Below are 72,089 nucleotides of genomic sequence, written 5' to 3'. Positions count from 1 at the left end.
ACTGCAGCGAAAGTAAAAAAAAGAAGCGCTTTGACGCGATGGATCAAGGCCACAAAATTACAGAACCACGGTCATGTGCTAGGAGCTCGCTCGCCAGGTTCTTAAGCTGGGGCAAAGTCCCGCGCCGTAAGCGTAACCTTCGTTTCAGAGGAGACCGCTACAGGCGCAGCTCGCGCGAAAGAGAAGTCTTCTTCCTCTTGTTCTTCGAGCGCCTTGATGATGACATTAACGTAGGCAAAACTACATTTCCTCGATTTCCTCGACCACACGTTCGGTCACAGCTGCAAGGTCTGCGACCGCTTGTGGTTCGACAACAACCTGATCACAATCGCCACTATTACAGCGTGTGACGTCTTTATATGACAGTAGAGTAATTGTACGGAGCATTCACGGTTTACCCGATTATCTCCCAGCCAGCTCTTCAGTCATCATTCAGTTCGTTAATATGGCGGGATTTTTATGATTGTGTTTGTGCGGTGATGTTGAGGATGCTTTTTGGGAGACTTACCGTCATGCCCGCACAAATGCGACCTCAACGGTCGCGCACCTTGACGTTGTGAGGCCTGACTCCTTCGCCAAGACAGTCCTCGCCTTCCTTCGGTCCTCCTCCACCTTTCATAGGATGTCTGACGCACGAGGCAGGCACACGTCAACGCAGTTCAACGACAGCAGCCCACGTCGATGCGTTAGAAAAAGAAGCATGGCGCTAATGTCCTCTGTAATCTAAACGCGAAGGCACACGGAGGCACACAAGAGCCTCAAAGAATCGCGCAGACAATCTCGGAGGCCGTGACGCGTCTCGGAAGGTTTATTTTGACCGCAAGAAAAGTGTTTTTCTTACACCGTGATTCTGACGATTTGGCGGTGCGGCGCGCATGCCCACGCTTGCGTTCCCGCACTCGCACGTGCTTGGCGGGAGTTCCGCGACAGCGCGGACAGCACCTTTTCGTACCTGTGCGGCAGCGTACGTTCGCATCAAACGTCGTTGGGTCAAAACCGGTTCGCAACAACCGTACTACATTACATTGCAGGTCAATGGGCCCTGGCTGGGACCAACGAAAAATTCGTATCACCCCGTAATTCGTATGAGCTGTGTTCGTATCACCGAGGTTTCACTGTATCTATGCCTTGGCGCTTTCATGCAGGGTTACGAGGTTTGGATACTTTGCCTAATTTTTCGACTTTTTTAAGTCGGTGGCGGCAGAAAATTTGTCTTGCCTACTTGGCTCCTTTTTGGCTACTTTCTTGTCCCCTCGATTTGAGTGAAATAATTGATAACTAGTGATGTTGCAGCCGCTGGTGTTCTAGTATATGGCGCCAAAAGATGGCAGTTAAAGCGTGCTTCCAGATCCAAAAATTGAATTTGGCAATTTGATTACACAGATAATGAGAAAGAGAAGCAAGGAAAGACAGGGAGGTTAAGCAGACGCACGTCCGTTGGCTACCTTGCACTGGAGGAGAGGAACAAAGGGGAGAGACGGAGGAAGAGAAGAGGGATGGACAGGATCACGAGCACACTTGGGGGAGCACATCCACTCTACAGGCGGTCGCTCAGATTTGTTATTTTCATATACTTCTGTAGCACTTTTGTTGCCTTCTGCTCTCTCAAAGCAGATGCTCACGGTCCTAGAATCTTGCCTACAGAAAATGTTCTGGAGTCCAGTTGGTCCAAAGCCATCCGGAGCCGTCATCGCTGGGCCTTTGGTTGGATTTGTTGGGCGTTGAATTCACAAAGCAGAACTCGTGTCGCATCAGTATGGCGTACACCTTCACATGCGACTACTGCGGAACCGAAGAGACAATCGCACACGTCCTGTGCAGCTGCGCTCGCTATGATGCAGATAATGAACATTAATGAAAAGGATGGCGCAGTGGCCTAAGCAGGTGTAAGGGTCAATGGTGGCGATCATATCATCAATATAAACAACACTACAAGGTTACAACCTACCAGTCAAGCAGACTTCGCGCACACACACAAAAAAATGGTTTTGGATACCTGGCTGGGACTAAGCGAGAGCTGTTGCATGGTGCCTCATTTCGCAGATCACCTATTGATGAACGCAGCTTTAAACAACAGTCGAAAGTAGAAAGGGATCGAAAGCGCACCACATTCAGGGCACTCTGCACTGAGCGATATTAGAAATCGGATATCCGACATTTCAAGTGAGCACTAAAAACCACAACACAAGAGGCAAAGGGGGCAACAAAAGCGCAAACTAACAACAGCTGTTAGTGGGCCCTTGTGGTGCCGCCTTTCCGTCTTGAGTCCTGGTTTTTTAACGCTTTCCACAGAATGCTGTGTGACCTCGCCCAACAGTCAATTCTTCTAAGATATCCGACGAAGTCCTTGTATCATTTCGAAGGCTTAGGTATTGACCGCGATTTTGGAGTCGTCATCAAGCTTGTCGTCATCACGGAAGAAATTATTGCGGAAGTGGCAGCATTTTATACTTCAGTGCGGTCCCTGCCGGCGGCAAGTAATCTTTTCGCCCACTTTACTTTCTTCACATTTATATTCTAAATACTACAGATAACACCCCCTATACTTTCTTTGGCGTTATTGTATGTTAGTTCTCATTAATATAATGCCAGAAACTGTGATTTTCAGCCCGCTCATCATGTCGTAGACTTTATATCGTGGCCCCTTCTAGTTATTTCAAGAAAAGTAATGGAGATGCGTGAAGAGGCGTTTTTTAACAGCGCAAACACTACGTCATAGTGCATGAAATGATTGCTGAAGTCCAGAATTTATGCCAGCAATTGCGATTTTGAAGTGTTCGTGCTGCACATATTCACATTTTCGCCGAAAGGCTTTTCCATTTAGCCGTTTAAATGCAAATGTGGAAGCGGTTTTCACAGATGCGTGGCTCATTTTGGCTACTTTTACTGCCTCGGCTATTGTTGGCTACTGTATGACTAGTTTTTTTTATTTTCTTACTATTTTTTGTCTTTTTGACCTGGCAACGCTGCTTTCGTGGTCGTCTTGACAACTTGTTATGTTCAAAAATCAGCATAGTAAAACACGATTGCATGAAGAATAAGTACGATTCGCTAGTCATGACATGAGTAACGCCGACTTCCCTCTCGCGTACGTCATGAAATCCGTTCCACTAGTCACGTGCGGCAAATACCCGCATATCACGGCCCATGGTGTGCGGGTGTGCACCATACGTCATTTGCAGTGTATATCAACCCATACTTTTCAAATTTGAACCCGACACTGTAAAGAAGCCTATGCCACGGAAAATGCGATGCTGGCGTCAGCGGTGTCTACCATGGGATAAATATACCTATGGAAGCAGAGAATGAAAATCACGGCAAGAGCTGGAATCGAACACAGGCACACTGCATGACGGTCAAGTATACTCCCACAGAGAGAGAGAAGTGCTTCAAAGTGTTGCGGAAAAAGACAATATACAAGCCTGATACCAGTATAACGCCAACTAGTGTGGAAGTGTCAGCTATCTCCCTTTATACCCATGTAACACATTACATATCTGATCTAAAAGCTAAAGTCAAGCGTAGTGCCCATACGCCCACGACCGCTACGTATAATATGCATGGCACCTCCCCCTAGCGTGTACTTCAGGGCGACAGAACTGACGTCTCTGCTCTAACGTGAGGCGCGACGTTCTCTTAAGCATGAACTACCCATTACACGCCTGTTTACTCGGCATGCCTGGTAATACCCACAATGTCCGTAAAAAAAAGTATCTGCGTGCTTCGCTGCAAATGTCGTGTAAAGACGATAGAAGAGGCGCTGTGTGAGATATGGACGCCATCTGGCAATACGTCGGGAAACATGAGTGCTGTGTTGCGTGCTGGTAGTCCCGGCGCAGCAGCAGGCGAAGACCGGCGGTGACCAACGCGACCGGCGGGGACGCCAGCCAGCCCGAAAACGCGGTTTGGCGCGAAGCGCTGAAGCAGAGAAACGTCCGCACTCAACGAGTACTCTCCACACACTCTTTTATTTACACGTCGCCTGGGTAAAACAGGAACGCCAGAGCGGCGCCCACAACCGGCAGCCTGAAGGCCGCCCACAACGCTGCTTTTTCATTTTTTAAATATTTTTTTCACCTTCTTGGCCTTCTCAAAACTAAAGTTTTTCAACACCAACCCATGGCATTCGTACAGTGCAACAGAACCGAAACCGAAACACAACAATGAGCTCGTGCGAAGGGCACGGAGGAAGGCAAATTTCAGCGCAGTCGCATTTTCAGCTTTGTTGAAACAGCGCTCACTAGACGACGACGAAGTAAAAGAAGGCACAGGACAGGCCTGTCCTGTGCCTTCTTTTACTTCGTCGTCGTCTAGTGAGCGCTGTTTAAACAAAGATGAACGCATACCAACTCGCTCAAGCCTCCATTCTTATGCATTTTCAGCGCAGCTTAAGAAACTAGGGTCCTTAAAATTACGTATGTATGCATTTTCTATTAAAGGAACACGCCACCTAATACTTACCTAGTGATGTTGCACCTCAGATATGCATGATATTTACTTTTTGATCGACAACGTTCACAAGTATGAACAGCCGTACCAGTTCAAGACGGCTGGCCCTTGTGCAAGTGGTTCAACTTTGGCCGAGTGGCTGAATCGAGGGACGTGCCGACAAACAGAAAGACAGACAGACAGACAGACAGAAAGACAGACCAAAATTTCTGCGTTTAAGTTCCCCAATAAAGACTATCGTCTTTAAAATACAGCCAAGCATTATGAGGTGGTTCGACACCTCGTAACGCTTGGCTGAAAGTGAAGAATTCGGCATAGGCAGCTACTGCCTGACTGCATCGCATGAAATTGTTTCCCACATTGAGTGGGCTCAGCAAGATTTTCATTCATTCATTCATTCATTCATTCATTCATTCATTCATTCATTCATTCATTCATTCATTTATTCAGGTTATGGCTATATTATTCCTGTTTGTGACTCTTTCAGCAGAACTTTCCTATTACCTAGTAAGGCACAGCTAGGAAACATTTAAACGACAACATTCCAGAGATTTTCATTATCTTTCAGTCCTTCGGTTAAATAATTAAACGGAAATGCAAAGCTCATTCTTACAGCTCGTTTTTGTTGTGTAGGTTATTAGTCAAGTTATTCGAAAAGGCCTCAGAATTCTGAAGTAAAACCAGATTGAGCATGGTGGCTACTCAGGATGACTAAAGCCCGGTGTGCCGTGAAACATTTGGCTCCATTGGCGGTGCAGGACTGCGTGTACACGCGTTTAACGTCGTAACCCTTTTAACAGCCGTCTACGTTAGACCACAAACACAGTACTATTCTAAAGTGTCTCTAAAATTTAATGGCAGACCCGCATCATTGGGCTCATTGTGTGTTCGGCGCCTACGTCACCGGCTGTTTCGGAGTGACGATCTCTTATAAAGTGGCTTGAAAAAACACCGCTGAAAGAAGCGGGTAATGGGCACGCTATTGCGAGCTTCCGCCAAATTTCGCGTGGTTGTTGTGCGCCACCATTACGGTCCCAACAGCCGCTACTCTGAGCTACGCGAAGCGCTCTCGCCTTATAGAGGGCTACCTCGACTGTATTTACGCGAAATCTGCATGGTTAGTAGCAGCTTGCCGAGCATTCAAAGTCGCAGCCCGCACACAAACCTTTGTGACATAACGCTGACGCGAGTTCACGTGAAGGAGGCTACAGATCACGACCAGCGAGCGCGTCTCCGCGCGGACGCGTCCCGTATGTGGGCTTCCAACTCCTTGCTGAAAGTTGCTTTCTCTGCACGTAGCTCGGGCATTCCTCTTGCGACGTAAATATTGCCGTTGATCAATAGGTGCTGGTCGCCTTAAGCGACGCCTTCGATGCCTTCCAGAACATTGAAGGCGCTCTTTTCTGCCGATGCGGGCGCCGGTGGTGCTCTTTCCGTGGATAGTGTTAGCTGCTTGCGAATCATTGTATAACTTTAGTGTACCCTCAACGCGGACGTATGCATTGTGTTCCTTTGTATAATCTACGAAAATGAAAGATTTTAATGACTTGTGTTATTGTGTTCTCTTTGAAATAATATTCACCTTTATGCGCACTTTTTGTGGTATTGCGATTATCGTGCTTGTTTGAAGCTGAGTACATTTTTTTCGTCATTGTATGTCTCAACAATTTTTTTTATCACGCACAATCAATGGGTGCCTACGCCATCGATTGTTTTTAAAACAAAATAGTTTTAAGCCGGGGTCCACCAAGACTCTCATGACGTATTTCCGTCACGGAATTTTATCGCCATAATGCACACGATCAGATGGCATAAGAAAAAACTACAAGCAAAAAATCTCCGCAAACGGAAGTCATACCCCCGCCTTGTCGGTCCGCGAGGATAGGTGACGGACGCTCCGACCTCTGCGCCACTTTCACACATGCAGGAGCCTTCATAAACTCACCTTTTATCTCTCGCACTTTGCTCGCACAGTGCTCTTGGTTAGCGGGGTGGTATCGCCATCTGGAAGCGGTAGACTGAAGCAATGCATGCCCTCCGCGACTATCTCCGGTAACGCGCCGTTGCACCGTTGCCACGGCTGTCCCATTCGGCGCGTTCCTACACTTTTAATCAGGTCCCGCTTAAAGTGCTAGCTGCAGGTAGGAAACTACACGAAAAAGGTTTTGCGCCTTGGCTATATGTAATACATTATGAATGACACTATTTGGAGTGTAATAGAAGTGTAATTTCGTAAACGCCGACGCCAAAACGTGGCGTCGTTAGCCCAAGCCTCGCTCATCGCATGCATCCATATTAAATGTAGCTCTGCGGCGCTCATCGGGCTGTGTAAACCGCGTTGCCTGCTTGAACAGTGAGAAGTCACGGCCAGTCTAGAGGGAAGACACGACGCGCGTCGCATTTCCCGTCACAATTCTATCCCGGCCGTGGTCTGATCTTTCTGTTCCCTCTTTAACATTCCGCGGGATGGCGACCTTAGCCCAAGCCACCTAGAGGTACTGTAGATGCTACCTGAAGTGTCATAGTTACGTGTCTGTCTTCCAAATGCAACTAGCAACCATGCATGCGCAAAAGCTGACTCTCGGGCCAATTCTGTATTTCTCGACGCAGCCGCTGCAGCAAACTAAATTAACATTAGTCATCGACAGTTGATGTTTATCGCCGGTCTTCGACACGCCAGACATGCCAACCGACGACTCGGTACACATGTCGCCGGCAAAAACGGAGTGCGACTTCACCGCATAGCTGTAGTTGCTCGCCACACCAATGCGCAACTCTTTTACCTAAAGGAAGGATGGATAACAGAAAAGGAGAAGGCAGGGAGCTTAGCCAGAAACAGTTCCGGTTGGCTACTCTATCCTGGGGGATCGGGGAAGGGGAATAGAAAGACGCGAAATAGAGAGGAGGGAAGAGAAAAGAGAGAATAGATGAGTGAATTCACTGCAGCATGCGGGATTGTACCACAAGCAACTGGCGTTCGCACAAGCCCGTCGTTCTCAAAAAGCACAATAGTGCTTTCACTGCCTTGGGGGCCGTCGAGAGATGTGGATGGTGCTGTGCGGAAATCGGCCGATCATGCAGTGCGTTGTGAATCGGCAGTGCGTTGGAAAGTATTTGTAGCTCCGAGGCAAAACGAGGGCAGTGGCACAGGAAGGGTTCGGTGTTTTCTTCGGTGCCACAAACATCGCATGCAGCACTGTCAGTCATTCCGATTAACGTTGTATATTCCTTCGTAAAAGCAACAAACGCAACAGAGAAGCGAAGGTTCGTTTCGATCGAGGCCGGATGGAGCTCGGCTTCAGTTGATGTAGTCTGGTATGTCTTATGCTTGGTGCGTTCCACTCCGTCATTGTGAGACTGCGGGCCAGTTGTCGAATTTGCATCGCAGCGTCTGTCCTTGAAATCACATGGCACAAGAGCAAGAGCTCCTCGTTCGCGAAGCGGCACTTTTCTGGCTTCAGGGTGAGTCCAGAGGTTTTCACTGCTTGAAGTACAGCCTCAAGGCGCTGGTGGGGCTCGTCGAAGGCTGAGGCAAACACAACGACCTCGCCCAAGTACACGTGGCAAATTTGACACTTCAAGCCTGTCAGTTCTGTATCCATAGCGCGCTGGAAAGTCGCAGACGTCGAGCAAAGACCGAAGGGCATGAACTTGAACGCGAGGAAGCCGTCTGGTGTAATAGAGGCAGTCTGCTCTCGGTCTCCCTCGTCGACTTCGATTTGTCAGTAGCCGGTCTTGAGGTTTATCGACGAAAAATACTTTGCGCTGTGCAGTCGATGCAGCGCGTCGTCTATGCGTGGGAGAGAATACACGTTCTACTTTGTGATTTTGCTCAGGCGCGACAATATTTGATACAGAAACATAGGGTTCCACTCAACTTTTTCACTAACACCACAGGCAACACCCACGGAGTCTTGGACGGCTGGATGATGTCGCGTACCATTCCATCCACTTGTTTCTTTACGGCCTCGCGTTCTCGCGCCAAAACTCTGTACGGGCTCTGACGGAGTGGTCTGGCACTTTCGTCTGTAATGATGACATATTGTGCGACTGGTGTCAACCGAATTCTCGACGACGACGAAAAGCAGTCCTTGTATTACAAGAGCAGGGTTTTGAGCTGTTCTTGCTTGTGCTTCGGAAGCCTAGGCTTGACGTCGAAAGCTGGTTGAGGAGCTTAGTTCATCGTAGCAGGCTCGGAAGGATCGGCGAGGGCGAAAACAATGGTGGCTTCCACAGTTTCTTCGATGTAGGCGACCGTCGTGCCTTTGTTCACTTGCCTATAGACCAGAACACAGCGAATTCCCTGCGTAGCGCCATATTTGCATTGCGAGTCGCGCCATCTGTCGCACACGCGACGAAACAACTTGCCCGGGCTGCCTTGCCAGCAGATGCTACACAGAGCAAACTCCCGTAACTCAGCTCATCTGAGAGCGTGTCTCGCGTTTTTTCTAGACTGTACAGTTTCGTTGTTTTATCGCGATAGCAATTATATGGACACTCTCGGTACATTTTTGCCGTCGCCGTGATGTCCCGGGTATGTATATGTATGTATATATAAATAAAAGCAACAAATATGAATGATTCACAAGAAAAATATTCCGAAGCGCTCGACCGGGGTTCCGAACCTGTCATCCCTCGCTCCGTAGCTCGCTGCCTTTGACAATTACGCCATGCCTCAATCGTTCGCCAGAATACTAACGGCAGAATACAAACGCACGCGGCGTTGGGTGAAACTCACGGGATGCCACATACGGCGAAATTGAAACTATTAGCCCGCGCTGCGTTTGCGTCGTACTGCTGATGACCCACGCTAGTTTTACATTTTGGGGTTGTAGCACCGCGCCTCTCGTGGCCAGTCGGCCAGAGAAAAAGAAGAGCGTCCCGTGGGTCGTGGCGGCGCGAGCTACTAGGAACGCTTTGGCTCTTGTAGACCTATGGCACAGGAGGGAAAAACGAGATGGCTGAACCAGAATCACAGTATATGTGTTACAACGCGACTAGAATCCTGAGGCTAAAGTTACAACGCAAACGCACAAGACACCCACGGAGAAAAGAAACGTACGACAGAAGCGCTGACTAGCTACTGCTTTATGCTTTTATACGCCAATGCATATATAAGCCCAAGGCAAACTTACCGCACATGCGCACACAACAATGGCTCTAAACCAAAAAGTTTAACAAGAATGATAGTGCCTAACATACGCAAAGTCATGAAATTATAGTCAGATTGGTGCAGGGACAAAGAAATAGAAGAAAAGTAAGGACAAAGAAGTGCGTTTGCGCTGTAATTGTAGCCTCAGCAATATGTACCAAATAGAACGAAATGATCTTAGTGACCAGCATCAACGCCCTTAGGGAACGCGAGGCTTCACGTACCACTGCCAAGCGCCTTTATTTTCTTCTCTTGAGGCCTATCGCTCTGCGGTTTTGTTTGCCACCCAAAGGAAGGCGCTGCAGGGTCTTGGGACCGCGCGAGCGCAACAGTCCGAGAGTGGCTGGCGTTCTGCGCATGCGCCCTGGTGGCTCGCAAATTTCTTGGTTCCCCAATTCTAAAACTGTGTACTGTTTCGCCGGAGTTGGGATGTGCGCCTTCGACATGCACTTTGACATAAAGGGCGTTGTCCGCCGTGCTCTCGTGATTATCTGAGGGGGAGTTTCGTAGGTCTTGGGCTTTCACCACAAAGTTTGCGTTGAAGCTACAGACCCCACGAAGGTCACTTTGCTCGCTGCAGTGGCCGCGTTTGCGAAAGGAGTGATCTGCTATCTAGAAGAGTCAAAGGAGTTAGGTGGAAGTAACAACTGTAACAGTTCGCGTTCGTTCGATTCTTTCTGCGCCTCCTTCTTTGTGTTTGAGCAGCGCGCTGCAAGTGTAGAGCTGTGACAGTCGTTAGTGCACACTCGCCTTATGTGTTTTCTTTTCCTGCGTCAATAGTGCTTCAGCAGCCCAAAGCAAATTTCTAGTTGTGTGCAGTTCTTGTGACATTCTAATTTCTTGCTATCGCATTCATTGCTTCGCCGTTGAGGCGAAACTGTGACTTTTTTATTAGAACATCAAGAACACCTTGCTCATGCAAGACCACAATGTATACAGTAAGTACTGACTGATCAGGCTGCAAAAGCAACCTCGTCAGGTGCCTACGCTGTTACATTTGTTAAAAAAACGTCCTCGCTGTCGTACGCATGAGTCGTAATTACAGTGCAGCTCGCGAAAGAGGGAAACGATGTTTTGTGGCCGCATATTACCAGTTGCGCACAAAGGTTTGTGAAAGCTCATCATTGTAACATGCATCGCGTAATAATTAGGGTACGTTTTGCGGGTAGTTTCGCGGAACGTAAATTTTGTTTACGAGCGCTCTTACAGTAATGCGTCTTGCTCACAAAAGCGCGCTATCAGAGAGTATCACCTGCAGTATACTTCATCGATCAATTTTGGAAGCTACCTGCGCGATTTCAATCCTTTAATTCGATGATGCTTTACAAGCGAAAGTGTGCTAGTCTTATTTAAGCTGGGCGGAATCCAGCTGTCTCTTATGAAATGTGTGCTGTGTAAGTATGCTAAAAATTTAGCTGCTTGCGCTAGCGCTATGTCTGCAACGTAAAGAAAACTGGCGCGAGTACTCTACTTACGTGCCAATATATGTAGTATGTGCAGCTGCATGCCTCGTATCAAAATGAATTTGTGGACATCAAACACTGAAATGAGAGCACGAAATTCCGGTCAGCAGTTGAGGAACACTGTGCCATTTACTACCGTTTCAAGAAGAAAGCCTGCAATCTTGCAGGCGCGGATGCCATCAAAAGCACCCAAGCTTGATACTACGTTGAAAGTGGCAAAGCATGCTGATTGCTTGTGCTTGAAAGCACTACGATGCTCTATATTCCGCCAGAGGAAACGCTCAAATGTATGAAGTGCACCTCGACACAAAACTTGCGTTTACCTTGAAACCAGCTGCTTGTCACGCAAATTAGGTTCGTAAAATGGAATAAGTGGGCGTCACACTACAGAATACACGAAGTTAGCGTACTTACTCGCGCATTTCCACTCGGCTTCTAGTTTCTCTGCTTAAGTTAAAACTATTCACTCGCGGCGAAGCTAAAAATACTACACCGGTACTATTGCCGTGGAGGGTCGTGATCGTCGCAGACAGCGCTAAGTAATATCCTCCTGTTGCGCTGCTCGCTTTGGCATCCAAAGAAGACGCAGTAGTGCCCATACGAGCTCTTATACGCGCAAGTGGTGCGAAGGGACACTTTCTCGCAATTTAAAGCATGAGAACTGCAGCTTGCCCTGTTTACTTAGCGCAACCCATGCGCGCCTTGGCAGGCCGGCCAACCGGGCGTCTGCGTGCGAGAGTACCCGCTCGTCTCACCAGCAGCCCGGGTGCGAGACAGGCATGCTCTGGTGTACTCATCGCTGAAATTTGTGAGCATCACTGTTGTTTTCCCTCCCAAAACTTGGCTAATCCTCTTGCGACGCAAATGTCGCGGTTAATCAACTGGTGCTGGTAGCCTTCAACGACGCCTTCTAGGTCTGCTAATTTCTGAGTGCCGACGGAAATGATGACGCTGGAGCCAGTGGGAATGGTGCCCTGGTCTCGCAGAACATTGAAGGCGCGCTTCCCTGGCGGCGTGTATGGCAGTAGTGCTTTTTCTGTGGATAGTGTCATCGACTTGCATCTCATGTCGCTGACTGCACCATGAAGGTCTAAGAAGTCCATACCAAGGATGACATCTCCCGATCAATGCTGTAGGACTACGAAGCTTTTGGATAAATCCGGTTGTCAATGGAGACTCACTGTGCAGATTCCTGCCGGCGTTACCAGGTGACCTCCATCTGTCCGCGTTTTGGTGCTTCCCAAGCGGTCTTGATTTTCTTCAACTTCGTGGCTAACAGTCCTCTGATGACAGAATACTCAGCACTGGTGCGGATGATAGTTGTGACGCTGTGGCCACCGATAAGAACGTCGAAGGTCGCTAGCTCGTCGTCTTGCGTTGCGGTAAGGTCGTGTCGTCGGATTACGGCTTCGTCGGTGTGTCACACTGCTTCGTAGTGGCGTCGTCAGGTTTTCTTCGGGCCGCGAAGTTTCGACGTGAGGGCTCTGTTCGGCTTGCGGTGTTTTCTTTAGATTTCATTGCGCCATCGTCGTCGTCGGCGGCAGGTACGGAGGAACTTCGGTATTTCGTCGTACACTAACCGCACCTCCACCAGTGGCTGCCCTTAGTTTTCCGTATACGGACTAAGTGACCGGCCCCGAGTTGGGCCAGTGTATGGTCGGCGTTAGGGAGAGACGTGGTGGCCTGGTGATGGCGATCGGGAAGGTCCTCGCGGAGTCTATTGCCCTCCTGCGAGATAGTCGGACGTTCACCTAGTTCTCAACGTCGCTGAAGTAGAGCACCAAGCCGGGCTAGTTGGTTTAGATTCATAATGACGACTAAAACTGCACTAAAAACAAAAATTTTGCCAGGAACCATCACCTTCACATACAGAGAAGCTTAATATGACTACAAGTATTTCCCGCCGTGTGCCAGATGACGTCCGCCTGCGCTGCACGCAGGAATGTGTCGAGGTACTCAAGGGTGCGCCAGCAAGAGCACAGGACTCGGTGAACGTTCAGCAGCTTGTGAACCATTTCAGCACTTCGAGCCTCTGCCTTCTTCAGTCCGATAGGGAGGGAGAGTTCGTGGTGATTCCGGAAGCCTTGTATTTAGAGAGAGCACATACCGCCCTGGAAAAGAACTTTATTCCCGCCCCATCGAAGTGCATCAAAGTAAAGAAGCATGCCCTGGCGCTGTTGGAGGACTCGAACCTTTGTAAGTTGCGCACCTCTGTTAAAAACAGTGCTGGGTTGTCTGTACAACTTTTCTTCTCAGTAAAAACTGATAAAGTAGGCATACCTTTTCGTTCAATATTTTCCGAAAGGAATACATGGCAATGCGTTGTGGTGGGCTACCTTCAGGAGCACCTCGCGAAACTGAAACTTGAAGATCCATTTTTGGTGTCCAATTCGGCGGCCTTAGTACGATATTTAGAGGATGAGAACCCAGGAGGATGCCAAGCGTTCAGCTTAGACGTTGAGAATCTATTTTATGCCATCCCGCAAAGAGAACTTATGGTTGCTGTCAAGGAGTGCATTACGCACTACAACGATGAGCAGTGTTTTGTCGCACAATGCGGCATTTCTCTTCAAATATTCCTGGAATTACTGAGCATGTATTTATCATCCACATACGTGTGCTGGCGACGCTAGCAGCACTACCTCCAGAAGTCAGGGGTGTGCATAGGGTCTCGGGTCGCCCCTGTGCTTAGCGATATATTTTTATCTAAAGTGGATAGAACCTTTTCTCGGTGTATAGGTAGTAGTGCTTCTCGCATTTTCCGCTTTGTGGACGACTACCTGATCTTCGCAGCTGAAGGCTGGTTTGAAGAAAGAGTTTTTCAAGCTAAGCAAGTCTTTAGCGAATCGGGCCTAGGCCTTAGGTTTACGAATGACCTTCCTAGTAACAACAAGTTGCTAGACATTCGGCTTCGTTTTGAATCATCCCATACATGCTGGCTATATCGACCTAGGTCTCAGAAAAGTCCGCTAAATTTCTCAACTAGGCATTCAAAATTAGTTAAGAATGGAATTGCTCTTTCTTGCATCGATGCTGCGGTGTGGAAGTCTTCCGCGCATGCAGTGAGGGAAAGTGTGCAAATGCAGTTGAGCAGGCTAACTAAATCTGGTTGTCCGTTACCTACGATTGCAGCAACCTGCGAAAAACTAATTAAGAAGTTTAAACGGAAGGGCACACAGTCACCCCGAAATCGCGCCAACGAGGGTGGGGGCTTTGCGGTTATCCCGTATCAGCATAAGGTAGCTCATAACTTGAAGAACGTAGCTAAACGGTACGGTGTGAACGTTGTGTATTCGGCGCCTCAGAAAATGTCGCGATTGTGTGCCACGGTAATGAATGCCATTGACAAAACACCTAATTACAGCCCTTTTGTTTGCAGCATTGAACATAGGTCCAGGTTTGTCCCATGCGCCTGCGCAGTAGTTATGAATTTCCTTTTTCTTATGGGCAGGTGTACGTGGGACAAACGGGGAGGTGTATAAATATTCGGCTGAAAGAGCATCTTAGGAATTGTTCTACAGATGGCTACTCGCACGTGTCTAAACACTGTAGGGAGTGTGAAGTAGGTAGCAACGAGTTGTGCCAACCGCTTGTGAATAAAACCAAGATTTTGTTTCGTCACAAGGACAGGTGCACACGCGAGTTGCTCGAGGCTTTCAAGATTAACATTACACAGGGGTGTATAAGTGAACCTTCCGTATGTCTTGCCGATTGTGAGCTGAAATATTTAGGTGCCACTTTGTGACGTAGACATATCTGTGTCCAATGATCTTATTTCATGAAATGTTAACTGCGTATATATGTCATCTTTCAAACATTAAACGTGCAGTTGTGAGTCTGCGCGAGTCCTGTTTTACTCGTCTTTGTCTTTGTGTTTTTAGCGCAGTTTTAGTCATCATTATGAACGTCGCGCGTTGATGGCAAATCCACGCAGGCCTATCTGACGATAGCGGCAGCGTCAAGCGGCGGTAGGTGTCACAGCCTCTCCGCAATGGTAGCAGAGTGGGCACTGGTAGGGGGCGTGCCAAACGTCGGTCGTCCTCAGGGTGTAGCGCTGGCCCAGGGGTGGGCTGGATGGCGTCGGTGGCGGCGGAACTGAGGCGGTGCGGTGCAGTCACGTGGGCGCGGAGGGGGAGCGTTACGACGCGCTGCAGCAGCGTAGCTCATATTTTCAGGATGAGGCCGCGGTGGTTCGGGAATTCCCAGCAACTGTCGGAATTCCTCGCGGGCCATGTTGGCGATCGACTCCATTTGAGGCTGTGCCGAAGGTAACATCTTGCGCAGCTTCTCCCGCACGATTGCTCTGATGGTTTCGCGTTGGTCGTCGGTGCCTAGCGATTGCGCTTCGCTGTAGCCTGTCGAGTGATTTTTCAGTTGCTGCAGCCTTCGTGAGGGATTCGCTGTGACTGTCTGTGGTGGGTTCCGCACCAATCCTGCAAAGAGGTCTTGTTTCACTCCCCGCATACGAAGCGGACCTTTTTCTCCTCAGGCACGGCAGCATCGGCTAAGTGGAAAACTTGCGTCATCTCTTCCGTGTAAATGGTGACGTTCTCATTAGGTAGCTGCGCTCTTGTCTCCAGCGAAACAGTGGCCTTTTCCTTGCGGTCGATGCTCGTGAAGGTATTCGGGAACGTCATCCGAAAGAGGTCCCAGGTTTGAATTGTTGATTCTCGGGCCTCAAAGCACGTCTTTGCGGAGTGTTCTAAACATAAATATTCATGGCGCGTCATTCTGAGTCCCAGTGGTTGAAGGCGGCGACTCGGTCGTACGTCTCAAGCGAGCTTTCCGGGTCTTGAAACGACGATCCACGGAACGTCGGTGGCTCCCTTGGCTGCTGCATCACGACCTTTGTAGGAGGCACAGTGGGCGTCATTTAGTTGTCGTCTTGGTCGTTGTGGTCCTGATCTTGTCGGGTAGGGGTCCGTATTCTGGTGGGAGACCGATGTCGCCTTGAAGGTGTGGGGTTGGCTCACGGCTGGAGGGGGGCATTCGGTACATGAACCGGCAAGCACGTCCACCATATGTCACTTGGTCGTGATGCCGACGAAGGCAGCAGTCGACGTGTCCAAGATGAAACTGTTTATTTGGACAAACTTGTGGCCGGGAAACGAAAACCAAACTACAGCAATACGCACTGTACACTGATAGCGGCGGACAGAGCGTCGGAATTTTATACATGCGGCATCGAACATTCCAGCCGTATAGCTGGAGGCCGCGTTAAATCCAGAATAATGTGACGTTTTTGCGTTTGCGCGCTCAAGTCTATAAGATTGTAACATAATTTGGAAAGTTCCCAGACATTAGGGCGCAACTTGCGCAAGGCAGCGGCTACGCGTGGAACGAAATTGTTAGATAAAAATAATAAAAGAAGCGCGCGTGAAAATACCTAAACATCACAGATCGTCAGTTCATACGAAAAGAATTGAGGGTAATTACGCTTGCAAACGCCATTTTTTACAGCAGTTGTAACTCGACGCTAGAGGAGCCGGATCGCTTCGCCATTGGGTACCATCTGGCATATTCGGTCACTGGAAGAGAAATGCATAGCATCTGCTCTGCTACGCGTGGCACTAGTGTACACGTTAGCAATATCAACACGCGGTGTCTTCATTTAATTAGATAAAAAAACGCATTCGAACGCTTCGAGCACAACTACACATTTACCGCAATGGCAGCGTTTCACTTTTCGCTAGACCCTGTTGAGCTGCTCATAAGTTTATACAAATAGGTGAAACATGTTGTTTGCCAACAGAGAGGAAAGTGCTTCATTTCCCTTAACATACAGTGCTCTTAAAAGCTGTCGTCTGTACCCAGTACTTTCGCACTCACATTGGAGACATTTCTGCACTCAGTAATGAGAGACTCTAATGTTTGAGGCCTCGACACTAGCGTGTAGCGGTACCATGGCGGCGAGAGCATTCGCCGATGATATTATCTTGTATCACGAGATTGAAGACGGCTCATTCCGTGACCTCCGTTTTTATGCTGAGGACAGAAATGTTTCTGTTGCCACGCTGAACATTTCCATATGTCGGTATTTGTTTATTGTTTCTCTAAGCACATGTCTAAGCCTCACATTCCTGTCTTTAAAAAGAGTCATCCAATTCGAGTTTTAGGCCTTCGTTGTGCCATTTGCGGCATGTCAGCTTCCTTGCCATGCTTAATAGCTGTTACTTTTCAGCGCAAGCTCTACGAGAAAGACAATGCAAAATAAAACTACCCCGCGTAGCCGCCCGCTCTTTAACGCGACATCAATTTTAGTAGACTTCCAATGGAGGGCATCGCCTTCCACAATTTTATTACTTAGCTGCTCTCACTCATATCCCTTGACAAACCACGCGTCGCTAAGTTAAAGCGTTACCTTCCATATGAAAACACTGGACCTTTTTTTAGCCATATATAGATAGAAGAACGCGGTATTACTACAGAAATAGAGAAGACTACTGCGGCTCGCTCAGCGGGTAACCACTGCACAGAGTCAGCGCATAAAGAAGCTGCACAGCACAGACGCTGCTGAATGTAATCGTGGCATTTAGTCGACGCAAAAATAAGGAAGCCCGTAATGTATACGAACCAAACAAAGATAGACTGCCGGGTCATGACATCAGATGTCGCCTATTGAGTTGTATGAAAGGTGGTTGTTAGCGAGTGTTTTCTGAACAATTTCTCCCTACTTCCTCGGTGTCTTCATGTTTTCTGTGTATTTAATTCAAATAAATAAATAAAACTCACGATCAGTGTCGGCAAGTGTTGCCACTTGTTAATTTAATATTCACCTTCTGGGTCATAATCACGAACTATCTGGCGATTTTCCAGGAGAGAGTTGGTGAGAGTCATTGCCAGCAACAGACAAACCAGCTTATTCCATACCGGCCGGGGCCGTCTCATTTCGATGGAGGCAAGTGTTCGAGGCTGATGGAGGCAAAATGATCGAGGCAAAATGAGGTACACGTAGTGGGGGCGATAGAAACCCAGATATTTGGAATTATCTGGAGCCTTCCACTGCGGCGTGGCTCTTCATCATGCCGAGGTTTTGGCACGTACGACCCCATGAATTAATATTACCCCCGTCTTCATTGGGGCTGGCTGGAACATTGTCAGAAGTTCGTAAAACGGCGCCGCACAGGATGAATAAAAGGAACACAGGACACAGGGGTCCGTCGTGTCTTCACCTAATGCCAGCGCTTTGGCGACGTTTTAGATGCGAAGTATCTTAAGGCGGAGCTCAATCCGGTGGTGGTGGTGGTGGTGGTGTGCGGCGTGACCACCCTTACTGCGCATGCGCATACCCTCTCCACACACCTCCTCTCGACTCACCCTCTCCCCTCCCCTCTCCCCTCCCCTCTCCCCTCCCCCTCTCCACTTTCCCTCTCCCATTCCCCTCTCCACTTTTCCTCTCCCCTCTCCCCCTCCCCTCTGCACATTCCCTCTCCCCTCCCCCTTTCCACTCTTCCTCTGAAACGCGGGCTAGACATGCCGAAATTCTCTCCTGCGCAACACCGCGGTGAGCTCGAGCGCATGCGCGTCCCCTCCCCTTCTCTCTCCTCTCCTACGCTGTCCCCCTCTCGCCCGCCTGTCGACCGCGTTCCCCGCTCGCCCTGTGAGAATTAGCGGCCAGGCTAGATGGAAGATACGGCGCGCATAGCGTCCCTCTTCGCGTTCCGCGACGCGAGGTCGGTAGCATGCCCAACGATCGCAAACGGAACGCGATCATGCAAGTGCTCCGGCTTCGCATCGCCTCATGGTCCCCTTTAGCGGGAGATGGTGTAATTTTTATAATCTTATTACCGCACTATTTCAGTATCCCTGACAGCAGATAACTTTTAAAGGGATTGTAGCTGCTGAGAACATATTCCCCTTGCATTTTGAGATGTTATATTAAACGAAGTAATGTATGAAAATAAATACTTTGATATCTGCTTTTAATTTGGTCGACACGCCATATGTAAGCTAGTCAGATAGATAGAAGCCATAGATTACATCAGAGCTTGCAGGGTGGATATTCGTGTTAGCATACTTGAGTCTAGCATGGAACGACTAACTAGACTAGCTAAATGCGCAGTCCTTTACATGAACACATTGAGAAGAGCTCCCCCGGTGAAGCGATGCATTTTATCTCCAGATTCCGGGTTCATGTTAAAAGAAATAATAAACGGTGGCACGCCGCATTTATTGCGTGGTGGCGGCGGCAGCGTCATCACTCTCGGGTCCTCGGTAGCGGCGCGGCGCTGGCGTACCATGTCGATGCACGTCTTTAAAGTGTATTGACTTTGTGTGCTACTGTTTTACCCCCACCAGAATGCGAGTGGTGTGGGCAGTAACAATAACCCTTTGTGCCTATCAGCTCGAAATGACTTGCAAGAACAATAAAACAGTAACTCCCCACCGGGTAATTATCAAAGTTCGCAATCACACCTTGGGGTGTAATTATTAAATTACCATATTGGGAACACTTCCCGACATCAGCTGCCGTTGTGACCAATGTTCATAAAACACTCCCTGACAACGAATATGATTTACACAACTCTATAGACATCACTTTATCTCAATTACCCAACACAAGCCTGCATGGGCATGCGCAGTTCTCATTAGGGGCAGCAATGTTTGGAGATAGTTGTAGGAGATAGTTGTATCAATAGAAAACGTTATTTACGCATAGAAGTACACGTTTCTGGGCTGGTCAGTTCATGTTCAAGTACAAGCCACTAAGCATGGCTGTTCTTGCGCAAGGAAATAACGAGGAAAGGGGTCAAGGGGAGCGCGTTATTTCTTTGCGCAAAAAAGCCATACTTTTGTGGCTTCCACTTGATTTATTTACGCAGTATGGGCATTTCGCCTCATTTGAACGGAGTACCCCCCTTCTACTTTAGACAGAAAGACTAACATCTAGAGTTACCGTTGTTGAATTGATTATCCCGATTTCTTATGTCATATCGCCTCAGTACATCCTCGAAAAGCTATGACTTGTACCTACAATATTGCTGCTCGAAACAAGATAAAGCACAATGTTTTTTATATTCTTTTTCCGTGGCCTTTGAGGTCCTGTTTACGAGATTCTGTGAAAAATTGGAGATGGCTTTTTAATGTGAATTTTTGAATACGGCAAACATTCGCCAAAATTGAGTGTGAGGCCACTTTAAAAATATGTACTTGCCGTACAGCCCCAATAGTTTAACAAAATACTGAGCGCATTATGCTCTCGCAATTCGTTAAATTTCTAAAGGCTAGGTGCGTTGGCTTGAGATTTAAAAAATCGCATATATAGCAACTTTCAGAAAGGGCCACATATTTAGACATTTTTCAAAAATAATTCACTTCTGCCCACAATCCTGACACAATGTTACTTTACGTTTTTTTACATAAACATTTTATGCAAAAATATTTGCTTTGTAACGATGACATTCGCGTTTTCGTAGCGTTGTGAACTTTCGAGAAACACATGTCACTAAATCTGTCCCTCCGTATTGAATAAATTCAGTATTCTTTTCCTCGTAAATTACGTAGTTAATAAAAAACGAAGTCCACATTCGGGCTACTGGATGGTATGTGCAAAAATATAACATTGTTATCAAAACAAAAATATCAATCTTAGAACCCCTGTCGATCCTTCGTGGAATAATCATTTCATTACGGTTCGCCGTACATGAAGGTTCTTGATAATTTCGGGCACTTGGGGTTGTTTAACGTGCAGTGACATAGCACACTTTACGCTCGCCTCCATCAAAATGCGAACGCTGTGGCCGGTATGAAATAGGGTTGTGTTCCCGTCAGCTGGAAATGACAGCCAAAAACAACGAAAGACATACGGCACTTTTGCCGGCATAAAATATCATGCGGCAACGCTTGCCGACATGAGCCACATTTGAAACCACTCCCCTCCCATCTCCCTGAACGAAGAAAATTGCGCATCTTGCACTAGTGGCGCAAGGCTGGAACCCACAGTGGACCTGGCGCCTTTCTTTGTTTCTCTCTATTTTTCTCTTTATTTTTTCATCTCTTTCTTTCTCTTTCTCCTTGCTTTTTTATCTCTCTCGTGTCTCCGGTTCTTATTTCTTTCTCTCTCTTTTTTTCTCTACATGTCTTTCTCTCTCTTTCCTTCTTTCCCTCTGTTTCTCTCTACTTGCCTTGATCTGTTTTCTTTTCTCTCTGTTTTGTGTCTTAATCTTTCTAAATTTTTTCTCTGTGTCTATTTCCTTCCTTCCCTGTGTATGTTTTTAAGTGATGATCACTTTGGCGCCTCGGGCTGTCGTATCCTCTGTCGTCGTCTCATGTCGCTTGGCCAAACGCAGGCCAAACCATAATAGCATAGCCAGCTGTAGCATAGCCATTTATAGCAAGGGGGCGGGAAAGGGAAGTGAGGCTGATAAGCAGCGATGTGAGGGTGAGCAGGATGGAAAGGTGAAAGGGAGGCGGATGAGGAAGGGAGTATGCTGCCATCGTAGTTATTTATTTGTTTGTTTGTTTGTTCACTAACTTACAACATACTGCAGGGCCAGATGGGCCAAAACAGGAGGTTTAAAATTGGAAAACAAAACAGAATTGGAAAAGGCGAAAAATAAACGCATAAACACTTGCATTTCAATTTCAATGTTAGGATATAAGAAATGAACCAGGTCAAGCGACTCAACTGAACCAATCAATGATAATGGCAGTGTGTTCTATCATTCGTTAGCAGCGCGAGGAAAAAAAAAGAAAATTTGAAGGTCTTAGTTCCTCTTTGATATGTAGTTAAGGATTCAAGGTGAAGATGTCTGGTTAGTCTTGTCGTTTACGGGCGTAGATATGGACCAGGATGAAAATAGAGTTTGTTATTTTTTAGGAGAAAAATAAATTTAAGCCAGAGTAATTTACGTCGTAATTTCAAAGTTTGTATACCATGAGTATGCATGAGAGCTGTTGGTGAGTATGTGCTTCGCAATTTAGAAAAAAAAAATCTGACAGCTTTCCGCACAAACATTTCAAGTGCTTGAGTATTGTGGTTGATGTGAGGATCCCAGACGGTGCAAGCGTATTCCAACTTATGCCTAATTTGTGCCTCATATGCAGTACGGTAGGTTTCTGGGGCCGCCTGTTTTAGTTTGTGTCGCAGAATACAAAGTTTGCGAAAAGAAGAAGCAGGAATGTTAGCAATACCAGAATTCCAACTGACGTTTTTCTTATGGTCACTCCCAAATAGTTATATTCATGCACCTCAACTTGGGAATTACACACCTGGACTATACAGGAGTAGTCAACACTGAGCTGGACAACGAAATTAGCGAAGCAGAAGCAAGTGCAGCCTTGCAAAAGTTTAATACTAAATCAGGCCCTGGTCCAGACGGAATCGCAAATACCACACTAAGGAACCACGAAACGAAGACGATGCGTCTATAACAAAACTGACAGAATATAATAATGAATGCTGGAAAACCGGTGAAATACCACAGCAATGGAAAACGGCACACGTCATCATAATACCCAAGCCAGGCAAACGCTTACAGCTGGAGAACTTGAGACTCTCACATCTTGCGCCAGAAAGATGATAGAGCATGCGGTTTTAGCGAGACTAACCAACTATCTAGAGGACAGGGACCTGTTCCCCTCCGCGATGCTGGGTTTCAGAAGGAATCTTTCGACGCAGGATGCGATGCTTCAGCTTTAGCGCCAAATCATAGACAACCCAGGCAGATCCACTAGAGCCATCCTCGGCCTCGACATAAGAAAGCTTTTGACAATGTAACACATACAAAAATACTAAGCAGCCTTCGGAGCCAGGATTAGGAAGGAGATCATACAATTACGTTCGTGATTTCTTAACCGGCAGAAAGGCACAGATCACCTTGGGAGATCTCGTCTCGGAAGAGATTGGGATTGGTAGCGCAGGCACACCATTGGGGTCCGTTTCGCAGTGGAAGCCGTAAATGGGAGCCCCTAAGCGATTTTGGTGGCCTTACGTATTAGGATGTTGAGCTTCTCCACCTCTACATTAGAACCTTGAATATCCGTGGGAATTACTGAATGCCTTTACAAATCTTGGCAAGGGGATCTACGGTTGACACGACAGGCCTTTACGCAGGAAAGTGAACTGAAGCATCTGCAACATATTGTGATGCCTGATGGCAAATTACACTGATGGCATTGACATGACAGACGTTACTGTATTGATTCCATTAAAGTACTAGAACCAACACTGTATCGATTCCAATAAAGTATTAAAACCAACACTTCTTTTATTTGAAGTATGACATTGTGTGACGTATTCAGACACGGAAAGGAACTTGTGCATCCAAAAAAGTTGCTCAGGCACTGACATATAGAATATGCTTGCGTTGTGTCTGACAGATTGCGCAGCTCAGTCACGCATAACGTTGTGAAGAAGAAATAAAGACAGACAGTAGACAGAAACAGATCAACAGTGATCAAATATGAATGAGTTCATCATTTTTCAATGGTAGCACTGGTGATGGTAGTATAGTGATTTTGGACATCGAGTATACAGTTACACGAAGCAGTAGTAGGGTACATGGCACCTACGTTTTTCAGTTTTGTTTTTACCTTCTGTCTTCGTTATGTTCGTGCTATGTGCAATCCTGAATACGAACGAGCCATGTGGCGTATTGCTGTGACAATAATATCCTACGCGTTACAGAGAAACCTCATTTTCTGTAGAACAGCTGTTTAACTGAGACATGCAATAATTCCGTTTCTTTTAATTCGTCGTCCACAAACTTTAAGAAGGAGTGCCGACTACATGCGCACGTTCTAAACAGGGGTGCAAAAGCCTGATCTTTTCTTTTTACAGCGGCGTTGCTGAAGCTCGAGGTAGGCCTGGTGGCGTGCGCAAAAGCTGGGGCTTTTTTGCGCCACAAGAATCAGGCAAGCCCATCTGCCGAGTGTGACAGGTGAGGTGGAAAGCGAAGACAGTGGTGGGGCGGATCAGAAAAGAGCCATTGAGATCTGTGGGGAAAGAGGTCGAACTAGGGGTGTGCGAATATTCGAAAGTTTCGAATATTCGTCAAATATTACATTCGAAATATTCGTGTTCGATTCGAAAACCGTGAATTCGAAAAGTTCCAAATATTGGATAACTTCGAATATTCGAAAAATTCCAATATGCGAATCGATTATCATGCATAAAATAACTCGTTTTCCACATGTCTGCTGCGTTCGTATGGCTAAAAACGTTGCCGAGAGGTGCGAGATACATCCTAATTACACGGAGGCACAATATCTGCCTGCAACGAGCGCCCCAATACGTATGATTTATTACTGGTGCATCTCCGACGTGCAGCGCTGTTGGCGATCATGTAACCATACATTTTCAATATTATGCGGCCGTAACGTGCCGCACTACCACTCGTTCACTATGCGGGACCACTTCGGAAGAAGCACAGTGACCCATGTGACTGGTAGCGGACTGTAGGCACCTTCAGATACCCCAGTCTGCCAAAGCTTTGCCCCATGTACCTCCCTATACCAGCCACTTCTGTTCCGAGCGAGCGTGCCTTTTCAGTGGCAGGGGGGGGGGGGGGGAGTTGTCTCTGTTAGAAGGGAGCGCCTGCTGCCTGGTCCTGTGGAGCAACTCATCTTGCTTCATGATAACATCTAGTCATTACTTTCATTGTGCCGTGATATTTGCTTGTGTTGTGATGTGCATTGTGCTAGCCTGGACATTGTGTTCTGGAGATAGCAGTGTATGTTGTGTTGCCAGTCAGGCAGTTAATGTTTTTTTTTTTTCAAATAGACACATGTTAAACAAAATATTGTTACTGTGGAGGCATTTTTCCTTTGATATTCGTATTCGATTCGTATTCGAAAAATTTGATATTCGCACACCCCTAGTTAGAACCTGAGGTGGGGTAAAGTGAAGCCTAGTAAAGTGATGAGTGCTGAGGCAAGAAGCAAGGAAGATGACTGTGAAACGACAACTATGGTCGGCGAAGTGAAGAGCAGAAAGGAAAGGAGGAAGATATAAGACTTGGAAAAGAAGAAATAAATAAAACGAAATAAAGTTTCTTGGCGAGACGGGATTCGAACCGGGGAAGCCGCAGTCTGAAGGCGAGCGTCGTAACCACTCGGCTATCTATGCACTGTAGCAGAACAGGCATTTATGGAAACCATAATATTGCATTGCTACGGGCGAAAGAATGGGGAAAATGCAGAAAGAGAAACAAGGAAACCCACAAAGAAAGAAAGAAAGAAAGAGACAAAAAGAAAGAGGTAGAAATAAATAAAGAGGGAGCGTAAGAAAGAGCTATAAAGTAAGAAACATAAACAGAGCGACTATAACTGGCTTTTTTAGGGCTTACATGCTATTTCCATTCTCATGTGGCCGTATCTTCGCTTGAGTGGCTATTTCTAGGCTAGGCTTGGCTGGTAGGCTAAGGAAGGCCGCCGAGCATTGCTGTTCCTTCAGGCTTGGAACACCATTGCGAAGCTGCCCTAATTTTAATTTTATGGATATATGTCACTCGCGAATTAGTGTGCAGTGTGCTAAACTGTGGTGCCCACCTTGGCCATTCACTTAAACGACGGCCCAGGGTGTCGAAACGAAATGTTTTTCGTTTCGGTTTAGATTTGTTCCGTAACGGTTCGTAACGTTTTTTTAATGGAAAAATTTGAAGTTAAGGTAATCATAAAAAGAAGCATTGCATTTGTGATATAGTTACTTGCCCTCCTCTTAAAAAAGTGAGACAGGGGTAAAACACGTTCCGCAGATGAGCGGAAATAAGTGTACCAGTAATTCCTATAAACTAGCACAAACCAGTATACCCTTCAAACGATTATTTAGTTTCTGAAAAATCAATTAACAATGTTTTTAGCGGGCTCAATGCTTCGTGTACAGGCAGTGAGCATGATCTTAGAAGCAGCACATCATTGAGTGTACTCTTTGGTGTGCGAGACCGCTGTTCTTATTTAAAAAAAAAACTCGCCAGGCCTGCGCGGTACAGGCATTACAGTCACAGCGAAAGCTACAAGAGCGGCCTTTCTAGAGCCGCTTATACACTCTGTTGGAGCAACTAATACAAGTACACATGCAAGATACCCACTACGCCGTAAATCATCCCAATTTTTCTTAGCACCCACTATGTCATTTTAGTCATTCTTCGGAGAATCGTTGTACCCACTACATATCTGCAAGGCATTATGTGCACTTTGTGCTGTGGCGGATGATGATGCAGAATTATGGCTGAGCCCTTCGTCACGGCTTGGAAGCATTCAACAAGTGAGTGACTCGTTGCGCAATTCGCATTGTGTCAGGTTGTTATTTTCCTCTTCTGCCATGCTATATTACATATGTTAACACGATTCCTTGCCCGACGTGACGCCTGTATAGAGTATTTTTGCGAAGACGTTACAAGCACCAGTGTTCCACTGTGGTGTAATACTCGAGTGACACGAATACGGCGCAGGTTAAAATATCATCCCATCCTAGAAATACGTTTCTCATTTCATTTCATTTCAGTAACGGTTACGGATACCGGAGGCGGCGGGAAAATATAGCGCCACAATCGGATGTTGTGATCTCATGACAGCTTTTGCTGTAACAAACTTCAGCGCCGACAATGCCATCTCCAGGCTGGCCTGCGTGCCAGGCACGAAAGTCCACTTGCGTTAATATAAACATCTCTGGTTGCTACTGTTTTCGATTTTCGCACAATTTCAACATATCTTTGCTTTGCAATTCCTGTCTGAGGTACGGGCTAATACTGTACACTAAGATATGCATAAAAGCTCACGTTGCATGACCTCAGTTGTTCCGGATTGCCAAGTTTTCTCGTGAGCCGAAAAACGATTTGAAAATTTCGGATTCACTCCTGAACAATATAATAGATAAAGTGTCGGTTGCGTTTTCGTTCTGGTGAAAAATGTTGATTTTTTTTCGTTTTTCGTTCCATTCCAACACACTGCGACGCCTGATCCTAAAGAGTAAAGGTTACACTATCGGAAAAAAAGCGTCGCCAGTGCCTCCCATTGCCTTTCAGCGCACTATGTGGCACTGGAAACGCTGTACAGTTTGTCCCAGTGTACTACAGCGCGCTAGGGGGCACTGGGACGGAGTGTACAGCGTGGCCAGTGCCACCCAGTGCGCTGAAAGACGCTGGGAATACTGTACTGTGTGGACCAGTGTCTTACAGCGCACTGGGAGGCACTGGTCACGCTGTACAGTGTCTGCCTGCGCACTGGGAACACTGGCAGCACATTGGAAAAAAACTGGATGCGCTGAATTCATATAAAATTTGGTATTGGGTCGCGAGAAGTCAAAAGAAAAACTTATCGAATATCTTGAAAATATTATTATATTCTGTGTCCTACACATATCTAGCTTTAGTTTTGTTAAAGGACGAACGAACGTATGCACTAAAGCAATCATCTGCCGAGCGCGCGCGCGCTTTCTCTGAAGTGTGTGATCGAGTCTCGTGAATGTAGTTCATATAATTGCATCGAAAGAACTTATCATTCGCAACACAATATGGCATTAGTATTAGTGTGATGATAACATCAACCTACTCTAGCAGCCAGTCCAGTCCTTCCACATGGTTCGTGCCGCTGAAAGCCGCACGTCACCGGCAGCGGTGAGCCAATGCAACGCTCAATCTCGTCGTTGTTAGCTTCTGATTCATGTAGTCGAAGGTGCAAATATGGCCCCGTTTGAGTCAGATATGATCGAAACTGCATTTGAACGGTTATTAGATACTTCGTAATTGAATATCCACGTTCATCACAACGATCGTGGCGCACAGAGTACAGCTCTAACCCTAACGGTCGGTTCGGCCAGGATGAACTACTGCGGCTGTATAGTACGCGGAACGTAAACAAAAAGACAGAAAATGTGTTCAAACGGGTGACGAAAACTTAAGTGTTCAGTGCGCAGGTCAGATGCACACTGTTTTTTACATAAATATGACTAACTGCTTAGTGAGTCAGTGCGTTTGCCGCAACACATCTGCGGTTACGCTAACAATTTTTGCGGCAAAACGTGCCAGACAGGTGTTATGATCGTAGACAGCACATGAAAAACAAATTAACTACCTTCTCCAAGGTTCTCGGGAGCACGAACAGACTGAAATATGTGTTTATAAACGAGAAAAATGAAAATACTGGCTACCGGAAGTAGTTATAACATGAAAAAAAAAAGAGACCACCTCTCGTATTTCAGGTGTGGTGCAGCGGTAACGTGTCAGATTCAGGATGCACGGTGCGTCGACGTGGTAGGTTCGACTCCCGCTCGCTCGTTTTTTTTTTCTTTTTGTGGAAGTGCTCGCGTTTCAGACCTAATTATGATCTGGGTATGACCACAGTTTTAAAAAACAATTTAATAGCCCAATTTCGGTCCGTAACTGGTGGCCCAGTGTGCAGTGCGCCAGCGTCCAGTGGCGCTTTTACAATCCCGACCAACTCCAGCCGGCGACTGCAACGCCGCGGCGCGTCACGGCACGAACTATTATGAACAGCGCAGAGCTAGGGTTTTTTTTGACGACCGCGCGTGGCCTAGGCACTAAAATGCGCGAACGTCCCTAGCCATTTTAGTCCCTAGCAGTGGCTGGAGCGGGGAGCGATTGTAAACGCCATGGCTGCGCTGTACAGTGGCCGTGGTTGTGCGCCAGTTTGTATTTTTGTAATATTAGCGCCGCCTGCGAATGTGATGATACGTGAGTGTTGGCTGTTTGGTGCAAGTGGTAGTGTTGAATGCGCACTGACGACGGGTACTTGCTGCTGTGTGGTCGCTTTTAAGTGCGATCAGGACTGATTGCAGTATGGTTGCAATTTGAGTGGCGGTATTTGTTACGGATTACTTTAGACCGTGCAGCAGGGACAGGTGTCACACGAGCACTTTTGAATCGCTGGCGGCGTGAAGAGCGCTCGGGTACAGCAGTGTTGTGTGTGTACGCCGGTGAGCATTGCACTAGGAGTGGAAGCTTGCGCCGTTCATGAAATAGCAAACGTGAGGATATCCTGCGCTCATGGTTGCATGTGCGCACCGTACTTCTTCAGCACATCTTGTTTGCATACTCTGACAGTACATCTTGTCGGGTGTGAAATCTCAGCTAAGACTTCTTGCGTTGTCGCAGTTAACCACTGCAGTTTCTTTTTTCTCAAAGGTTGCATTAGTAAAAAGACCGAGGCAGTTGCGCGGCCTTGACACTTCCATCTTCTTGCTCTGGAATATTGCAACTTTGACCAGCAACATTAATGCTTGCCTAAAAGCCCTAAATTATTGCGGCGCAGTACCAGTACTTCGTTTACGGTGCTTCAAAGCAAGTTATTTACAAATAGATAATTTTATTGAAATGTGCTGGTGTTCTCTTTTACCGTGTGCTGGAGCCTTCCGTAGTGGTTATAACTCATCTAAGTGCAATATTTACAATATTTAGCATCGATGTTCTACTTACACATATACCCAGACTAACCATATCTATCCATTTTTGTGTGTCTGGGCATTCTGTTGGTTTAACCACTGTGGAGCATGTTGGTTTAACCGCTGTGGAGGTCTGAATGAGGAGGTGCCATTGCAGCATCTAGTGCAGGATGCAATACAAACACTGAGCAAGACTGTGGCAATCGTGTTATTTTAGTCTGCCTTTGTGTTGTGTCCTGTGCTAGATTCTGAAGCATTAATAGGTCATGCTCCCAAATGCAATGTTTGTGAACTCGATGAGGGTGGTGATTTGGGCTTGTTGGAATGGTTGCATGATAATTGATGGTAGCGCAGGCCAAAGACACGGACAAAAGAAGGCACATGAGACATAGCGCCGTGGTGTCTCATGTGCCTTCTTTAGTCCGTGTCTTTGGCCTGTGCTACCATCAATTATCATTTTGTGAACTCTTGCTGAAGACAGAATGACCCACACTAGGATTGACCAGTCCAACATTTTTGCATTTCTTACTTGTTGATAATGGGATAAAATGCCAATGGTCACATTTGCACATTTTTCTGTTGTATACTTTAGCATATTTAAAAACTTGCAAAAACATGTAAAAAATAATTTTATATAAACCAAAATGCATCAAAGGATGTGTAGGTGAAATTCGACTTGCCAAGTACGTAATCAGCACAATATCCAGTACATCTAAATCACCACATCTCTCAGCTAAGCTGTGTTATTAAAGACTGATGAAGTTGATACCTAGCAGTTTTATTTTGCACACAATTGCCCTTAGCACAAAAAATTATCGATCGTTTTTGGTCAATCTGTTTGAATGTACAGATTCATATATGAAGGAATAGCATGGAAAGTTTTATGTGAAAATACTTGAAAGTAAATTATCACTGCTTGCCTAAACCGTAGGATGCAAAAAAAATGTTTTGAGAAAAACAGCTTTAAGGATTTTAACCGACTGTCCGTGTAATAAAGAAACATTCAATAAGTCAAATTCACAAGCCTGTTGAATTAACTCCAGTACGTTCATCTAACAAAGTGGCAAAACACTGCAGGTTGTACGACCAAGTGCCAATTCCCACGAGGGGTGTCAAGGTGCTAGGCATTAGCAAGTCATCTTTCTTATCAATATGCTATGCGATGTTTTGTTGAGGGCATTGCCACACGACAGTGTTGCAGCTTATCACAGATCTCGCGCAACACAACTTGAAAGTTTCACGTACAACGTTCAGCATGTCACAGAACTAGAGCATCTCCTTCACTTTGTCTCTGTGGAACCAGAGGGATTCCGGCTTCGAAAATAATGACTTTGGGTGAAACGGAAACGATGCAACGATGTGGCTCATTCTAGAGACTAGAGTAGTCGCGCCAACAACTCAATCCCAACGTCATCAGTGCTTCATAAGCAAGCTTTAAAAAATCACAGCATATCCACGGAGTGAATGATGATGAGTGGGCGAAGCTGCGGAGGTTCATCGGTAAACCGTGAACCTTCCGTGAATTCTGCCCAGTACATCATCACCGACGTGAGATAGGGCGCGTTTATATTAAAGGTTCGATGAGTTATGACGACTTGCAGCTCACTTTAATTTTACATGTACGCTGTGAATTTTCATTGTTTAGAAAACCATTGCTTTAGAAAGCATCTGGCGTCTTTCGTTAAGCAGCTGGCGTCTTTTTCTTTTGCTTTAAAAACATCTGGCGTTCTTCCGTTTTGCTTTTACAAAACATCTGGTGTCTTTCGTTGGTTTATTTCATCAATCAACGGCGTTTTGAACAAAATTTTTATTGTTTAATCACGCACAGGAGAAATCTCACCAGGCACTACCTTGGAGGTAAAGAATGGCTGCTAATGGGAATGAGAGACCGAAGAAGTCGGCTTTTAGCTACCGCTGCGAATTTTTTATTGTTCAACAACGCACATGAAAAATCTCCCACCGGCACCACCTTGGAGGTCAAAGCGTAAGACTGGTTACGGACTACGACTACGACTACGAGGGACGAACGGGTGCCGCCTTAAGGAGCTTCGCCCCTAAAACCCCTACTATTACAGGCTGCACCTTTAGCAAGTTTCCACAGCATTAGACAGAGTTCATGGAAATTAGCAGAGCGGAAAACGAGACGACGCACACAAGGAGAAAAAACAAGAACAAGCGCTGTACTTTCAACTAAGCTTCTTTAATCGGAAGTAAAACATATATGCATCCCACCACCAAACGGTGCATGCGCAAACAAAATTTGCTCTTCTCTCGCTCAAAACCTAAAGCACACATGGCACATGTTATCCCAAGATATGAAATTTCCTTATCATGTAGTGTCACTGACGCCTGACTGACACATGCTTGTGACAGATTAGAAATGTGTGCGGCCTCAACAAGTTTACGTGCTTTCTGGCTTCAGTGTTTGTACAAAAGAGATGTGGTCCGACTGATGTCTTCTCCCTGTGTGCGTCATCTCGTTTTCCGCGCTGCTAATTTGCATCGATCCATACCAACTGGCCCAGCCTTCCACACTTTGACAGAGTTGTGCTGTAGATACGTACCTCTATCAAAGAAGCTTCTCTCCACCAACATACCGTGCTTTCGATGCACCAGTAAATTTAGGTTTCTGTGTAAGGGATTGCTGGTGTAGAATTTCATGCTTGGGTTGCAGAGGTCATCATGCGTGCGTCCAGTATGTGCGACCCAGATAAGCTAAGCCAAAGAGCATATGATGATGTCAATGGCAGTAGTACAACTATGTACAGCTACAACCAAGATCAATGCAAGAGACAACACTTTCACCTGTGTGCCTCTACAGAATTTGCATGCATGGGCAGTGACAGACTATTTGTGCCGTTTAATCAGAGGCGTGTTCAATGGAAGAAGCAAACATGCATTCGTTACTGAAGCTCTTTCAGGGTGTTTGAAGTTGAAGTGTCTTAGCTCTGTAACTGTAGCAATCATCACTTATGCGAATGTCAGCAGTTGCACACCAAAAAGACTACGCATTGTCGCGCTTCACCTCTGACATCAACTTTCTAACGTTGAAGTTGCACTGAGAGCCATCGAGATTCCCCACATTTGCCAAGATTTTTTTGGCCAACATGATGACTTCAGCGTTCATCGCGGCATTAAAAAAACTGGACACAACATTGCTGATGAGCTGCTCCATGCATCGATTGAGAAAGAAAGCTGAATAAGTGTGCTGACTGGCTGGGACCAGATGTGGGAAATGATGAACAAGTGAAATTTGCACATATAAAAAGCGAGGAAAAACTCACTACCATGATCTCTGAAGTTTAGATGGACATTCCAAGGGAACACCATACACTCGTCATCAAAGGCTGTTGACTTAGGAGCCATGGTATGCATGTTAATTCAAGTAGAGGTTGATGAAGAGTTAATCGATCATCTTGGCAACAGGAAGGTGGAGCCATATCTGATACTGCTGCTCAACTATGCAACACTTCAAGGAAACAATAGAACTACTGGAAGGTTGATGCAAAGTGTTATTGCCCTGAAAAACTGGGTCTGAACTTTGTGATAGCAAGGAAACTGCCACTACCAGACAAAAGAAACCTTCGAGCCACTTGTCTAGCAAAAAGGGTCTTCCGCAGACGTACGACACCGTGATTCACGGCCATCTACAAGTCGGCCCTGTGGAAGTAGTAGATAGAACCCACCTCAAAATTTGCCAAGGGTTTATTACATGCCACATAAAGAAAAAAAATTGTTCGGCAACAAGCATAGACGATAAAGCGGCGTATGCTGGCTGGCACATCGTATTTTACTGCTTCTAGCGGTTGCTTTCCAGAAGTTGGTTGAACTAGAAATCTCTGTTGAATCCCATAGAGTTCCGAAATGTCAATGTGGCCGATATCATGAATAACAGTCTCAAACTGCCTTCGAAAGTGAAACTTGAGCTTAAATCGTGTTCATAAAAGCGCACATTTGGAAAAAAAAGGCATTTATAGGCACTATAAAAACACTATAAAAGCCCTCCTTAAAGGGGTGGTGCCACCATGTTTGTGGCTTGCGAGTTTTTTGCTGTAAGCGTTTCCTATAGCTCCAGGAAGCATGATGCACGCACAAGATTCATGTATTCTCGCTAAATAATTTAATATCGCATTTTGATGTGGACAACTTTCGGTTTCGGTTTCTGGGCGCCGAGGTTGGGCAGTGACGTAGAAGTGTAGGAGGCTTGGTCACGTGACCACACAATGCTGTGACGCACTTAACCAGGAAGCGATCGAAACTCGGCGAGTAATGTAGCAACCGATGCTTTGCCGCTACTATAGTGAACTAGAATATATTCTAGTTCACTACAGCCGGTATGTACGTTGCGGAGGTGGCGGAGGTCACTCACGTCACTACAGTAGATCTGTTGTGACGTCACTACAACTTTCGTTGCCTTTCCTATACATCTACGTCAGAGTTGGCGCGCCAGCGATGGGTTTCGATCGGGAGAATGGGCATTTAGGTACACTTTGGAAGTGACTTAAAATATATTCTAAACGTTTGCTGTGTCTGACCCTTCGTGTGGAGTGTCCTCGCATACAGAGGAAATCCACAACAGGCTTGTTATAGCCTCTAAATTTGATGGCACCACCCCTTTAATCTCTAATTCATGGTCAAAGTGGCACGATAAGGCACAAGGAACAAAGCAGACATTTGCCTAAAATCTTGTCCCTAATCATTATACACCTATTCGTTCATTTCGGATACTTTTAAATTTCCACTAATTTATATTCGAAACGAAGCGAATTCGTTACTGTAATTTTCAAAGTGCTCGAATATTTGCACAAGCCTAGTAAAGGCATCAAATGGAAGTTTGTGCGAAACGCTCCATGGTGGGATTGGCTGGTAAGAACTGTGAAGACACCACTTTGCAGAATTCTCCGAAGAGGCTGCCTTGATTATGAGGAACTTATGACGGTGGTCACAAAAGTTGAAGCTGTTGTCAATTTGATAACTTGATTCGCATTCACTGACGCAGAAGACGGCGAACCATGCACTTCAACACTGGCTGATCTGTTAATTGGGCGAAGGTGCACAGTGATACCACAAGGCAGCATCGATGAAACTGAGACATAGCATAAGGGGACCATCCAAAGATATCAGTACAGAAGGTGCCCGAAAGAAAACTTATAAATCATGACCGAAGAGTACTTACTCCTAGTGAGATCAGCGCACTTCTTCTACAAAGGGGGTATGAAGAAAGTTGAGGGCGATGTACTTGTCCATGCTGCAAAACTTTCCACATCAAGTGTGGCTGCTCTCAAGGGTGATTTAAGTTTACGAAGGAGATGATGTTCACGTTTGCTTGTACAAAATAAAATGACAAGATGGCTTTGTGACAGCAAGGGTCATACAAAGACTGTACCCGCTAGAACTGCGGCCGTGACACCATTGCACGTCCGGGAATATGTTGAATTTCCCACACTTTTTCTACAAGAACAAGAAAATTTGCATGCCAGTTAGCTCATGAGCTCCGTCCACCGGGAAGAAGCAGCCATTTTCAAGGTCTGGGCTCATGTGGACTCTAATGAACGATTGTAAGAATTCCTAGATCAATGTCCGGTGTCCTGTTTGCCAGGGCTCATAGCTTGAGCCCTTCTTTGAAGTGGTACAACCTCCTTTTGAGCGAGCTGATGTGTGCATTTTCTTTTCTTGCAAAATCTGCATCTCCAGCTGACTCATGTTCATGAGCTCTTCAGCAAATCCACGCTTGGTGCATTGATTCCTGAACTTGTGTTGACACTTCATATTCATCCTATACTTCGGGATATTTTATGCAGCACTATAGGTTTCTCCTTAAAGTCATTCAATGTATTTGAGAACTCTAAATGGTGTACGAAAAAACACACAACTGCAAACAACGTAAACAACACAGTTCCGCAGCACCCTGCAAGAAACCGTAACTTTCAGTTTCAGTTTCCGATGTGCTGCTTAGGAGGGGTTCAAAAGTTGATCATAACTTTTCTAACAGCTTAAATAATATAATTTTGTTTGCTAAAATATTCTTGAATAGACAGGGAGCGTGCAAATGCAACATCCCCGCACCCCCCCCCCCAAATTATTATTTTTATTTTTTTGTCTGGGGTTTAACATCCCAAAATGACCTTATGATTATGAGGGACGCTGTAGTGGAGGGCTCCGGAACTTTCGACCACCTGAGGTTCTTTAATGTGCACCTAAATCTAAGTACACGGGCCTCGGCATTTTCGCCTCCTTCGAAAATGCAGCCGCTGCGGCCGGGATTCGATCCCGTGACCTCCCCTAAATTATTTATTAAAATGTGTTTTTGAAGATGGTTATCATACGTCAGCAAACTCACTCATGAGTCGACTCACTCAGCTCGAGTCGCAAGTTTGAGTAAGTCTAGGTGAGTAATATTTTGGCTTGTCTGAGTCCTAGTGAGCCCTCAGCGCAAAATATATTTCTTGAGTGAGTTCCACCTTTAACTCCTGACCTCAGGTCCTATCCACTCACTTATATGCATTATTATCAGCCTTATATCAGCTTACGTTTACATTCAGATCTATTCACACATATCTCAATGCACTAGCATTCATGCGCCATCTCAATGTTTCTTGATCCGAGGCACGAGTTAGGGGAGGGGGGTGCCAAGACTTCCCCGCGCGAACTTTTTCTTGGACTTTTTTGATAGAAATGTTAGAAATATCTCGTGTGAGTCGCATATTTCACAAAAACATCCTTACCTGGATTGGAACCACTCATAATTCATATGTGATGGCACAGGATCAAGAGGCGTATGGTAGAGCACCTATTATGTGTGATATTGGCATTAAAGGACGAAGGATGGAGAATTTCAAGGGTTCGTTTTTTCTTTGTTAGACACTTCAATTCCCTTTCTTCAGATTTTACACTATATATACTACAAATAACATCCCCTATACTTTCCTTGGGTTTCTGGTCTATTAGTTCTATTAAATTGGCATTAAAGAGCATTCACACTATGATCGGAAAAGCTAATTTTATGCCACTGGACTCATGAGTCGGCTCACTCAGACTCTTATCAAGCCGTGAGGCTGAGTGAGTCCGGCTGAGCAATTGTTGGCGAGTCCGAGTGAGTTCTCGGTACAAATTTTTTTTTTGAGTGGTCCAAGCGAGTTCCAATATTTTTGCCGACCCATGGTGGTGATCTACCTTAAAAGGCTGTGGTGTTGTGCTCTTATACACGAGGACAACTGATTGAATGTTGGCCTCAGCTCGGGCTGCAACTAGTGAAGTAGGTTGAGGTCGTTCAGATTCCACCCCCCACCCCAATATTCTCGTGCTTTCATTTTCAGGTGATACTAAAATATGCACACGCCTTTATAGCGATGATCACCATTTGCCAAAGTTAGCCGCTCTAGACAAAACCACCCCGAAAAATTGGCCGCGTATCTGCGTGCTTCGCTGCAAATGTCGTGTAAAGACGAGAGAAGAGGCGCTGTGTGAGATATGGACGCCATCTGGCAATACGTCGGGAAACATGAGTGCTGTGTTGCGTGCTGGTAGTCCCGGCGCAGCAGCAGGCGAAGACCGGCGGTGACCAACGCGACCGGCGGGGACGGCAGCCAGCCCGAAATCGCGGTTTGGCGCGAAGCGCTGAAGCAGAGAAACGTCCGCACTCAACGAGTACTCTCCACACACTCTTTTATTTACACGTCGCCTGAGTAAAACAGGAACGCCAGAGTGGCGCCCACAACCGGCAGCCTGAAGGCCGCCCACAACGCTGCTTTTTCATTTTTTAAATATTTTTTTCACCTTCTTGGCCTTCTCAAAACTAAAGTTTTTCAACACCAACCCATGGCATTTGTACAGTGCAATACAGAACCGAAACCGAAACACAACAATGAGCTCGTGCGAAGGGCACGGAGGAAGGCAAATTTCAGCGCAGTCGCATTTTCAGCTTTGTTGAAACAGCGCTCACTAGACGACGACGAAGTAAAAGAAGACACAGGACAGGCAGCGCCTGTCCTGTGCCTTCTTTTACTTCGTCGTCGTCTAGTGAGCGCTCTTTCAACAATGATGAACGCATACCAACTCGCTCAAGCTTCCATTCTTATGCATTTTCAGCGCAACTTAAGAAACTAGGGTCCTTAAAATTACGTATGTATGCATTTTCTGTTAAAGGAACACGCCACCTAATACTTACCTAGTGATGTTGCACCTCAGATATGCATGATATTCACTTCTTGATCGACAACGTTCACAAGTATGAACAGCCATACCAGTTCAAGACGGCTGGCCCTTGGGCAAGTGGTTCAACTTTGGCCGAGTGGCTGAATCGAGGGACGTGCCGACAAACAGAAAGACAGAAAGACAGACCAAAATTTCTGCGTTTAAGTTCCCCAAGAAAGACTATCGTCTTTAAAAAATTGCTGGGTACGGCACTGACCACACACACCCGCTCCATTATGATGGGGTTGAAATGCATAACTGCACGAGCACCATGCATTTGTAGGAGGTTATGAAACACGAGGAACTCAAAAATAATTCAGGAGCTGCCTGCTACGTCATTCACCACATCCAATTTGCCATATCGTGCATGAGCTGGTTCCATTCCATGCCTGCAAACCTCTAGATTTTGTGACTCCCAGTAAACGTCCGCCATGTGTAGCTATGCAGGTCTATTAAAGATTACAGAATAAATCTAAACAAATGAGAAAATAACAGCTGGAAACTGCTTGGTATAATTGCTGAAGAAAGTGACAAAAGACTAAGTCAGCAGACCAGTAGTGCCTACCAAAGGTCTTGCATGGTTTTGTCCATGACTGTATACAGTAGTGTCATTCATTAGTTTCACAAGCTATTCTACTTACGAGCATGAAAAATAAGCAAGTGCAGAGTTATGCAGCGGCTATCACAATGCAATGCTTTAGGGAGATGATCTGAATTCTGTCCATGGCCTGCTGCACTTTTATGATACAGGAAAATTAAAGGAACACCAAACATGACCAAATGTTAGGTAGATGAAGACAGAACAAAATGTTTTATTAGCAATATTTAAAATGCTTGCTTAGTGGACCACTTTAGGGGAGGCTTAGCTTGTGAGCCAGCTTCATGTGCGGATTCATTGCCACCTTTTACACCCTTTTTCCTTTGCAACCTGCGGCAAAAGAAGCCTTGATTGTAACAGACATCTGTGTCATGGCAAACACTCTGTAAATGCTGGTAACAATCATAATTCTCGTTCTTCCTAATATTTTGTGTGTGAATAATTTGCATGAAGTATGAGCTAGCATTCAAGAATTAAAATTTCAATGCTGTAATAGCACATACATGAGATTGCAGATAATAATTTTGGTTATTTACAGAACACACCACATCCTGTGAATAACCGAAATAGCTTTCAGATGGTGGTATGATATATCGCATTTTCCTGAATTTACGCAGTAAAGTTCTCATGAATTGAAATTCGACAATTTAGGGCTAAAAGATCATATAATTTTGTTTCCATTGTCTCGATTTTGTGTCACATCGGCGTAATTTCGACTAGAACACTAACATCACAGCCGACGTAACCTTCAGCAGCCAGACCTGTAACTGCATGATGTAGTTATTGTGAAGTATTGTGCACACCAGTTGTAATACTAACAGTTTTCATGCTGGATTTCAATCTGTAAGCACTGTACAGCAGCTCTATTGCATGCACAGTGTGAGGACACGTATTTCAGGAAACATAGCTATAGGCTAAAAATGGTCCAAAAGAGGCCAATATTATTCAAATAATGCCCATCGCAATCATGACACCACCAGTGAGTGTCGCCAGTATGCTTATTGGATTGTTTTTTTTATTTTTTTATTTTTTTATTTATTGGTACTGCAACCCTTTTCGGGGTTTTAGCAGGGTGGGATACAATACAGGAAGAAAATATATCATAATGGCACTCAAAAAGTATATATACAGGAAGATGATTACAATAATTTACAACACACACACTAAAGACAACAAATTCAGGCTCAATTCCATAGCAAAGCATTTTTAAATGTGTAAATGAAACAAAACAACAGGCAACGGAGGTGTAATACACACAGTATATACGAAAAATAACTCATTATATTTAGCCATCAAGAAAGGATGAAAATGCTGAAAAAGAATGTGCTCGAACGATGGTGCTGCTAAGGTTATTCCAATCTGTGACTGTTCGTGGGAAAAAAGAATACTTGAAACAGTCGCTGCGAGAACGGAAAGGAGTGATTGTTAGTTCATGCCTTTGGCGCGTTGAATATCCGGATGAGAACGAAATCCATTCACTAACGTTGACGTTATAGTGCCCCTTAATTAACTGATATAGAAATTTTAATCGTGACGAGCGGTTTCTTTCTGCTAACGGCGTTAGGTTAGCGCGAGCTTGCAGCCCACGTACTGAACTGCGTCGGAAATCGTTATAGATGAACTGTATGGCTCTTTTTTGGACATTTTCTAGTTTCAGAATATTACCTTTCGTATAGGGGTCCCATATTACAGCAGCATAGTCTAATACTGGTAAGACAATGGAATTGTATGCTAATTTTCTTACCAGCAGGGGTAGCCAAAGTTAGTGTTCTCCTTAAAAAGAATAATTTCCTGTAAGCATTAGCTGTAACGTAACGAATATGTTGATTCCACCTAAGATCGTTCGATATCCACAGCCCGAGATATTTGTATTCGGACACCTCAGACAAAATCACGCCGTTGAAGTTATATGTAAACATTAAGGGCCTTTTCTTTTTATGAAAGAGAATAACATGGTGCTTAAGACGAAGTACAAGAACGTTCGTCATCTTCACTTCATCCTGTCTAAAGCACCATTTTATTAATCTTAAAACGGTGGTATCCTGTTTTATTCACTTTCAACAGTGAACAGAAAGCACTGCTTTTTGTGCCTTTCCAGAACATGGTAGTCTTGTTAATAGTGGCATACTTTTGTGTGTACTTGGCTAACTAAAAAACGTGCAAATTGTGCTTGCTTTATTCATTTGCCAATACATGTCCTTTTGTTTTAATTTTGCCCTTCCTTCCACTTTCACCGACTGCAGTATGTACAAGATAAGTTACTGTGAAACTGGGGTCCATTTAATTTATTACGAAGACACAGCTCTGAGACACTTATCTCCGCCTCTCCATTTTTGTTAACAGCCTGCGCTTTTCCATGAACAGCGGACTTTAGAGCCAGATGCACGAACGCTGGCAAATGAGCATAGCGTTCAGTCCCAGCCAAAAGTTTTCCTTTTTCTTTCTTTTTACGGTGACACGCACCTGCAATTTGTTCGGTGGTTTGCTCCATTCTTTGTCCTGTCTGGTATAACGGCGGAAAAGTAGTTTGGATGCGACGTATATTGCTTAATTTTTTGCGCTACCAACGTTCGCTTGCGAGAGATACTGCCGTTGCAAATCAGTCACGAAAGCAGTCACTCGCGACTAGCCAGACATCATATCGTTAGAAAACCGTTAACAATTAGTAGATCGCGTGAGGATATGTAGCACAACAGCAACAAAGCGTACCGAGCTAATAAAATAGGCAGTTTTAGAATAGCGTGCACAAGCCTTTGCGTTAGCGTTTCGAACCGCTGTGCATGCGTCGTAAGCTGCAGAAACGCCGGCATCAGCTGAATGGTTCACAACTTACCCATGGGCGAAACGAGGCACAGTTCCGAGCTATAGATGTTTGTCTTCATCAATGCGGTCACTTGAGTCAAGATTTTTCACGAGGGAGGATGCGTTCGACGTTTAAGAATCGCGAAGGTTTGTTGAGAGTCCGTATTGAAAAACCTTGCGCGACGAAACAGGAAGCCGCCATGACGCTTTCCCTTCCACGGAAGTAACGGAAGTAGATGGTGCTTTGCAAAAGCGTTGCCTAGCGTTGCCAGAACAATGCACTGCAGCAGTATGAACAATCATACCACTCGAGTTCTATATTATTTCTCTTTGGCTTTTTTACGTTATAACTTTATTCATTATTGCAGCATGGGATCACGACGCGTGCAGCCTGCGAAGGAGAGTTCTTTGGTTGCATCGTCAGTATCATCATCGGCGGCAGCCGCCAAAATTGAATGCAGAACCGCAGCAAAGGCCGCGCAGCAGATTAAGTAAAAACATAACGCTAAGTAGGTAACCGTAATAATTCGCTCTGTGAGACTTGATAACTTTCCACAAGGCATGTGGCAAAATGGTCTGCAATGCACTTACTTTGCGGGCAACTGAACTTGTCCATTTATTGATATACTAGTTGTAGGAACAGTGACTCTATGCATAGACATGTAACCATTGAAACACACAATGGTGTCTAAGTGTGCGCAAACATTCACTTCTCAATGCTAGTACTCAACACAGGCTTGAATAAATGGCACACAGTGCAGCAGCTCCTGGAAGTACATACAGGTATACACAGAAAGCATATTTATTTACCAAAATAATTCATAAAGCAAGAGTGCATATAGGACTGCTATTATGTTTGCATAACTTTATCTGCCTCCAAGAGATCCCTGTGACAATGGACAACATTCTGCTTGAATCACTATACTAACACATGGTTTAAAATTTCAGGCACACTGCATTTATATAAAAAAAATCAAACAAATCTTATTTATCTATCGCTTATTCAACACAATTGTTTCTTTACAACACCTGTCACACAGAGTGGTGCTACATGGAAACTGTACATGCAATTACGTAGTGGGTGGCAACTGCATAGCAACTCTCTCAGATGAGTTGGTGCTCTGTACTCGTGCAGCAACTACCCCTGTACAGTAGGTGAAGTTTCATGTTTTTAGCTCACAAGTACTTGGGTTGCATTTTACCCATGAACTTCGAGAACGTTCGGTTTTACGGTTTTTAGACCTTAAGGGATCCTGCAAAGGACATGCTTGCTGGGGCTAATATCCGAGGGCTAAGAAGGGATTGCTTCTCTTTGATTCAGCACATTTTAAGACAAATAAGAGAGCTACAGCTTTGGTGTGCCTGGAATCTGCTAAAAAAAATCGTGCCCACATCAAATGGTGCCCAATTTTGAGAACCAAATATGCAGTCTTTCGGCTGCAGGGTTCCCCAACTCAGTCTTGACTGCTCTTCCTGAAACCCTCCGCTAAAGATTGAAATGTGGAAAAGGATGTGCAACTGCGAAGGTTCACCGGAAGACCCTTAGGCCAGAGGTTGTACAATACGTTCATATAGTTTCCCACTATCTTAAGAAGATGAGAAGTAGGCACGGTGTCACAATTTGTTTGTCTACTCCCAATAAGGTGGGAAAGCTGTGGCCATGCATTTGCAACACCAGTAAATGTGGATGCTGGAAGAACCAGAAAACGCTGTTGGTCAAGTGTTCCACAGGAGTGGCATATTGCATTCCCATGTCATGTGGGATGTTCTACGTTGGCGGAACTGGGCGCTTTGTCAATCGCCATTTGGGGGAACACGCATAAAAACTGCAAAATGTAGATTACAAGTACGCAATGTCAGCAATATGTGTGGCCCGGTTTAAAGGGACGACGGTTTGCCATAGGACTGAAGGCAGCACTGCACGTATCAGTTTAGAAGCCTATCATATTAAGACATTTGATAAGTGCATTAGCACCATCTCTTGCCCTCTTTAATGCTGAGTTTCACCTTCTGGATGCAGCTGTTACATCTTGGATCTCAAAGGAAAATAAAAATCATGTTTTTGTGTGTCAAACCTTGTTTTGCATCCCTCTTTTTTTCCCATGCTTCACTCTGGCATATATAAGGTGTGTCATTCTGCCATCAAAGGGCCCCTCGACACAAATTAAGCGTGCAGTTTTCATTGCTTCTTCTCAAACTATGGAATGCACTGATTTCGATCATTCTTTTTGCATTCTCCTCAGTATTCAGCATTACACGCACTAGAGCGTTGCAGTTTACAGATGAAAAGGCTATCCAGGGCCCCTTTAATCCAGTTGTAGGTCAGCGCTAGTGTGTCCGTGTCGTCTCTAGTGCAGTGGTTATCAGCCATGGATGATCTGGGAACCCCTTGCAGTGAGAGACAAAGGGTCAGAGTAATAAATTAACACAACATGCAGCTGAAACAGGTGGCTTTTATTTCTCCCTGGCAAAGCATGGTCAGAGTAATGTGCCACGCTGATTCGATCTCAACAGCTTGTTAACAAGCTGTGCTGTGTGCAGCCACCATCAACCTCTTTTTTAACAATGTTTGTTCTTCAAATATTGAAAGCTAGAGTAAGTGTGCTCGCGCACATATGCCGAAGACAACTGCAACAGAAGCTTTGAAGCCATCTGATTATAGGTTAGCTTTGCCGCAGTGCAGACGTTTTACGCGGCGAAGCATACCACAAATGAAAAGGGGCCGCTGTCGCAGGGAATAGTCAGCCTCCAAAAAGTTTTTTTTTTTATGAGTGTCGCGGACCCGTTGGGGTCCGTGGACACCCAGTTCAGAACCACTGCCCTAGTGGTTGTGTTCGCGCGGTTACTCGTCAACAATGAACCAACCTGCCCAAAAGGAAGTATTGACGATGTCTCGTTCTGTCTTGGCAATTTGAACATTGCGCGCGTTCTTGCTGTTAAATGGGAAAGAGAAAACGATGAAAACAAGAATCTACACGGTGATCAAGGCGCAGACCAGTTTGCTTTTAATAACGGGAGTTCAACAAAACAGCGCACAATGCATTCGCACTGGCTTTCCAGGCGAAATTAAACGACCAAGCACAAATGATTGGAAGCAGCGACGCAATAACCCGTCTGCGGCTACAGCCTGTTGCCACACTACAGCCGGCTGAACGGCAAGGAAACGATTGCGGATCGTGTTTGCGCAGAACACTCTAACATAATTTACTTACATAATTGGCATGTATGTACAGTACGTACTCGTCCGTAAACAACTGGAAGCTGCCGATGCAGTCGCTTGCCGTTTGCAGTCGTTTACACGTTGCGAAAAGAAGCCTCAATACAGGGCATAACGACACCGGCTGGTTATCTCATAGCAATGAGAGTTCACAAAACAAGAAGCAGACATCGCGTTCATACCGGCTTTGCCATCGAAATGACCGCATGCTCGTGTGCATGGCAGATGGACATGTAACAAATGGAAAAGACCTCCTCACACGCAACAACATCGAATGATGACGGCCCCGACAGCGACCGAGCTCTTTTCCGACGTTCGTATGTTCCACGGAAAAAGGAATGTTGATATCCGAGGCTTTCCCTTCCACATAGGGTGCACACAACACGGGACACCACCTATCTGCAACCATGGAGGCACTGCAGGAGCGACACTCTAGGGACTAAAACTGCTAGGGACGTTCGCGCATTTTAGTGCCCAGGCCGCGCGCGGTCGTCAGAAAAAGCACCTAGCTTCGCGCGCTCGTAATAGTTCACGCCGTGACCGCGCCGCGGCGCTGCAGTGGCCGGCTGGACTTGGTCGGGATTGTAAAAGCGCCGTCCAGTGTGTCTCGTGCAGTGTGCCAGCTTCCCAGTACCCAGCGCCACACTGGTCCAATAAACAGGTATGTCACTGGGACAGTGCCACTGGGTTTTCCAATAGGGTATCTAATAAAAGGGTAGCTAGTGTACAAGAATAAAAGTACATGAATAGTAACTATGCCTAATTGAGAACCACTGTATGCCGTGCCACAGTGCGCATAAGTGCTAATAGCCGAAATGGTCATCTAACCGTTCAGAAGGTACCGCTGCCCCTGCGTGCAGCTCGCTACAGCACGTACAAGCGCAATAAATGCACATATTTTTGTACGTGCACCTTAAAACACCCTTTTAACTCTGACATCTACGTACGTAACCTTAATATGCGAAACAGATGGTCCTCGAACAGCTGAGAATGCGCTGCTGCCACTGCAGACACGTGCAGCTCGCGTCAAAAATATCAAAAACTGCACAACAGCACACACTCATAGCATACACCATTCTGTTAAATACTAACTCTGACAATAACGTAGAAGTAGTTGCCAATGAAATTTTCCGGTCTTTTAAATCGACAGAGTCTAGTTTGAATTTCACCTCTGACCTCCCCGAGAGTTGCCGTTTAGGTTTTAGACCTGAAGGTATTTTTTAATGATGAAGACCACTTATGTTGGGCATACCTTCCTAGGTCAATGAAGGCTCTTTTACCTCATGAATCATGTCGCTCTAAGCTTGTTAAGCGAGGAATCGCATCCTCGTGCCTGAGATTATCCCTTCTTAAGCCCTGTCCGCACATGGTTCAGTTCAGTTTTGACAGTCAAGTGGAGATGCTTCGTTCCGGGTTTCCTCCCACTCTTCTCAAGGCTGTCGCGGAATCGTTGTTGAAGACACTTAGGGATAATATAAAGAAGCAAAAACTCGAGTCAAGCGAGAGGCGGAAGTTTTAGATTCTTCCATATATGCGCTAGATCTCGCACGGCCTGAAGAGTGTGGAAGAAATTTGATGTGAACGTTCACTTTTCAGCGCCTTCAAAATTGTCCCGTCTCTGCTCACTAGCGACAAACAACAAAGTATTTCGAAAGAAACAACGCTGTGGAATAGCTCACAGAATATGTATGTGCCCTGCAAAACGGAAGTTGTCTACAAGAGTCCACTTAGCTGTGGTTCAGTTATGTCGGGCAGACGGGATGCTGCAATAATAAGCATCTGCAGGACATATTCCATCACTCAACACATTGGGATGCACCGGCCTAGGCATTGCCAGTTTTGTTAAACGACGGGAAAAGGAAAATACGTGCCGCTTTTCAGGCAGGCAAAGATCATCGGCCGTGCAAAGGACAGAAAGCACGGGAAATAACCGAAGCCTTGCAGATTATATGATACGGGTCTGATGAGTGTATCAATGAAGCTTCGTTACACCTATACGAGAAATAATTTGAATTTGTTGTTTGTTATGTTGTCATACACTACGTACGGTTATGTTTGATGGTGCGCATGCGCTTTGCTGTTGTGGGAAAGAGGCGTCATTCAAATAAATCAGTTGTTAGTCTGCGCTCGTCCCGTGCACTTCTTTCGTCTTGTGTCCTGTGTGTAGGTGTAGTTTTATGTTTTCCATGCCTAACCAACTAGCCCCCCACCGTACGCTCCATGAATACTTGTCACGCTGATATCCATAATTTTTTGGCGAGCAAAACATCCGCTATACACGGTGGAACGCTAAAAAGGACACATGTTCATCATTTTTCTTGCTGCATGACACACGACGAACCGAAGTCAGAGATAAAGGTGTTTGTAGTGGTCTCTGTGAGTTCATCCTGCCACGCAAGCTGTTTATGACCAAGTGCAAGCGCAAACACACGGCGATGATACCAGAGCAGAAGTTGCAAGCTCTGCCGACTGTTTGCAAACCACTTTGTAAATATTTATTCCTGTGACGACCTAATCAAGCATGCGGTGGCTCGTAGTGTAGTGTTATGGTGCCTGCTTTTGGTGCTTGTGGTCATGAGTTGGATTGCTGTATCGTGTGTAATGTGTATGCTGATATTGTATTAGTGCGTAAATGCATTGATGCCCATCTTCTAATCCTCCCCAGAGCTCAGTATTACTGAAAATTGTCCGTGCAACACTGTTGCAGTGCCAAAGATTCTTTTTTCCGCAGCCAATATAGGCCGCCTATGATTAGGACGTCAATCGTAGGCGCTGTAGGCCGTACCTAGTCAGAAAAGTTTGACCTAAAATCGCGCATAAGCTACGAAAAGGATAATCTGTCTTTCTTGGAGCCGCCTACGGAGCCGCATAACGAAATGACTTGCAGCGGCCCTGTCTGCGGGCGTGGACTTTAGCGACGATCTGACTAACAGTGCAGTGAAACACTCCCAGTGTACGCACACACCATGCCTGCGTACACATCCTTCCCTAAGACACTGCTAAGGTTCGGTGTGAACGCGCGTGATTTGGTTGCGAGCGCTCTCCCTGTTTCCTCTACGTGAATGCGTGGATGTGCGCGTGTGTGAATGTGCCATTTTTTCAGTTGATTAGTTGTATAGCAATATTGTTTGAATGCGACAGTTTTACTCCCGCGGATGCGCACTGTTTTCATCGTAGTATGGAGCCTTCACTCTATCGCATGATTAGCACTGTACTACATGAGGAGGCCTTGGATCAGTCTCTGTCTACACAGAGTTTTCACCCTGAAGGAAGGAGTACCATATGGGAGAAGCGAAAAGTCTGACAAATGGTGTTCTGGGCAACCTTTTAGTCCAAAGAGTGTAAATGTACAGATGTGCCAATACTTCCAGTTCAAGTTGACTATGTAAATATCCCGATAGCTCACCTTTTACGCCAGTGGCCTCTTCACATCTGTTGTCTAGACCGCCGCGTGCACGCGCACCGACGAGACTAAACGACGTGGCTAAACGACGTGGCGACGCCGCCGTTTGCCTTACAGAAACCTGCTGACGTGCACATCAGTCTGTTTTACAGCTAAAACACGCAACGCATACAGCACAAAAGCAATTGTGCATGAAAGGGCTCAATCACTGGAGACGTGAAGCACGTCGCAGCCGGTGTTACGTGATGTCGCCTTTTACGTCACGGATATATTCTGGCAGATAGCGACATGTTATGTCCTCAAGGCAAATAGTTGACGGCGCAACATTTATTCACCTGCGGCATCCGAACCATGAGGCGTGTGCAGGGTTCCTAATCAGGGGGCGCGAGCGTTCCCCGCAGCGCTCCCCCTCCCTATACTAAGCCAATGTATTGGGCAGTCTTTACACCTGCCCCCCTCCTACTGAAGGAACTAGTGGGGGGCGGCGCCCCCCCCCCCCCACTATGCGCACAACCGTATCACTACGTAGCGTATTTCAGGCTTTGTCTGCCCCTCTCACGACTCACGTGGGAGCATTGGCGCACGCAGGGTTCTCCATTAGTGGGGGCCAAGTCTAACCGTAGTCTTCCCCCACTACTCTCACTGGTTAGTTCAGTAAGGTAGAAAACAAGCTGCGCGATGGATGCAAAAATGGCAGTGCAGCTATGGCGTACTTCTCACAACGGCCCGCCATTGCTCACCGGCTATCCGGTGGTAAATGTGAGAAGTAAAGTGGTCTTTGAGTGACACACCAAGGGTCGTCCGCCGCATTATCGTCAAAAAACACGCGTGGCCATAACCCTGCACGATAAAAATTACCTGAAATGTCCGAAAGAGTAAACATTAGGCAGAAGGGTATCTAGACGGGCCAGTTCGCACATGCCACTGCGATGAATACAGCGCCAAGAACGCACCTTGGCGCACTGTTTTCATCGTAGTATGGGGCCATCTTTAGTTACATAGGGTGGGAAAGGACGGTCATCCCCCTCCCCTCCTCCTCCTCTCCACCTCCCTCGTGCGCACGCCTGTGCTTGGGAGCACATAACACACCGCAAAAGTACTAGACTTTTAGCATGAATAACACAGTTCCGACACCACACGTGTATACATGACAACTGTTTTACATTGATTGATTGATTGATTGATTGATTCATTCATTCGTTCATTCATTCATGGCTACGAATATCAGCATAGAGTTAGCAGGCTCTTTTAGCCGAGCATGTCTTACGCTCCGCCCCGCGCCAATGTGTCGTCCCGAGACACAGCAGGGAAATAATTGCATATATCTTGCGTTTTTGATGGGCACATCTTGCCGCGGCGCGGTCAGCTTCGCTGCAAAACTACGGCGGAACGAAGTGGGCGCAACTTCACGCTCCGGTCAGTTGATATCACAAGCGGAGCGAGATCAAGGAGGTTACAAAAAAAAATGCTGGATTGGTGATTATTGCGCAATATTGAAGCCGTGCCCACCAAAAGATGGCGGCTGCGCCCGCCATCTTAGTAGGGGCACGATAAACCGTCGGCGTTTGGTGAACGAAAGTGAGCGTTTTCCACGCACGCCAGGCGAGTTTAATATGGCAACTTTTACGGGTGAGATACGGCTCCAAGTGTGTCTTCGTGTTACTAGTTTTCGCAAATAAGCCTCAAAGTCATGGCGAATTTTATCGGAGATCAATCGCCAATACTCCTCTCGACGGGTTACTTTTGTCGGCAACAACGATCTTTTATTTTATAATGTAGCGACAGAGAAGAGGTCGACACCCGTGTTGCCCTGGTTCAACACTTCTTCCTTCCATTTATTGCGTGCTCTCGAGCAGCCCCGCCTTACGCCCGCTTCTTCGCGCGTATTGTGCGCGGCATGGCGTTTCCCGCCAACGTTTTCCCGCGGTAGATTCAACAATAATTAACGTAGTATTTACACTAACCAATCAAAACCACTTGATCTCTAAGTAGGCACCACCAGAAATTAGCATGTTTCCGAGCTTGTTGGTGGGCAAAAGCTGCCTTCACTTTGGCTGGCAAGGCGTTGCGAGAGCTTCCACTCCATAATTTTTTGTAAACCTCCTTGGGCGAGATAAGCGTCCTACGTTTAACCACTCGCACCTTCGTTCTGCGCATGAGCACTGCAGTTCCCTCTACGCGTTTGTGTGTTAAATAAATCTCGCGCACTACAGTTCACGCGTCTGTGTGTAAAATCCAGACCTTTCAACGGCATCACTGCAGACATTTTTGTAGTATTATGGTGGCTATAGCAATAGTTTGATTAAACAAAAAATAGAAAGTTATTTACTTTTTCGCAGTACTTTTGGCTGCCTATCTTTTGAGTAATGCTGTTTGGATAGGCAGCCAAATTCTGCCACATAACCAGATCGAGAACGGTGGCTCTTCAGGATGACTTAGGCTACATGTGTCGTTCTACACTTGGCTTCATCGATATCACCCGTGGACAAAGCAAGAGTTGTTCTACAGCACAAGATGCTCTGAAGTCTTCAGCGCTTCCTTTTACCGTAGTTGTAGATATGGTGAGGGACATCCAACATACTCAAACTCAGGGGTAACCTATGCATTTGCATAAGACGACTCGAACGCGAAAAACATCTTCTTCGTTAAGGTGACAGCCTTAGACGCCTCTTCAATCGCGATAATTCACGTCGGCGTCCCGCGGCGTCGGACACAACACGAGTGATTCAAAAAATCAACATAGCGTGTTGAAGACAAAGATCACCAAAATTTTTGACGTCATAATGACGTCGCGTGACCCAATGTCACGTGATGTCGTCTTTACATGCCATCGTATCTTGGTCAAATGCAGCGCGAATTACGGAGACAGTGCGAAAGCGGGTGAGGAGTCTACGATCCCGGAGGCAGTGAAAAACCACGCTTGGTGCGGTAAGCTTTTCTAATGTGTCGGGGCAGGATCAGTCATAGACTGAGAAGACAAGAAAAAGATGGCGCCCGCCTTCCAGTCCTCTTAGGTGAATGCATACGGGACAGTGAGAGTTTTTAGATGGGAAGTATCTTAAGGTCGAGCTCAATCCGGTGGTGGTGGTGTGCGGCGTGACCCCCCTTACTGCGCATGCGCATACCCTCTCCACACACCACCTCTCCAATCCCCCTCGCCATTCCCCCTGTCATGCACCCCTCTCCCCTTTCCCTCTCCACTCACCCTCTCCCATTCCCTCTCCACTTTACGTCTCCACTTATCCTCTCCCCTCCCCCTCTCCAATTTATCTCTCCACTTACCCTCTCCCCTCCCCCTTTCCATTCTTCCTCTGAAACGCGGGCTAGACATGCCGAAATTCTGTCCTACACAACGCCGCGATGACCTCGAGCGCATGCGCGTCCACTCCCCTTCTCTCTCCTCTCCTGCGCTGCCCCCCACTCGCCCGCCTGTCGACCGCGTTCCCCGCTCGCCCTGTGAGAATTAACGGTCAGGCTAGATGGAGGATACGACGCGCGTAGCGTCCCTCTTCGCGTTCCACGGCGCGTGGTCGGTAGCATGCCCAACGAACGCCAACGGAACGCGATCGTGCAAGTCCTCCGGCTTCGCATCGCCTCATGGTCCCCTTTAGCGGGAGATGGTGTAATTTTTTCTTCTCGGTCAATCTATTGATCTTGCTGCACTCACCTTCGAAAACCTTTGCCACTAACGTGGTTTGGCACTGCCTCCAGGATCGCAGGCATTGCAAGCTTACTGCACCTCACCTAGTTTTGCACTGCCTCAGTGATCGGTCCACGTTGATCAAACGACGATTTAATGCGACAATATCTTCATGTGACGTCATAGTAACATAACATCTTCTGCAAACATTGACGTCATATGGGGATGTCATCACATGAATATTTTTACACGAAAGTGTTTTATGCCGGGGTCCGCCAAGACTTTCATGACCCATTTCCGTCACGGAAATACGTCCACAAAGTGAACGCCGTCAGATGGCAAAGAAAAAGAACAATAAGAAAAAGTTCCGTTGATAGTAGTCGAACCCATGACCTCTAGATCCCGCGACAATGGCTGGCGGGTGTTTAGCCTACTGAGCTACCGCCTAACACATTGCGGAAGCTACCTGAACGCGCCTTTTATCTTTCACACTTTCCTTTCGCACAGTTCACACAGCTTCTGCAGAAAGAAGGAAATAAAAAAAAGAAAAAAAGCAACACCGTGGAACACTCCGTTGTAACAATCTGTAAAACACGAAAGTGAACAGCGTCTTCAAAGAAGTTGATTTTTTATTGTACATCGACATATAAGAGCCTCCGCAATGTGTATTCGTTTTTGGCAGCTATAGCACCCCTTGACATGGATGGATGGATGGATGGATGCTGTGAGCATGGGCGTACCAACATGGGCGTACCAACGCTGACACCTGGTGGCGCATCTTCACACCGACCACGAACGTCGATGATCATAGTAGCTGTAGTAGTTAGCATACACCTGGGCACAACGTATGGTGAACGTCGCGCAAAGACGGCCTAAGAAGTACATGATAAACACTGCTATTTAATATGCACAGATTCCAAGCGTCGTCGATCAACGAGAAAAAAGCAGAGGCGTGCGCTCCCCAGTAATAGAGTAACGTAGGCCTGTGCTCATGCATATGTCCCACTGCACTTCGCGAACGCGAGAGGCAGAGTTTGTAGCATGAGCAGTGACCGAGGCAAGACCTTTCGCTTCTCCCTAGGGTATCTCTCGCCACGGCCGGACTGGAGAGGCACGTGGGCGTTCGATCTCACGGCCTACGCAATGACTCTGTTTCCACCTCCCGCCGCATCAGCTTGATGTCGCTGGCACCCTGCCGCGGCTAGGGAGCCTACATGATCTACCCTAGCCGCGGCGTTTGCCTTGCCACTGATGTAAAGCAAAGGCGAGCGCACGCTCATCTCGTAAGGCATTTCGTCATCTCGCGAGCCATTTCGCCCTTTCTTCAGGCATAATATTTTTCTCCAAAGTTTCGGCAATGTTTTCACCAAGGATTTCACATAATCCATAGCTCGGTCATGGTAAGGGTCTCTACTCTTAAGGTCATGTTGGCACCAGCAAAACGACCAGCAGCGTCGTCTCGTGGCTAGCTCTCGGCGCCGTGGGCAGAAGTGCGCTTAACGAATGTGACAACGTCGCAGCGAGAACGACCCTGCAGACGCGCGTGTGATTCGCTGAGGGGAAGGTCGCGTGGCCCACGTGACCAGTTCCTTTGCGCATCAAACGTTTCCCCTACACTGATGTCGAGCTTGCGTGACACCACTTCGAACAACGCCTCACCAAGAACATGTTTTGTATTGTTTATTCACACCCCCCTTAAGTAAGACCACCTCTTCATGGTCTATCACGTGACCACCTTCTCTTTCCCTTCTCACGTGGTTCCCCCTTTCCCCCTGGTCACACGACCTGCGTTAGTGACACCGGTAGAGGGTCCGCAAGTACAGCCTCTCTACAAAAGCAACGTCCTGGCCGAGGGACGGTCGATTTACTTCTTTATTCGGTTCATGATTAACCGTCTATCGGCTTAACTATTAATTGCTTTTTTGCGGGTTTTATTTTAGGTGCGAAGCATTTCTTAGCTAACCGAAGGTGCTTTGAGCGTTTCTATCTATCTATCTATCTATCTATCTATCTATCTATCTATCTATCTATCTATCTATCTATCTATCTATCTATCTATCTATCTATCTATCTATCTATCTATCTATCTATCTATCTATCTATCTATCTATCTATCTATCTCGACACCTACGTCTGGGTGCTCTCAGGGCCGCCTTAACTCAGTATATACTGAAATCGGCATAGGAAGGCATGAGGGTCGGACGAACATGATTGCATGGTCATGACATGAACAACGTGAAAATACCGTCGTGGTCCTTACGAACTCCTTTCCACCAGTCACGTGTGGCACATAGCGGTATAACACGGGCCGCGGTGTATGCTGGTATGAGCCATGCGAACCACAGTCTATGTCTACCCAGGAAAGCCAAAACCCAAGCAACTCATAAAAAGCTTCGGAAACAATGAAGGAAACAACGCCGCTCAGACTGTCAAAATAAACGTCATAATAGCCGTTCGCAACATGCAACGGAATGGAACTGAAATAACGGCCTCAGTGAACAACAAATGCATAGCCACGGGCGAAGTCAAGAGCGCCGTGGTCTGTAGTTTTTATTTAGTTCGTCTTGGTTCTTTTGTGCGTTTTATTCACTCAAGATGGCATCACACCAACTTGCCCAGTTAAACGTTCTAATGCAATTCAAAACTCGCGATGTCAATCAAACATTGTGCAGCTCCGGGAATTCGGCGCTGGTTATCGCCGACTCCCAAGCATAGTGCAGAATGTATGTACAAGGTAGATTGCCACGAAACTCGCTAAGAATATTAGCTGACGCACTCCTAGAAGACCATGCGATGATATGGTGTCCAGGCCATGCGGACATCCCAGGCAACGAGAGGACGCACTCCTTAGCTCGAGAACTTGCACACCGAGCTGGGAGTCACAACCCAAGCCGAGATAGTCCGCTTACGGTCCAAGACACCCTCGAATACGAACGTCGTACAAGATAACGTCTTGCTCCGCCGCATTGGCCGCTGGGCGTAGCAGAAACTCGCCCATACAGAAGAATTCATACGCACACCCATCAACACTTTGAAAGGGCCCACCACGTAAATCTCACATTACGTGATGGCGCTTGTCCATGCTGTGTTGCACGGCCGTCACTGCCACATGTCACGTGGGACTCCGCAGCAACACCACAAGAGGCACACTCATCTGTTTAACGAATTTACTCTAGCGAGCCATGGGAGATTCTCCACGCTCGGCCAGGGGCTCGAGATTCAAAGACACCTCTTGGACCAGACTGCAGCATGCAGCCAGAATCACTGGAGTCCTAGAATAGGGACCCTCCTGGTCGCTATCTCCCATTCTACCCCTTCCCCTTAGTAACCAATAATGTCTTCCCACCTTAAGAGCGCGAGCGTTAAAAAAATGCGGCGTCGGTTGCACTGATCGGATGAATGCGAATAATAAAAATCAGGATCCCAGCAGGAATCAAACCCGGGCATTTTTTCTGGCAGTCATGTATTCTGCGACAAATCCACGCCAAATCTTTAAACTGCTCTGAAACAATGCTATGTAGCATCATGTCCCTGCAACGTCAATTGTGGTTGTAGTACTGTCTATCTCATTTATAACAAGATAATAAACATTACATATATGCTTCTATGATGTAAGCGTCATGTCGGGTTAACGTGAATTGTGGCTCCAGTGACGGCTCCGCATTTATTACCGTTTAAAAAAATATACATTTTCCTAAAACTAAGAAACACGGAGGAATACGCTAACGAATGATATTCAGATCAGCGCTGGACAGCATCCACTTCGTTTTGATGTAACTGACGCCTGCGCGCTGTAACGTGAGCGCTAATGTTGCGTCTGACCTTGAACTGCCCCTTAAACGCCATCGTAGTTGAGTGGTCTGGTAAGCTCACAATGAGCACACAACTACCACATATACACAAACACGCCCATGTACCTCGTAATGCTTGTCTCATAGCAAAAAATGCAGTGTAGAGAGGTATTCGCTGACTGCTTCGCATGAAACCGATACCCATATTGCGTGCGATCTGCCTTATGTTTAGGGATATTAGTCTGCATGCTGATCGGGCGCTTATAAAGTGGTCAAACGGAAGATTTTATTCACGCACAATCTTATTCATTCACTTGGTCGAAGAATGACGCAACGCACCAGTGCGCGATGGTTCCATTGATAATTGATAGTTTTGTGAATTATTGAATATAATTATAACCTATTGCGGTAAAAACTTCTAGTGATACCCACTGGAAATTCCAAGTGGTCTTGTTTGGCCTCAGCTGATGTGAGCCTTTATCAAACAGGGTTGAAATACATGGTCTGGAATGCCCAATCACAACATTAAACTGGCTAAACTCCTGGTCCATTCCAGTTGGTTACCCAGCATGGTCGAAAAATGTCGTTTGGTCTAACTCCAAAAAAATTCTTCACTAATGGGTCCCAATTGGAATGTTCAAAAAACCAATTTTCTTAGATAGTTCTAAATGACCATGAAAATAGGTATAAATTGTTCATATGGTCTCGCTATCGGAATGTTGGAGACCCCATGTGATTGCGCAGTTCTAATTGGGCCACGTCAACCCATTGGGACATTGCTCTTTCGATAGGAATGTTTGATCGTCATTACGATTTGAAATGGTTAATAAGCATTCGAATTTGACACAGTTATGGGACCAGTTGCAATTAAGCATTGTAACTGGAGACAGTTATGGGACTAATTGGTGTTGATCGGTCAGTCTCAGAGGAGCCTGGTTACATGACCAATTGGTATCAGTTCGATATCACTCTCACAACCAGTCTGGAATTATGTGTGATGGATCGTGCTGATCGAATAATTATTCGAGAGTTTCGATGGTGAAATCTATAAATAGCAACGGCTTAAGGACCATACATATAGGGTCGTTAATAATAATATCTGGTGTTTAACGCCACAACAACCGCGATATGGTTATGAGGGACGCTGTAGTGCAGGACTCCGGTAATTTCCACCACCTGGGTTTCTTTAACATGCAACTAAATCTAAGTACACAGGTCTCAAACCTTCTCGCCTTCATTGATAATGCAGCCGTCGCGGACGGGATTCGATCCCGCGACCTGCGGGTCAGTAGTCGAGCGCCATAACCACTAGACCACCGTGATGAGAATTCAACCAGTTGGTGTCAGTTTGATTTCACTTGCCAATTTTTTTTCTTGCTCTTTGCAGAAATGAGTAAAGCCGCGGAAAACAAGAAAATAGTTCGTTAAAATATGTTGCAATGAAACCATGACCCATGAAATAAGATAAATTTGTACTTCAGTATGGAAGCACGAACAGGAGCATTTATTTCATCTTTGCATTTACAGGGTGTTTAAGAACCCAACGTATTTTAATAAAAAGCTACGACAGTTAAGCTCTTAGAGTCCGCACACACGAACTCTACGCAGAAGCGGAAAAATTTGCCGCAGCTCAAATGACGTTAAAATTCGCTTTCTAGTTATTTATTCTCGGCAGCTGTGTATATTCTAAAGGGTCCTTGTTAATTCATGGCACACCCTATTTATATAAATGATAAAAGTTGCGCGCAATTTCGGATATTAATAATCGAATTTTAATGGGGGTATCGAAACTAAGTGCTTTTCATTTTGATTGCCTTAACTCTGCTGCGTAAATAAACGTGTTATGGGGCATGCATAGCGCCATGTATTTCACATTAAGGCTCACTGCGCACATGAATGCATGTCGTTGCTTGTTGCTAGCGTATCACTCACTAATCAGTTTATGTCCGCTGTTAGAGCTCCATGGAACGAATTTACGAAATCACCAGCTACAAACGTGTAGTAGCGCCTAGTTCGCGACAACGAGTCCAGAGTGGCTTCTTTGTGTTCTACCCGCGTAGTGTGATGCGATGTTCGTTCACTCTAGCGACCGACCGCTCATTCGAACTCCCCTTAATTCGAAGAATTTCATAGTCCCTTTTGAGTTCGAATTAACGAGCTTTTACTGCGGAAGTTAAATATGCATTACAGAGAAAGAAAAGGTAGATGCTGCAGTGAACGCATCAGCACCAAAGCAACACACGCAAAGGTACGGCGATCCGCTGGTGCAAGTCAGATTACTTTCCACTTTTCACGACAAGGTACAGCCGTCAAGCGATTTCTTTCAAATTTCGTCACTTCCTCGTCATAGGAAGTTCCCGTCTGTGGTAAGAGAGTGTGGTCGCGTTTCCCCGTGCCAGGCGTGGTGTGTTTCGCAGGCTTCAGCTTAGTGGGAGGAAGCTAGCTTTTAAGCGCGCACATATGAAATATTGAGGTGCTCATAGATCACGTAATTTGAGGTGGACAGTACGGACTGAAAAACTCACAGGGTCCCTTTTTATGCATTCGCCTACGATGACTCAAAGGCGAAAGCCACCTATACTTCAGTGATTTCTATCCCTCCAACGCCGAAAGCATTACGCCCCAAGCGTGGTTTGGCACTGCCTCCAGTATCGGAGGCATTGCAAGCTTTCTGGAACTCACGTGCCTCCCAGACGGGCACGCCCATGAACAAGCGACGGTGTCATGTGATGACGTCTCAGTGTTGCGTCATCGCATGACGATGATTTTTTTGCATCCCTCGTGTTGACGCCGATGCCGATCTCGCGAAGCGTCGTCAGCTCTCACCTATTCTCGAACAAGCCAACGCCGACGGTCAATTTCACGTTTCATGAGGCATCTAAGGCTTTCGCCTAAAACACTATAAACAATTCAAACCGTACGCTTGGGCACCTACGTAGAATCGTTTCCACAGTTGCTGCTTCAATTAAACTAATACTTTAAAAATCTACTGAATACGAGCGGATAACCTGCTTCAGGGTGAGATATCTACGTAAGCAAAGGTAATCGCTGCCCTAGCATTTCATCCGAATTGCTCGGCTCGTTTTATTCTTTTTCCAAGCACAGTCGCACTCCCACCATTTCCCTTCCGTCTCTGACAGCGCGTCGAAATTTTTGCCGCTTGGATTTATTTCTTAGATGTATTACTGCAGCGTTCTTCACGCCACGTGTATTTTATTACAGCCATATATGTGCCATCGCATTGATCATCGCTATAAGCGTGGATATTCAATTTTGTAAAACCAAAGCTTTTCCTCGTCTTTTCCACCGCGCGAAGTATTTCAGTGTGATCACCTTCTTCCCGCTGGTACATTGTCTATTGGTGACAACCTTTTCACGTGGCATTTAGTACCATTTTACAAGTACTAGCCTGTTGAAAATGTGTTCGTTGTTCTTTTTCACTCATTGACCATTCTATAAGCGGTAGTCCGTTGAACGTTTGTTGATTGTTATTTTATATCACTGTACTTTGTTATATTTTGTTTCTGTTTTTCTGCACTCGTTTCTGTAATGCCCTTGACCTTGTAGGCAAATATAGTGAATCAGTAAATCTATTAATTGCAACTGACCTTTGGCTTGGACACCAAGTATGACGGGCACATTTCATGTGCTCTTATTTCTAAGTTGGATATTCAAGGTGATATGATTTATTACCCAGTAATGGAAACTAGACATAGTACCGCTTCTGAGCTATTTGGCTAGAAAGTTCGCGATAACATTTTGTGGCATGGAACTTTTGCTACCTTTAGCTTGAATTCTAGCTGGCTACTTTTCAAATCTAGCCAACAGAAAGCGTAGAAGCCTGTGAGATATTTTGAATAATAACTAGATAAATAAATGAATAAATAAACAAATAAATAAATAAATAAATAAATAAATAAATAAATGATATACCAATACCCCTAGCTAACGCAAGGGCGAGCACAGGCGAAAGCCTATGCGCTCACCAGACACTCGCCAAATTACGTTAGTGAGCTCATTCGATTGTGTTGTGAGCTCTGCATTGTGAACATTGTGAGGTTGCGAGTGTTGTCCGTTATCAGTCGAAAGCGGAACGCTCGTTGTTAAAGAAAGCTTTCGCAAGTAACGCGGAGTTATAGCAGTTGCTATCACGCAGCAGTGCAATATGAATCCCACAAGTCGTGCACCTACAAGCGTAATGTTCTATACAGAGTGGGAACCCAATGAAAAAAAGTTCGGCAGAACCCACGCCTTGTGCGAATCGGTTTCATGCGAGGCTGTCAGCGCATTTTTTACATGCTGCATTTTTTTGGCATGGCTCTGCGGTTGAATACTTGACTTCCGTGCAGAATGCTTGGGGACAATTCCTGCTGGGATTCTAACTTTTATTCTTTTCATTCGTCGGGTCAATGCTGCGGATGTCGCTGTTTCTTAACGCTCTCGCATTTAAATTACCAATGTCTGTTCTCGCCGTTCCTGTGTAGATAAAACTGGCAATTACCTGTGGCACATTCCCGTACACCACGGCCCGTGGTATACGGATATGTGCCACACGTGTCTGGAGTAAAGGGTTTGACGACGTACGCGACAGGGTTTTCATGCTATTCATGTCATAACCCGACAGTCATATTTGTCAAATCTTCTTACCATCCTATGCGAATTATGGTGTACACCAAGTTACGGAGGTGATAATGAGAGGCCCCAGACGTAGGTGGATAGATAGATAGATAGATAGATAGATAGATAGATAGATAGATAGATAGATAGATAGATAGATAGATAGATAGATAGATAGATAGATAGATAGATAGATAGATAGATAGATAGATAGATAGATAGATAGATAGATAGATAGATAGATAGATAGATAGATAGATAGATAGATAGATAGATAGATAGATAGATAGATAGATAGATAGATAGATAGATAGATAGATAGATAGATAGATAGATAGATAGATAGATAGATAGATAGATAGATAGGGGTCATTCCATGCCAAATTATCAAGCGTTTTTTCGACCATCACAAATATGGCTGAAAAAATTTCCACCTTTTTCTCGAAGCTCGAAGCTCGTTCTGCTCGTTTAATTCTGTTGCCAAAAATTTTCCCGCCTATTTCTGAGTGTCTAGTTTTGCGCCGACAAGCTAAAGGGCATCAAACAACAATTTTTTTCGAAGGACCTTTATGGGATGCACTCGATACAATGGTATTTCCGGCAAGCTAATGAAGTGCTGTAACTGTAAAAATAATGACTTATTTATGTATATAGATTCTTCGAGGGCATTTCGCACGAGCAACATTGAATAAAGTTGCAAAGTTTGATACTTTTTTTCGGGAACAAGGCAAGCTCAAAGGGTAGAAATGAATTATTTACTGGTGGCCTGTTCGACATACTACAAAACAAAAATATTTTTGTCACTGAAGGTGTAGCAAATTGTACAATACAATTGCGAATTTCACTTTTTTTAGAAAAGCTCTGTATTCAGCGCCAAAAAACTTGCCTTGGTGGTCAGGCTAAAAATATGCACGATACTTCATTTGAAAGCCCTATGTATTAGCTGAACATAAGCAACGTTACAAAAGGGCATTTTTAATTTAACATGAGAAATATAATTTTTGAAATTTTGTATCTCCACCAGCTTTTCGCCGACGTAACTCAAGCGGCATGAAGCACTCGCGATGGCAATCTTCAGCCCACGCCCATTGACCTGGGATGCAGACGTCAAACATGGTACTGTTTATAAAGCCACTCCATTTCCTTTTTCATTGCTATATAGACAACACCATGTTTGACGTCTGCATTCCAATTCAATGGGCATGGGCTGAAGATTGCCGTTGCGAGTGCTTCATGCCTCGAGTTACGTCGGCGAAAATCTGGTGGAGTTCAAAATTTCAAACAAATAATTCTCAAGGTAAAAAAATAATACCCTTTTGTAACATTGCCTATGTTTAGGTAATACATAGACCTTTCAAATGAAGTATTGTGCATATTTTTAGTCCCACAACCAAGGCAAGTTTTATGACGCTGAATACAGATCTTTTCTCAAAAAAAAGTGAAATTCGCAATTGTTTTTCAGACGATCTGCTACACCTTCAGCGACTAAATTATTTTTCTTGTGTAGTATGTCAAAGAAGCCACCAGTATATAGTTCATTTGTACCCCTTGAGCTTGCCTTGTTTTTGTAAAAAAATATCAAACTTTCCAAATTTATTCAATTTCGCTCGTGCGAAATGCCCTCGAAGAACCTATATACTTAAATAGGTCATTATTTTAACAGTTACATCACTTCATAAGCTTGCCGCAAATGCCATTGCATCGAGTGCATCCCATCAACGTCCTTTGAAAAAAAATTGTTGTTTGATGCCCTTGAGCTCAGTCGGCGCAAAACTGCGGACTCAAAAATAGGCGGGAAACTTTTCGGCAACAGAAATAAACCAGCAGAACGAGGTTCGAACTTCAAGAAAAACGTGGAAATTTTTTCAGCCATATTTGTGATGGTCGGAAAAACGCTGGATGATTTGGCATGAAATGACCCATAGATAGATAGATAGATAGATAGATAGATAGATAGATAGATAGATAGATAGATAGATAGATAGATAGATAGATAGATAGATAGATAGATAGATAGATAGATAGATAGATAGATAGATAGATAGATAGATAGATAGATAGATAGATAGATAGATAGATAGATAGATAGATAGATAGATAGATAGATAGATAGATAGATAGATAGATAGATAGATAGATAGATAGATAGATAGATAGATAGATAGATAGATAGATAGATAGATAGATAGATAGATAGATAGATAGATAGATAGATAGATAGATAGATAGATAGATAGATAGATAGATAGATAGATAGATAGATAGATAGATAGATAGATAGATAGATAGATAGATAGATAGATAGATAGATAGATAGATAGATAGATAGATAGATAGATAGATAGATAGATAGATAGATAGATAGATAGATAGATACGTTGATGGAAACGCCCGAATGTCAAAGGTTCGCAAAGCAATTTCGAAAGTAAAAAATGGCACGACATTAAGCCTGCACGAATTATTTTGGCTCATAAATTCATATATCAAAAGCACACACAGGTAGTAATAAAATAGTGCACCATGTTCAACAATTTACACGATTTTTTAAGGTTATTTTATTTATAAACCACCTAGGGCGTTTTCAGCCGATTCCAAAGAATGAACATATTGAACTCCGGCGGGATTCTCAAATGTTTCTGCTAAACCACGGTATACGAAATTATTGAATATACGTAAATAGACATTGCCTGGCCACTATTAGAGTAATGTATGCCTACATTTGGAATTGGAACATGATGAAATTAACGGAAGTATTTTCGTGTACAATGCGACTTCGTACGGAAAGGGTCCCCTGTATACGTCATTCTCCTGTGCGCACAAAGTTCTCATTACCTTTCTTCAATCGGCAATCTAGAAAAGGTTGAATGTTCTTTTTAATGGATGAACGATTCATCATTCATTACCTCAACTAATATTCGATAAGTCCCTATGGAATGGCGTTTTTGCGTCGTGTAAACCATTCACCCACATTTCTGGAAGGCCCCTTTAGAAAGGCTAAAGTATATACTCCCATGTGCAGATTATTGAGTTCCGGTTTCCAAACTTAGAAATGGAGCCCGAAAATTACTTATTTCTGTGGGAGGTGGAACAAAGACGAAGACATGCTAGCGTAAAGGTAATATACACGATATTTTTTTACCATATAGAATATAATTGGTGCTATTGAATAGTGACGCGATAAACAACATCTGCTGTGAAGAGCCAAACAAGAAGAAATACCGGGGATGATGGCGACTCGAAGCGATGAGAAACGGTGGAACAAAGAGCGTTGCTAGAGTGCAGTTGAACATGAATGCTGCTACGAAATGACACTTATTGAGTGCATATATTGCTTCAAAGCCTGGTTTAAAACCAGCAACGTGAAGCAAATATGTTTTGTTTCATACATTCATTTCTTTACAGTGATGATCGTCGTACGTAACGGAAGAACTGACGGACAAAATGTCCATTTTCTACGCATTTACGCATTTTAAATCACTGTCTTGGACGAGCTGTAAAGCTCACATGGAGGATTCTACCCTCAATAAAAATTTACACTGCCAGAACCTATAGCCAAACTCGCATTTCGGTGTTTGTGGAATGCACCTCCTTCCACCCTTCACTTGCACTGGCGAACGCTCGAAAGAAAAACGCCAGGCCTGCGCTGAAACCGCCGCACAGTCACAGCGAAAGCTGGAAGAGCGGCGTTTCTAGAGCCCATTGTAAGCTCTCTTGGGGCTACAATACAAGTACTCTAGAAAGGTACCCACTACGCCATAAATCACATATTTTGTGAAATTGGGAAGCATCTACTAAGCCATTATTCGTCATTCTGCGGAGAAGCGAGGCACCAGCTACACGTCTGTAAGGCATTATGTGCAATTTGTTGAAGCGACGACTGATGAAAATGAAGAATTATGGCTCAGCACATTCTAATGGGTTGGAAGCTTTAAACGGCCCACCAGTTATGTAATTTGCATTGGGTGACGCCCGGTCGCTATTTCTCTCTCCCTTCATGCTGTATAACATACGTTGAAGTGGAAGAAAGACGGGGGGGGGGGGGGCGAAGAACTTTACTGAGACCCCGATGAAATGGATCATGCGCTTATGAGCTTCCTTGGCAACCAATTCAAGTGCACTTGCGAGGAACCCACTACACTATAAATCATTGTAATTTTACTGAGACCCCGAGGAAATGGATCATGCGCTTATGCGCTTCCTTGGCAGCCAATTCAAGTGCACTTGCGAAGAACCCACTACGCTCTAAATCATTGCAATTTTACTGAGACCCAGAGAAAATGGATCATGCGCTTATGGGCTTCCTTGGCAACCAATACAAGAGCACTTGCGAGGAACCCACTACGCTATAAATCATTGTAAATTTTGAGAAGTAGGGCACAGGCACTGTGCCATTTTTCGTCATTCTACGGACAGCCGTGGTACTTGCTAAACGCATGTAAGGCATTATGCGCACTTTGTTGATGCTGTGCCTGATGACGACGACGAATTATGGCAGAGCCCTTTGTAATGGGTTGGAAGCATTCAACAACCTACTCGTTGCGCAATTCGCATTGTGTGACGCCTGGTTACAGAATTCGCGTTGTGCGATGCTTGGTTTTTATTTTACTCTTCTACCACGCTATATTGCATATGCTAATGCGGTTCCTTCCCGACATGAAGCCTGTATAGAACCTTTTTGCAAAGCATTTTCAAGCACCGGCATGGCTCAGAGGTTGAATACTGGGTTCTCACGCAGAGGGCCCAGGTTCGAACCTTGTTCCATCCTTGAATTTTTTTCTTAATTCGTTTTTTTTTTATTTCGAGCGATACTGGTTACGGACACCGGCGGCGGCGGCAGCGGAGGACAACTACGGCGCAAAAAACGGCCGGTTAAATGATCTATAAGAGCTTTCGCTGTAAAAACGACGTGCCTCTTCTAGCCAACGCAATGCTGTCGAAAATAATATGCAGTATTTCTAATTTATTGGGACACGTAAGGACATAATCTGGACATTTATTTCCTTATTTAGATTACCCTGGAAGTCAAGGGCATCGTATAGGATAGGGGAGTGGAGTAACATAAAAAAAGTCATAGTTTCGCCGCAAGGGCGAAGCAATGAATGCGATAGCAAGAAACTAATGCTATACGAAGTGAGGCTCGCCAATGGATACTCTCAGATTGAACAGCGCTCCTGTTGCAAAGGTGGCCGAAGCAGCGAAGGAAACTAGCGTGCTTCAAGTGTCGAGCTGTGACACTCGATAGTTCGCGCTCATCTTCTGTTTGTTTGTTTAGCGACGCACCTTGAGCTCGAGTGACTTTCGTACGCTCCGTTACATGAGCGCGGACATCACGGTGAAAGCTTGAAACATCCCTCTTCCCCTCACCACTAGAAAACCGCGCAAGCAGACAGCGGAAGGGTAAAGTTCTCCCTGCGCAAATATAAGAAGAAACGAGCGAGCGAGCCGACGACTTTTAACTGTGCCCGGAAGAAAGCTTTCACTTGCTGTAAGTGGGCCTGTTAGTTACGCTCGCTCTCGCCTGGAAATTTATTCTATTCTTCAATGAGTCTTAAATAGCATCTTTGAAGCTCGAGATCAGAGCGAGTGAGCTCGCCGATAGCCGCCAACAAGTGTCGTCGTCTTTTTCCTCACCGATCGGGATGGCTTGCAAGATACCAGCCTTGTCGACGACATCCGCTTCCTGAACGACCGCGATCGCTTGCAAGATGACTCAAGGTCGTTATATCTACTGCTACCGCGTCTACAACTAATCATGCTTTTGAAACATCATATCGGGCGCTAACGCATAGCGTGCGCGAGAAATACAGAACTACACCGCGTAGTCACAGAACACCCTAACATTGCGCGATACGATGTGCCCAGAGAACATGATGTGCCGTGGTTCATGGTTCCCTCACGCCACGCATTCGCCTCATTCTCTCCCACTCCACCGCTCCGAAGGCGAGAAGAGCATCGAGGGGCGTCCCTTCCCCGCATCCGCAGCGGCCGTTCGATTTGAAAAATGCGTCCTGAAAATCTCGAGCCCGCGCTACCCTGACTTTCGTTCCCTTTCAATAATGTTACTGTGGATTTTCCCTGATGAGAGGACAATTTCCCTGAGTTTTCCCTGATTATTTCCAGACTATCCAAAATCCCTGAGAATTCCCGGTCGGTAGGCACCCTAGACTCATCGATGATTGTGGCGTCAATGTAGATGTCAACGGTGTTCGGAGGTCTGCTCTGTTCCACTTTCTTCTCAAGTAGTTTTCTGGCTTTCAGACCACGTCTGGCGATAGGACGTTGTTTCCTCCGTGTACCTAGCGGCACTTCCCATGGTGGCATTGTGAGTAGTTCATCAGCCACTGGCATTACGCGGGCTCGGTTATCCCATTCCATGACTTGTTTTCCCGGTGGTGTGTTTTCCAATCGCCATCGCATTCGGAATTGTGCTTCGCTTAGGATGTCCCGTATTGGTGGTATAGGTTGCTAACTTGAGCAGGTCCTCGTGTGCTTTGGCACTCCAGTGATCGTTCGAAGGGTTGCCCTGTGTAGCTTTTCAATGTCGGTGAGATCTCGATTGGAGAAATCGTGCAAGTGTACCCCGTACAGAATCCTCCCGACTGCGACTGCTTTGGCATGTGTTTGGCATGCATTCTGCCGTGCTCCGCCATATTGATATGCGTATTGAAGCATTTTTGCTTGTGTACGGTGTCCGCACAAGAAGCGATGAGCATCGATGCGGCGCGCTTCCAGCAAACGCCTCCGGTCACCAACCACCGCCGGTCGCACTTGCCGGCTCTTCTCTGACTCGAATGAGAGAACATAGATTTGCCAATTCGTACGCCTTACTGAACCAATATGATGACATTTTTCCCGCGCACTGCACTCGTTTTTGGCCGTGCTGTTGTGTAATTGTAACTAATGATACAGCGTAACATCAGTGCGCTGGCACGGCCGCGCTGTACGTTAAACATCACAATACTCCATTATTTGCTTGCGTGTATTTATCGAATGAGAATGCAAATTTTAGTAGGATGTGAAGATCACGTCTGTCTCGAGTATGAGACACAAAAAACTGAAGCCAAACGGTGTATTCGTTTCTCGATTAGGTATTCTACAGAAAGGAGAACATGTGTATGCGTGGCGTAGAGCTAAAGTACTCGGCTCTGGACCCGAAGGCGGCACGTTCGACTCCTAGTTGCGGAAGTTTTTTTACGGTCGTTTTTTTTGTAATCATGCTTTCTACATCGCCTTCTATACAATTATTTATGTGTGACAGCTAGGCACGATGGCCGTGACGCTATAAAGCCGCTTTACGCTCCGTTACTCTCCAGCATCCAGTATATGCTACCATCTTCCGGCACCATAATCCAACATTATGGTGGATGGTGGAATCCACCAATTCAATTTTCAAGAGGGGGGTGCAGACTTGGCGCCCCCTTCAGATGATTAGAGCGGCGCCCTTCCCCCTGCACTTTCCTGCCCGCACGCCTATCCTGAGTTATGTATTCACACGAGTGGCCCTATCAATATGTAAATGGTTCGATGACAGACGTTTTTCTTTTGTCAATGATCCACCCAAAACTCAGTACGAGCTGCTAAAATTGAAACTGCCATTAAAAATTGTTCTCTAAAAAGTCTTAAAAAATTCTCGCAAGAAAGTTTCGATGCGTCTATAATAACGAGACGTTAGCCCACCTATCGGAGGTTTGCAAGCTGCGTATGTTTAAATAACATCTAAATTAAACTTCTAATGTACTTCGCGCCGTTTCTGCCTGCATGTTTCTTAGCAGTTTTCTAGCTTTTGTAGTATTTCTTGGGTAGAGGTCGTCACCACTAGCCTTACCGTACGGTTTACACGGGGCAATTCAGATTTCGTGCAAGTGCACCGCGACGGTTGAAAACGTTTTCAACTGGACGTGTTGCTCGATGCCCGCGGTAGCGTGATAATGATCGATGATCGGCAGTGACGTGCGATCATAATTACATCGTTGCGCGATAATTGCACAATGTACATTTATGCTAGCCTGCATGCATGTGTCGCCAACACGCGCGCATCAACGTGCATTCACATGGTGACCCCCGGAATTGGCAGAGGCCATAGGATTCCTGGAGAAATAGAGTTGAGGCGCCACAGTGCTCACTGATGTTCATAGTACGCCCGTCTCACAATCACACAGGTACTCATAGGGATTCACTAATTTCATATTCACGGCTTCTCAGTCCCAGGTACCTATTCATGTTCACACTCACATCTTGCTGCACACTCGTGTATTTACTCATAGTTGTCTTCCAAATGAATGTGAGTGAGCCTATACATAATTGAGCGGCTCGCCTAGGCTCGATGTGTAGAGCCTTTCGGTTCATTCCTCGGCGATAACGCTCATGTACCACAAGACTGTTTCATACGTTGTCGTTGGAAAAAGTGTCACAAGAGACCACTACTAGCATTGTTACTGCCCTGTAGGTTTCGCCCACACGAAACGTGTACGTCAATAGCAATACACGATCCGCCGGACGTGGACGCTTCATTGCTCGCCTCACCGCCGCCGACTAGCGCTGCCGACAACGGCCAACGCAGCAGCTGCTCCGAGTGTGACGTCATTGGGGGGCTTGGCCTTTCGTTTGACGCAAAGAAAAAAACAACCAGAAAGTTTCGTGCCAGTACGTCCTAAAATTATTTCCTGTCTGATCTATATAACTTCGGTTCACATCCACACACGTGTAAAAAATGTGAGAAACATGTACGAAATAGTCTAAAGAGCATATTTTATTGTCACACACAACACATCACATATATGAAGAAAAGACCATTTCAGGAGCAGCAAGAATAGGCATTACGTTTATCAGACAGATCGACTGTGCATCTCTCGATGGTATCTGAATCTCCTATGGAACACCACTAAACGAAAAATAGTGCATACGCGATCAACTGAAGACATACTCATGCCAGAGGACATGCCTACTTAGCACTGCCCACAGGTGTCCTGTAATTTAAGGTGCAATATTGTGACCGCGACTACGGAATACAATTCAAATATGCACACCGTCTTCCTGCTGCATGGCTGGGGGCAATATGCGCACTAACGAATGTTTGTTGCCGACTTTGTATATATTATGTTTTAGGGTGGATGAAATCAGCACAAGAAAACAACGCCGTGAAGATGTCCTGCATTTCGAGCTGCAGTCGTTGCGGTTTTAATAGATGTGGATGTGAGAACTGACGCCATTTTTACTATCAATTCGTTTTGCTACAGATGTGACAGCAAAGCTTAGGTACTCGTTGAATGAATACGCTTATGGCGCGAAAGGTGCCCTCTTAGGGTAAATCTCTTCCCGCATATGTCGCACAAATGCGGTCGCTCGCCAGTGTGGGCCGCGACATGCTTCTTCAGCGTACTGCACTGCGCGAATTCAGCAGGACAAAGGTGGCAGAGATACGGCTTCTCGCCCGTATGCGTGCGGGTGTGCTGTGTAAGTGCTTGCTTAGAACTGAATATGCTGCTACAGAACTGACAGTTAAATTTCTTTGAACCCGAGTGAACGTTCATATGTTTGGAAAGGCTGCACCTAAATCCGAAACTCTGCCCGCATACGTCGCACTTGTGAGGTCGCTCGCCGGTGTGGCTTGCGACGTGCCCTTTTAGCGTGCTCGAGTGTGCGAACGTAGCGGGACAGAGGTGGCAGGCGTACGGCTTCTCGCCAGTGTGCGTACGGGTATGCCGTGTAAGTGCTTGCTTAGAACTGAATTTGCTGCTACAGAACTGACAGTTAAACTTCTTTACACCCGAGTGAACGTTCATATGTTTGGAAAGGTTGCACCTCAATCCGAAACTCTGCCCGCATACGTCGCACTTGTGAGGTCGCTCGCCGGTGTGGCTTGCGACGTGCCCTTTTAGCGTGCTCGAGTGTGCGAACGTAGCGGGACAGAGGTGGCAGGCGTACGGCTTCTCGCCACTGTGCGTACGGAGGTGGCGCCGGAGTGCGTATCTTCTGGAAAATTTCCGGCCGCACACGTGGCAGGTAAACGCCTTCTTCCCCGAATGAGTCACTGCGTGGGACGCGAGATTTGATTTCGTGAAAAATTTGCGTCCGCAAGTGTTGCACTCATGCGGTCGTTCGCTGGTGTGGGTCAACATGTGTCTTTTCCGATTCTTGCGGCTGGTGAACGTGGCCGGGCACGACGAACACTCGAAGGGTCTCTCTCCCGTGTGCGTGCGACTGTGGATCACGAGACCCCTCTTCTGCGCGTATTTCCTACCGCACACGTCGCAGGCGTACTGTTTTTTTCCTACGTGAGCGAACAAGTGTGTTCGCAGCTGCGACCTGCGCTTGAAGACTTTGCTACAAATGCCGCACTGCAGGGACTTCGTGGCCGTAGTCTTGCCGTCTCTTTCTGGTTTGGAGACACTGACCTCGTCAGGGGAGCTGTGATTGAAAGAATTTTTCTCTCATTGATATGATATTAAGGAGACGTTGGCGCACTAGTAAGTTGCTGGCTACTTCACGGCTCTCGGAAATGGATCGAGGATACAAGACAACGAGTAAACACACAAACATTGCACTAGTGGTGGGAACACTGAGGATACAGCTGAAAAGGAAGTGTAGCATTCCCCTACTTCTCACACTAACTTCCCTTACTCAGCCCTTGGTATACTATACTATACAAGACCATACTATACGTTACCCTCTGCCCTCCTCATTTACCTTCTCCATACCTTCACTTCCCTTTCCCACCCTTAGCCACTATGTGCAAGGTTATCCTACCCTAGAAGCTGCTTGGGAGATAGATACAATGCAACAAATAAACACACAAACAGTAGGATATGGAAACAAATAAACCACACACATATGTCCAACAACAGCATAGTAACGGAAAAAAGAACCTGCGAAATGGAATTAGTAAAGCTCCTAATAATGTCTCTAGTCATCACAGAAATGAATCCCCGCATATGGGCAACACAGCAGTACACACATCATAGCCAGGACGTACGTACGACATAAATATAATAAGCAAGTGACCATAAAGGAATAGGAAGATAATTGCCTTAATAATTGCTAGCAATGCGGCTCTCTTCAAGAAAGCGTTTGAACGCTCTTAAAGCGCACGTAATGCTCTCGTAGGCCACGTACGGGCCCAGAGGTTTCTTCATACTGATTGTTTTGCGGTCTAATGCCATTAGTTTTGATTAACACATTGAGCATCATAGAGACTTCTTCGAACGACAGGGCTACTTTTTCAAGGGGCTTGTTTCTTTGTTAGACACAAGTAAGTGAATCCAACAGATAATTATGCCAAGGAAAGCGTTGGGGGTGTGAAGAGTTTTATTGGATGTTTGAGGACTTAATGGTTGTCAGCGGCAAGGCAGCAAGAAGAACTGTCCAGAGGCTCAGCAGCGATCCGAAAACACGAGCCGAGCGTTGGCGACGCTGCTGGATGGAGGCGCATCTTCTTCACAATCGTCCCGCTGAAAAAGGAGCCATTCTGGTGATCTAAGAAGCTTCAGGCAGAGGCTCACGGTACGGCTTGAGGCGGGAAACATGGACGATGTCAGGTGCACGCCGGCGCATGTCATCCGATCTAGAAACTGGCTCGATAAGAAAATTAACTGGAGAGGCTTTCTCCAAGACGGTGTAAGGCCCCTCATACCTTGGAACGAGCTTCCAGGAGAGACCCGGAGTTTCGTATGGGACAGATAGCCATACGAGAGACCCTCGGGCATAGCTAGAGTCTGGAAGTGCGGTGCTGCAGTTTTCTTTCTGGCGTTGCTGCTCTTGCGAGGTAAACGTGTGGGTCGAGCTGGCGGCACTCTTCGGCTTGTCGAGCGGCTTCGAAGACAGGTGGATACTCGGAAGCATGAGGACGGTAGGGAAGTAGAGTGTCGATAGTATGTGAAGGCTCGCGTCCGTAAAAGAGAGAGAAAGGCGAAAATCCGGTAGTTGTTTTTATCGCGGTATTGCATGCGAATGTTACATAGGGGAGAACACGCTCTCAGTTGCTATGGTCAGATGCGACGTACATCGAGAGCATATCGCCCAGCGTGCGGTTAAACCATTCCGTGAGCCCGTTAGTCTGCGGGTGGCATGCTGTTGTTGTCCGATGAATGATGTGGCATTGCGAGAGCAGAGCTTCGACGACCTCGGAGAGGAAAACGCGGCCTCTGTCACTAAGGAGCTCTCGAGAGACGCCGTGTCGAAGGATGAAGTGCCGTAAAATAAGAGGCGACATCCCGAGCAGTACTGCTCGACAAAGCGGCAGTTTCGGCGTAGCGTATCAGGTGGTCGACAGCCACTATAATCCACCGATTGCCATCGGAGGTCATAGGAAGGGGACCGTAGAGGTCAACGCCGACGCGATCAAATGGCTTGGCAGGGCATGGAAGCGGCTGCAATGCGCCAGTCTCACGTAAATGTGTTGATTTGCGTCACTGGCAGTTAGGACAGC

The sequence above is a fragment of the Rhipicephalus sanguineus genome, chromosome 7 (genome assembly GCF_013339695.2).
Source record: "Rhipicephalus sanguineus isolate Rsan-2018 chromosome 7, BIME_Rsan_1.4, whole genome shotgun sequence".
Taxonomy (NCBI): Eukaryota; Metazoa; Arthropoda; class Arachnida; order Ixodida; family Ixodidae; genus Rhipicephalus; species Rhipicephalus sanguineus.
The sequence above is the reverse complement of the archived record's forward strand: the minus strand, read 5'-3'. Positions refer to the sequence as shown.